The sequence below is a fragment of the Lissotriton helveticus genome, chromosome 7 (genome assembly GCF_964261635.1).
Source record: "Lissotriton helveticus chromosome 7, aLisHel1.1, whole genome shotgun sequence".
NCBI classification, from domain to species: domain Eukaryota; kingdom Metazoa; phylum Chordata; class Amphibia; order Caudata; family Salamandridae; genus Lissotriton; species Lissotriton helveticus.
In genome coordinates this window covers 960,822,197-960,894,285 of record NC_136068.1, presented here as the reverse complement: position 1 = coordinate 960,894,285, position 72,089 = coordinate 960,822,197, and positions in this window count along the sequence as shown.

Here is a 72,089-nt window from a genome sequence, read left to right as displayed (position 1 = left end):
GCGTTTTTAGGCACCCAGTGCATCATTTGGTCTACTCCACAGTAGTTTCACCACCACTCTATCTCCATAGATGTATATTGGGGATACAGAGTGATGGGTGGATGTCTGGTAAAAGAGATGTAATCGTAACTCTGAGCAGTGCACAAAAAAATGAGTGTGAAAAAAATTATAAGTGTAAAATTGGATGGTGCATGCAATTATTACTTTATTCTGGAGTCAAGCACCTCCAAGTTTAAAAACAATAGTGCAAAAAAGTCAGGTGGTTCAAGCAAATACCTTCTGACTGGGCTATCTGGTCGACATGTTTCTGCGGTGCCTGGTCAGTCATTAGACCATCCGCTTCCTCAGGACCCATAAACTTAATTGCTACTGCTAAACAAGTGAATGTGAAAAACAGGACATTTGTAAACGAAAAAAGTGTCACCTGTACACTTCCATTATCCTCCTGTGAGTGTCCGTTTTATGCCAAAGCCAGCAAATCCACATGTAATGAAAACACAAACATTCACAGCACTTGTGTTAGTTCATGCTATGTACACATTATTAAACAAACTATTCAGATACTACTTCTGGGTCGAATGACCCTAGTGTGTATAACTTAGTCAACGTGATCAAAGTCTCACCTTAATTTGTAAGGGGAATGGCCTCACCTCACCTGGCAAACAGCTCAGGAAAATGAAGCACCGCTCTATAGTGCAGAAAAATATATATACAAAAGTCAGTGTAAAAAGACAGTGTCAGGCAGGTACAGAGTCACCACCTACAAGATGCCAAAAAGCACCCAATAGGGGTCAATTGTCTTATCATTGTTCATGAAGATGGCATGTTGTTCGACATAATTTAGAGTGTATTGTTAAGCATATTTCAAGCCTCTGGCGTCACTCTCTGTCGAATGCCGAGTAACACCCCTATCAAGATGCAAGTCACAGCCTTTAGCATTTAAAAGGACGCCCTGTGGTGCCGCTCAATAGTGCCACACATTGCTTATATATCAATCGATAGTGATATGGCCGAAAGCACCAAGGGTCTAAATGCATAGATGGTCAATAATCATTGGCACAGTGAATTAGATGTTATCTATTTTTTCTACTAGGTCGCGCTGTATCAACAAGCGCGATCTAACCATTACCTCAAGTTGCGTCTGTCGCGCATTTCATAGCGAATGAAGAGTAAAGTAAAGCCCCTCATGATGCTTAGATGGACTATAAATTTAGAAGCGGAGGTGCCCAACAAACTGTTAACCCCAGAACGGTCGCGCTGTGTCTACAAGCGCCGTCTACCCATATCAGCCAACAGCGTCTATCACGCATTCAGTTGTGAGCAAAGAGTTAATGCGTTAGCTAAAGCCCCTCCTGCCGCCTCACCTCTCCGTCGGTTCTTCAATCAGCCGTCCGGGCTGTTTGGGGAGGTGCTGCGGGGGGCGCCGTGCACTTCCTTATTGTTTCTGAGCCTGCGCGGTAGGACACGCGCGTGGCTCATAGAACTACAGAAAATGCAAAGACTGACGGGAAATGTGGTCCCGCTTACGCTAGGCAGGTCAGAACTACATAAACCATGGGAAATGTAGTCTCGCACGCTTTAGCGTGGTCGCGTTTATTTTAATTTTATTTTTACTGCCGCTAATCATGAGCCTGTCCACTTCAGCGCGGTGACACCAGAGGTCAAGAATGCCCCGCGGTAAATAGATTACTAGTCTTAAGGTATCAGATATTCAAACAACCTCCTGTAGCCAACAGGCTCCTACTCAGGGCTTCTGTGAACCGGTATGGTGAATAAAGTGTTTGTTAATAGTACAGAACTCACCAAATTCTCAGCATATTTACAAAGCATATTGGACTGACCTCAGGATAGTGGCCGGTGGCCAATCACAATAGCCTGTCAAGTGTACATGCAGACATTGAATGATGAGATCAATGAATGAACCTACAGTGTCATCCACGGGATATCTTCGTTTAACCCGTCCTTATCACTGTTGAGCTTGTACACCCATTTCTGCTCGATTTTAAACAGGTATCTTGAGATGTCCGTGATGTGAGTTGGAATGTTAGGTTGTTCTAGCACAGTCCACTCAAACTCAGTTGGTCCGTGCCCAACTAGGATAAAATGATTCGTCATTCTTGTAGCTTGTTTCTTACACCTTATTGTGCTCTTGTGTTCCGAGATTCTTACTCTGATCTTTCTGGTGGTCATCCCGACGTACCTAAGTGCGCATGGGCAGGTGATGAGATAGATCAGATTCTTGCTGTTGCAATTGGTGAACCTCTTTTGTTCCCATGGACGATTCGTCCCTATGTCAACAGAGGTGGTCTTTTTGGTCTGTGGACATGCTGCGCAGTTCCCGCACGGATGGTGCCCCGTCAAGGGTGGCATGTTCCATAACGTCCCCACGTGAAGGACCTCCTTAGGAGGAGGTCTGGTATGAACCAGCTTGTCTCTCAGACTGGCAGCTCTTTTAAACGCAAAGAGTGGTTGTGGTAGGGAGTCTTCGCCGGTATTTAGAATTCTCCAGTGTTTACGGACTATCCGCTGAATGGCGTTGGATCTCGTGCTGAACGTGTTCACGAATGTGAGCCTGTCGTTCTTGGTCTTAGGAACAGATGGTTCCAATAGTGCATCCCGGTTATTGTTCGCTGCTCTCTTCATTGAGCGCCTAATCAATTTCTTCGGGTAGCTTCGTTGGGCAAGTTTTGATGCCAGGTCATCAGAGTGCTTGATCGAGTCTTCTTTGGTGGTACAGTTTCGCTGCACTCGCAAAAACTGTCCATACGGGAGGTTGTCGCGTAGCGATTTGGGATGGCAACTGGTGTATTGTAGCAAAGAATTTCGAGCCATGGGCTTTCTGTATAGCTCAGATTTCAATCCCTCAGGTGTGGCTGTAATCAACAGGTCTAGGAAGGCCAATGAGTGTTGGCTGTTCTCCAAAGTGAACCGTAGGTATGTATTCTGCTCGTTGAGCCAGGTGTGGAACTCGTTGAGAGAGCGTTCATCACCACGCCAAATCACCAGTATATCATCGATATACCTCTTCCATGAGCATATCGATCCCAGAAAGGGGTTCCGATTGGTTAACACACAGTCCTGTTCAAACTTGTGCATGTACAAATTCGCCAGGGACGGGGCAAAAACGCTGCCCATGCTTGTCCCAGACGTCTGTAGATAAAACTGGCCCTCAAATTCAAAAAAGTTTTCCTTCATGGCTATCGTAGCCAGATCCATCACTAATGGGATGGGTGTTATTGACTCCCACGATAGTTGGCCCAGCAGAGATTCAATAGCCTCCAATGTTTCATTCTGGGGGATGGAGGTATAAAGTGACTCCACGTCGAAAGATACCAGGTGATCTGTCAGGATATTGAAATCCAGCTCTGGTAGCAATCTAAGTAGGTCCTTGGTGTCCTGTAGGTAGGGTGGCATCAATTTCACCATAGGCCTTAGAAAGAAATCAACAAATGTAGACAAAGGTTCTAATAATGACCCAATCCCCGAAATGATGGGTCTGCCCGGTGGTGGTCTCCTGGCCTTATGGATCTTCGGTAGGACATAGAAATATGGAGTGACAGGATGTTGAGTGGTCAGAAAGGCTGCTTCTTTGGTCGTAATCCATCCTTCTGCCAGTGCCTCTTCCACAATATGCCCAATGGTTGTTTTCAGTCTAGGCGTGGGGTCAGTCGTTAGAAGCTGGTAGGAGCGTGTGTCTCCCAACTGGAGTAAACACTCCTCTCTGTAGGTGGATGTATCCAAAAGGACTGTCGCACCTCCCTTGTCGGCTGACTTGATAGTAATAGAGCGATCATTAGCCAGCTCTTTAAGGGCTTCTTGTTCCGGTTTTGAAATGTTCATGAAGGGATTATGAGATTGTCTGAACAGTTCTTGTATGTCATGTTGTACGGCTTCTTCGAAGGTAAGTACCTTGGCGGGAACCATGGCTGTGTGGGGACTGAAACTGGACGGTTTCTTAAGTCCTGTATTCTCCAGGAGGGTATCCACTGGTTCAGCTTTAGAGAAAAAGAAATGTAATCTTACTTTGCGGAAGAATTTCGACATCTCAATCTGTGTCGAAAAGGGGTCGCCTGTGTTGGTGCTTACAAAGCCTAGGCCTCGGTTCAGTACCTTTTCTTCCATAGGTGTTAAATTACGTGAACTAAGATTCACTACAAGGCTGGACCCGTGCTCTGGCCCGCTTGATCCTGTGGGATCTGTTTGCCGCTCCGGAGTCCCATCGCCTGTGGGGGGACGTTCCATTGTACTTGTCCTTGTCCTTGTGCTGTCCGGCGTCGTCCACGCGACCTCCCTCGGCCAAACCCTAAAGAAGGCATGTTGGGACCTGGATAGTATGGTCCGGGTCCGAAGGGTCCCATTTGTTGGGGTATCTGGGGCGGCCCTTGCATCCAGGGATTGGGAGGCCACCAAGGGTTGAAATGGCCTTGATTGTAGTTCTGTCCTCCTCTCTGTTTCCACTGACCTCTTCCTCTAGGCTTCGTCATTTGGTTACCTTGATTAGAGGAGTCAGAATCACTAGAGTTCTCGGATGCGGATGTCCCATATGTCGAGCCACCAGTTCTTCCGTTACGATTGTATGGCGTCGGCACATAATTTGCGCTAGTGTAGGGATAGATTTTCTCCTTAGAGAACTTTTCCAAGTCCTTCTTGCATTTCTCTAGTTTGGAGAAAAGGATGTTGTCTTTGAAATCCTTGTTAGTCTTGTTATTTTCATACTGTTGTTTAGTAAACAGTTTGCCAGTTATGGTAGTTTTAATTTGGCTTTCTAACAATTGGATCTCAATCATGATTTTGTCCGCAGCTTTTTTTGCAGATTTTAACCTACCACTTGATCCAGTGCTGGACAGAAGTTCGGCTTCTTCTTTCCGCCCTCCTAGAGCTCATAAACAACTGCTAAACATGTGTTCCTCTGTTAATCTTCAAGATATTTGGCGTCTCCATAACCCTATCGGCAGTGATTTTTCCTTCTTCTCCTCTCCTCACTCTAGCTTCTCTCGTATTGATTATCTCCTCGTTCATTCATCTCTAGTGCAACATTCTTCCTCTTCGTACATTCACCCTATCCTTATCTCGGATCACGCGGCTGTTTCTTTTTCTCTCCTAAGTTTAGCTCCCAAGAGAAAGCCTTCCTCTTGGAGATTAAATACTGAAGTTCTTCATGATGATGCTCAAGTTCAGGATATACATGATGAGATTGAACATTTCTTTTCTGATAATGAGGGCTCCGTTAGTTCTCCGGTGGTTTTGTGGGATGCTTTTAAAGCTACACTCCGGGGTCACATTATTAAAATCATGGCGAAAAGGAATGCTGCTATCAAAAGGGAACTTGCGGAGTTAGCGGAAAGTATTAAACACCAGGAGTCTTCTTTATGACGTACGAATGATAAACATTTGTTGCAATCCATTAAAACTTTGAAATATTCCTACAACACTATCGTTACCAAACGAGCACATATTGGAGTTCAAGCCCAGAAATCTAAACGATTACTCTTGAAGAATCGGGCTGGTAAGATTCCAGCTACGACTTTGAAATTTCAGGAGTCGAGTTCTAAATCCTCTCAAATTTCTTCTATTACTGATAGATCTGGTATCAAAAAATTTCAGACTGCGGAGATTCTTGATGTGTTTTGGGATTTTTATAGTTCCCTCTATACCCCCACGAACCAGTCGTCCTTTGAAGTTTGCCAAGAGTTTTTAAAAACTATTCCTCTTCAAACTGTATCTAATGCGGATGGTGAGAAATTAGGAGGTCCAATTACTTCTGATGAAATCATCCAGGCTATCAAATCTACTCGGTCTGGTAAAGCTCCTGGACCGGATGGTTTTCCCATTATGTTTTACAAAACTTTTCTCTCGTCTATGGTTCCTCGTCTTAAAGCTGTTTTTGATGTCTTTATACACAACGGCGCGGTTTTGGGCACTGCGGCAGATGCTACTATTGTAGCAATTCCAAAAGAAGGGAAAGATGCCTCAGATCCCAAAAACTTTCGTCCTATTTCCCTTCTTAATATGGAGGCCAAAATCTTTGCCAAGATTCTTGCTAAACGGCTAGAATCCCATATTCCTTCTTTGGTTCATCCATCCCAAACGGGTTTCGTGAAGGGTAGACTTGCTAGGGACAATATCCTTACTTTCTGTCATATTCTAGGTACAGCTACCAGCTGCTGCCCTTGCCTTAGATGCCGAGAAGGCATTTGACAAGGTTTCTTGGCCTTTTCTCCATGCTGTTCTTTGTGCACATAATTTTGGTGATGCTTTTGTTAATGTGATTATGTCCTTATATGCTCAGCCAAGAGCGAACATCCGTGTTAATGGGGCTACCTCTGATTTTTTCAATCTTCGTCAAGGTACCCACCAAGGATGTCCCTTATCCCCACTTTTATTTTTATTAGCTATTGATCCCCTTCTTAGACTCATTAATCTACATCCGGACATCAAAGGTTTTGCGTTTGGTCAGCACTGCATAAAAACGGCTGCTTATGCGGATGATGTTCTTATTTTTTCTGATGATATTGTCTCAGCGATTCCTGCGCTTCAGAATATTATTGCTAATTTCTCAAAGGTTTCTGGTTATACCCTTAACAAAGATAAAACCGAGATGTTCCCCCTAAATGCTTATTGTTTCCTAGCACATATGGGCTCCGCTGGCTTTAAATGGCAATCTAAACGTCTTAAGTATCTTGGGATATGGTTTTGTAGTACTCTCTATGATACGGTTGCGTATAATGAGGCGCAAACTTTGCTCAAAGTTCGTCAACTTCTAGATACCTGGTCCCCTAAATATATTTCTTGGTGGGGTCGTATCCAAACTTTAAAAATGATGATTACTCCTATTATTAATTTTGTTTCTTCTATGCTTCCGGTGAAATTGTCCCCTTCCTTTTTTCGTGAGATTAACTCTGTTACTTCTACGTTTCTCTGGAGTGACAAGAGGGCTCAAATTGCATATAAGTCCTTGAGGAAACCTTATGAAATGGGTGGCTGTAATTTTCCTGATTGGGAGAAATACCAGGTAGCTTTTTTGGCTTCTCAAGGTGCTTTATGGTTTTCCTCTATTCCGAATCACACGCCTTCCTGGGTGTTCATTGAGCAGTATCTTTCATTTCCTCTACCAACTTCTTCCTTCTTATCAACGTCTACTTCATCTATCCCTTTCTCCCGCTCGATTATCTTGGATACTATTGCAGCAGTTAGGGCGGTAGATAGAAAGGTTACAACTCCCATTCATAAATCAAGGTGGTCTTCTTTGTGGTGTAATCCTAGAATAAAATTTGTGATTGATCCTGCGTTGATCCCTTACTGGACTTCTAAAGGAGTGTCGTTAGTTCGTCATTTATATGATTCCAATAATGATCCTTTACCCTTCTCCTCCTTAGCCCAACAGTTCTCGCTCTCCAATTTAGATTTCTACACTTTTCTAAAACTTAAAGTAGCTCTTTCTAAAGTGTGTCTGGAGCCCGATTCTCCCACTATTAGGCTATTTTCCTTGTGGTTAAGATCTGGTCATGTGGCTTCCAGAATTTATAAATTTTTGTCTTCTACTTCGTCTACCTTACCCACTGTTACTCAACAAAAGTGGTTACATCATTTTGATAAAGATCTTACTGAGCATATTTCGCCAGAAACATGGCAGTTGATTGGGAAACTCTCTCTACGAAATAAGATCGCTCCTTCTCTAGCCCAATCTAAATTTTTTTCTATTAATCTTCTTCACTGGACGCCGGTGCGTCTCCATTCATTAAAGTTGAATGATGATGATCTCTGTTGGAGCTGTGGTCTGGCTACTGGCGATTATTTACACATGTTTTTTACATGCTCTCTCTTACAGCCCTTCTGGGATCTTATAAATAAACATCTTATTTTAATCTTTAATACCGACTTTCAGCTCTCCTTCCCTATGGTCCTTTTGGGCCCCTTGGCTTCTCGATTGCCTGTACCTTTAGATACCTTATATTTACAACTATTAGATCTGTTGTTGACAGTTGCTGTTAAGGTTATACTTATGGAATGTGAGTCTTTTTCTTCCGTGTCATATCATACGTGGTGGGCATGGGTTTCGTTTCTACGAAGTGCACACATTTCAGTTGATGTGGCTCGTCTTACTCCTACTATCTCTAGTAATGTCTGGAGAGCTCTTGACACTTACATGGACTTAGCCTCGAAGGACTTGGTTGCCCAGTATCCTTTTGGATCATCGAATTGACTGCTGTTTGTTATTTGTGTGGTGTGTTTTTTGTAGTACGATAGTGGATCCTTCTCTCCCCTTTTTTCTCTCCTGCCTTTTTCTTTTCTTTCCCCCTCTGTATCCTCTCTCTTTTTTCTTTCTCTTTTCTTCTTTTTGCTATCCTCCTTTCTACTCTTTCATTCTTAATAGTGATACCGTGTACGAAGATTGTGTTTCACTGACATTCCCCTCATGGTTTTCTTTTATTTCTTTTTCTCACAATTATATTGCTTGCGGGATTTATTTGTTCTTCATTCGTATATGCCTAATGCACCAATGGATTTTGTTTGTATCACTCTATATTGTATTTCATTCTTTCTTTTCTGTCTTAAAATGTAATACATTTATTGAACAAAAAAAAAAAGAATGGCAATAGCTTAAACTTGCCTTGTGCCAAAGCATAAGGTGGAATCAACACTATGGAGGTTTGGTATTCGTCACTTTGACATTCAAGAGCGATGGAGCAGGGCTTCTGAGCAAAACATTGGACCTGGCACTTATTTCTTAAAAATTAAGCCCAGACTAGATAGCACGGAGTGGAGTGCTGTTGTGAGCATGCTTTCCTCTCACAAAAAAGATGGACTGTAATGTGTCTTGGACCATGTGTTTAACAGTTCATGCTTGACGATGGACAGAGTGGGTGTCCATAACACTTTTAACCATGACAAGGGCACTTTCGTCTAAGGGAATAGTGACGCTCCACTGGATATTTGGTTAGGTTAAAAAGGACTTTGTTTGGTTGATGTGGTGCTACTCGGAAAGGGGTCACCCTAACAACCCCTTGACAATGTATTACTAGGCATACATTTACAATTTGAGAGACACAACCTGTGCACACACAATAAGTATTAACAGTTAATAACTTTTTAGTATTGTTAGAGACAATGAGGAAGGGCAGTCGAAATATGTTGCACTTGTTTTTATTTCGCCAGCCGACACGTGTTTCATTGGAGTGGAGTACACTCCAAATCTTCAGGGCTAGATCCTATGGAAGAGGAGGATAATCCCCCACAACTGGTGATAATTCCGACCCAGTCAGGGTGTCGTTAGATTTTTCTGTGGATGTGCCGGGGGAGTCAGGACACGCTGTGGCAAAACTCCAAAACGTCGGGCCTTGCGACGATAATAGGCCGGGACTGATGAGGGCGGACCTTGATAGAAGGTTGAATGTTGGTCGCACAATCTACTCGTATCTGTTGTCAGAGATATCCGATGACACTGATGTTAACATGGATTAGTGATAATGACATCTAATTGTCAAGTCGGGACGGGAACCGCTACTGCAATGGGTGCTCAGCTCTGTAGAAAATCCTCGTCAATGGTCCCGGAGCTCGTACCGGCGTCCTTGGTCTGGTGATGGGTGCATCTCAGAGTGGGTGTCCATGTGAGGTAGTCTTTTGAGAAAGGATGAGAAACTGGGGTCTAGAGTCAGGAGGAGGCGTGACCAGTACTGAGAACCTGCGAGTTCCTAAGAAAAGGCATTCACTAATCTTTAACTGCAGCTGCTGCAAAGAGGTTGTACTTTTCTACATGTCCCACGTCAAGGACAATCGCTCTGTTTCGGCCAACATTTGAGTACTTCAAATGGAAAACTCTGGGAAGTGGGGTGGGGGGCAGTGGATAGCTTTTAATCTCCCACTGATATTTATTGCAAGAGGTAACATTTACATCAGCGGAAAACTGACGAATTATTACCTTGTGTATAGAGAAAAAAAATATCCTCTTTTATGCATTATAAAGGGAGCGTTAGCAAAAGGGTTGGTATACTTAACGTCCTTCCACGTTATTTCTGTACTGATGATGTTCCATAATGGGCTGTGAGGACACAATCGTTATTTTTCAGACAATCAGATCTGTGCTTTTTGTGGCGAGACCTTATGAGCAAACGGAGTGTAGCAAGTCGCTTACAAGCAGTAAAGTGGGCCTCAGTGCCAGCTAGGGCAGGGGTGATGACTGGGCATAAACCTTTCAACTCTTGAAACATTTTTTTAAATACATTTTCAGATCTGTTTGCAGCGTAGAAGGAAGGACATCATGATTTTGTAATACTCAGGTTTGCACATATCTTCAGAAATGTTATGATGAATATAGCCTTGTAGCCCGCCGTAGAGGGCTATACCGGCTATTAAAGGCCCTCTCCAGCGTTAAAGGCCCCGAGCCGAAGGCGAGGGCCTTTAACAAGGGAGAGGGACTTTAAAAGCGGTATAGCCCATCTACGATGGGCTATAAGGCTATTAGAACATTCTGTCACTAGAGGACAGAATGTTCTAACACAAAAAACAAAGCCTTTTGGAAGCGTGAGGGGATTGGAATCCCCTCAGGCTCCCTGAAGCCTTTGTTCACAGCCAGAGCTGTGAACAAAGAAACATTGGAATGTTGGAGCTCCAGGCTTATACCAGCCATTATAAGCCCAGAGTACTCCATTGTTTTCAATGGAGCTCCCAACATTCCAATGTTCTAATTACTGATAATATTAGAGTGCACTAGCAATGTCAGTTTGTGAGTTTGCGAGCCCTTACAGTAGCAATAAAAACATGCCGGCTGTTGTGAATGACAATGAAACAAGCACTAAATACAACATGGTCAATCATACTCCCTGCTCTCACTCAGGAGCCGATAAATTATGCGTCAATAAATTACAATCATAAAGTAATGTCATGTGAGTAAGTACACAAACATGTTAGGCAGATATGTAACGCTCTCACCAAAAAATGCTATTAAACCACTGAGAGCCAGTGAAAAACATTGCATCCCAATCAAATGAAAGTTATCCCATAAGAATTAAAGCTTGTTGTCCACAAAATGTAAGTAAACACAGTGCGGCCACTTTCTCCTTACTGCCCTTATGGCGGTCTCGGTGGCTACGCTGGCCCGATGTGGGTTGTAGAAGTAGAAGATCAGTTGGCCTGGACACAGAAGTGGCACTCTGCAGCGATGATGGTGGGCGCGACATAGCCCGGAGCAGGGGCGCTAGGAAGGCAGTGACTGAGGAGGATGAAGGAGGTGACGAGCAAGTGACACACTTGAAGGCCGCATGGTTCTCGGTGAAAAATAGCCGCTCACATGCCAGCGAGGAGTTGGATTCCTGTTACACTAAAGTTGTGAAGAATCTTTTTACTAGTAACAAGACCGTCTCTTCACATGACAAAGGCCTTGCAGCTGCCTCAGGCTCAGGAGCTGTATCGCTGTCCAGCTTTGCCCAGGCCACCTCAAATTCAAATAGTTAACCAGCTTTGCCCCAAACACCTCTAATTCATATAATTTAAATAAAAATGCATAACTCCCATCAAAAGATGCCCAAATAGTAGTATAGTAGTTTCCTACTAAAAGAAGTCTAACCATGGAGGGGGGGGGGTGGGGAGGTGGGGAACAATGAGGGAGAGGTGTGGCGCCGCGGCCAGGGCGACTGACGCTGGAATCTGGGGACCACGGTTCGATCCCCGGCTCCGGCGGCAGGTTAGCCCAGCACCATGTGACTCTGGGCAATAACTCGCTTAATCTTCCCGATGGCCCCCAGCGCCTAGAGACCCTTAGGGGTGAATGTGCGCTTTACAAATGTGGACTTTATGATTATTTAATAACAGGGACAGGGTAGGGGGTGGTGGGAAAAGGGACAGCACACAGAACAAGTGCACCCGCAGCAGAGCAGGGAAAGGGAACCAATGACGGGAAAGAAAGAAAGAATACTTTTAGAAGGGACGGAAACAGCGAAAACAACAAGTGCGTGCGCCTCGCGCTAAAATTTAAATAAGCGTTGGCTGTGCTACCGTGAATCGCACGATATTGCTGCTGCCTTGTACTTCACCGTGATGAACAAGCGTGTAGCTTTAACACACATCGCCTGAAGAACCACCCGTGCCTCCAAGCGACTGCACCCGGGTTCATAGTTGTCTGTGCCGGTAATACTTGCTGACCATTTCCATATATTAACGACATCGCGTCAATTTCCACATCGATAGCTTCTAGAACTATATTCATTCAGAGCAGAACTCCCAGCGGTTCCCGACTGGACCTAGTGGGATTGTACGCTTTAAGACAGAGTCGATAGCAGTGGACACCGTTACCATTTATCGGTTGTTGGTTACTCCCCTGCCTTTGAAGCCTAGCCGCCTCTAATAATTGCTCCATCCTGATATACCTTTGTAGCCCTCCTGATGAAGGCACGCCCTGTGCCGAAACGCGCGTTGAGAACTTCGAGAATTTTCATCGCTCAGCCACATTATATCAGTTGCATTTTAAAATTTTTGCATGAATTATTTGTATGTTTATTGTATTATATTTATATATGCTAATATCTACATTGTTTTGGACTAAGAGCTTACCGACCATAACTTGTGGTAAATACGTTGTAATTGATGTATTATGCACTTTCATGTACATCTTCTTTGAATTTTTGCCTTTTTATTAAATATGGACCAAAAATCCGTTCCGCTAGCAAAATGTGCGGATTTTCGGCAATTTCACGATCCGCAAAATTGCCGCAAAATTCGCAAATTGCGCTCGCGGGCGGATTTGACCAAAGTTACAGGCACACAAGGTCACTGGAGGCAAATCTTCTGGCCCTTTACGCAGCTGCAGTGTAGGGAAAGCACCATACATTTACCCAACGAGGTAGCACTTACTGATTAGCCAGTAGAAAGTACTCCAGTTGAGTAGAGGTATTGCAAAAAACTGTGGCATCTTCGTGGATAACTATGCAGGGCAGGATTCATTCAGGCACGAGGCTGCTGTCACAAAAATTAAACCTCAACAGGAAGCACTTACAGTTAAGGCAGGTGCTCGAGTTGAAGCTAACTTTGTAACCATTTTAGAATGGCGCCGGCAAGCTGCGAGAGTGAAAGTTGCTTAGTTGCAAGGGGAGAGGGGTTGGCCTAACGGCTAAGGCGCTCGACCTCGGACCTGGGGCTCTGGGTTCGAGTCTCGGTAACGACGCCAAAAACCTCCTGTGATTCTGGGCAAATCACTTAATCTCCCCGTGCCTAAAAAAATGAAAGTGTGTCCTCATGTAACGTAACTGGTGCTATGTAAAGCGCTCTGATACCTGATTCGGTTCGGGTCTAGTTCGCGCTATATAAAACTCTGCAAAAAAAAAAAACTCTGGCAGCTTGCCGGTGCCATTCTGAAATGGTTACAAAGTTAGCTTCAACTCGGGCACCTGCCTTAACTCTGTAAGTGCTTCCTGTGGGCCAAAAATTAAACCTCAACAGGAAGCACTTACAGATATAAATAAAGCATGTGCCCGAGTTGAAGCTCAAATTCAGTAACGTTTTAATCAGCCCAAAACATTATTGAGCACAGTCGAGGCTGGGCAAGTGTGCTTTAACCCCATATCTGCCATCGAAAATTAGCTGTAATACCCGAGGGAGGTCTTTGCATCCCTGAGTTTCTCAAGCGCAATCCAGGTGTAGTTCTTGTGACCAGGAGGCTGCTTTCTCCTCACCTGCTGCCCTGCTCGCTCTCTGACCTATTATACACAAGAGGCAAGTTGATACGCATAGAAGCCCAGCACCACACACTAGCGGTATCAAACGTCTTCCTGCCCTTTCCCAATCCCAACTATGATGGACAGCTGACTCAAGGGACCTCGGCGCCTTTTGGCGCGGTGGCAAGTTACAGGCACACATGGTCAGTGGAGACAAATCTTCTGGCCCTTTACGCAGCTGCAGTGTAGGAAAAGCACTTTACATTTACCCAACGAGGTAGCACTTACTGGATTAGCCAGTAGAAAGTACTCCAGTTGAGTAGAGGTATTGCACAAAACGGTGGCATCTTCGTGGATAACTATGCAGGGCAGGATTCATTCTGGCACGGGGCTCCTGTCACAAAAATTAAACGTCAACAGGAAGCACTTACAGATATAGCAGGTGCCCGAGTTGAAGCTCAAATTCAGAAACATTTTAATCAGCCCAAAACATTAGTAAGCACGGTCAAGGCTGGGCAAGTGTGCTTTAACCCCATATCTGCTGTCGAAAATTAGCTGTAATACTCCAGGGAGGTCTTTGAATCCATGAGTTTCTTGAGCGCAATCCCCGGGTAGTTCCTGTGACCAGAAGGCTGCTTTCCCTTCACCTGCTGCCTTGCTTGCTCTCTGACCCTTTATACACAAGAGGCATGTTGACACACATAGAAGCCCCACCCATTTCGCCCCGCACCACACACTAGCGGTATCAAATGTCTTCCCGCCCTTTCCTAACTATGATGGACAGCTCACTCAAGGGATCTCGGCGCCTTTTGGCGCGGTGGCAAAGTTACAGACACACATGGTCAGTGGAGACAAATCTCCTGGCCCTTTACACAGCTGCAGTGTAGGAAAAGCACTATACATTTACCCAACGAGGTAAAATACGCGAATTCGCAAATTTTTTGTGATTTTGCACGAATTTGCGGACCGCAGATCCGCAAAATTCACCCATACTTACTTTTTATGACTCAAATTTTAGATAAACTCCAATAAAACCTATTGCACTGAGCCTGGGTTATCCCCCACATTATGTCAAGAATAGATTAATGTAATGTGAATTGTATTTACTGCCTAGGAATTTTTCTTCACTGTAGTATTGCCCTGTTCTAGGAGTCCTAGAACCAAACAGGGGGTCCCATATATTCACATGACTGCTCTCAAAGCCATCATATCAGACGGCAACCTGATTGACATTTGGAGAAATCACAACAAAAATACACTTGAGGGAACATGTATATCAGAACATCATAGGGCTTGGTCCAGGCTGGAATTCTGGCTGTTGTCCAGGGATGCAGCCTCGTGGGCGCTAGAGTTCTGTCATCTCTCCAGAACGCTCTCAGACCATGCCCCTTGCATCCTACGCCTGTCTCTTCTCAATACACCAAATAAAATGTTCACCTGGCGGCTACCCCCTAATGCCTTCTTAGACAAGGCCTTTAGAGAGGAAATACGGGGTGATCTTTCTGAGTTTTGTTACTTAAACACTGGTTTGGTCATGTCACAGGCCTCCTTGTGGGAGGCATTTAAAGTGGTCATCAGGGGCAAGTGTATCGCACGTCAGACAGGGGTGTTGCAATCAATCAGAACCACCCCAGCTTCACTGGAGGCACGCATCAGGGAGCTAGAGATGCAATTCTACACTACGGGGACCCTGGCTTGCTAGCTAAACTAAAGACAGAATGGCTGGAATTTGAGAAAGAGGCACAGTGTAAAGTCAAGTTTTTGGGCAAATACACGCATCTCGATGCTATGGAGAAGGCAATAGACCAGGTAAAACAATCACCAACATGCTCCATGCATCGCGTACTGCCACATTTGTAACTGAGGTTAAAGGGGAACACCAGACGTTGTCAGAGACCCACCTGAAATTCCTAGATAGATTTACGCAGTTTTATACTGACTTATACACTTCCACTCACTCCAAAATACCCGATTCCCTACAACCTTTTCTGGATTTGTTGGAGCTATTATGGTTGGGTAGGGGGCATAGAGAGTATTTGGATGCCCCATTCACCGTTGAGGATGTGACCCAGGTAATACGTAAACTTCCATTAGACAAAGCTCCTGGGTCAGACGATCTCACCACAACATTCTATAAAAACTATGCGACAGAGCTGGCCCAGCACCCTATCGCAGCATTTGAAGAGGCACAGATCTCTGGTACCCTTCCACCCACAATTCGTGAAGCCATTATTATAACTTTGCTTAAGCCCGGGAAACCAAGTTATGATGTAGACTCGTATAGACCACTCTCTCTGATCAATGTGGACGTCAGAATATTGGCAAAACACCTTGCACAGAGACTGCAACCTCTGATTCCACTAATCGCATGGCCTGATCAGTCTGGCTTTATTCACGAACATTCAACGGCACACAATCTCCATACTTTTTTCACTTTAGTACACTATTCACATCCTGACACACAGGAAAGTAGCCATATTTTTGGAAGCTACCAAAGCGTTTGATTCTTTGGAGTGGACCTATTTGTTTACCGTCTTGGCGAGAATGGGCTTCAGCCCACTCTTCCTGGGTCTTATACGCCTGTTATACACAGTGACCTCTGCTCGAATCCGGTTAAACGGCATGCTATCGGGTCCCTTCCAAATTACATGCGGGACGAGGCAGGGTTGTCTTCTGTCTCCTCTTCTTTTCGCTATAGTGATGGAGACCTTAGCGGCACGGATCAGGCAGCACCATGCTGAGAGTGGGTTGGGCTTCAGTATGAGAGGACTGTTAATTTCACTTCACGCAGATAACATCACGTTGTATATAACTGATCCTGTGAGGAACACTGCACCCATTCTCCGTGAATTAATAAAGTTCAGCGGGTTATTGGGTATCTACATTAGTTGGGCAAAATCCCCTCTCTTTCCACTCAAGGAAAGCTACCACTCTATTCTCCACGGACTATCCACTACAGTTTGCTAACGGCCCAGCAAAATATTTAGGTATATGGCTAAGCAGGGATGAGCAAGAACTATGGACCCTGAACTTCGGGCAGGCAGTCACGTAGCTCGTAGAAAAGATAAATGTTTGGGCTAAGCTGCCCCTCTCCCTTGCTGGTAGGATAACAGTTGCCAAAATGGTAGTTCTGCCAAAATTTGTATACTTATTTGTCACTATTCCAATTCTCCAAACTCAGGCATTTTTGGGTAAACTCTGCGCTCTACTAATTTCCTTGGCCTGGGCAGGCAGACAAGCTTGGGTATCTTGGGTTCTCTTAACACTGCCATTAACTCAGGGGGGACTAGGTGCACCTGATTGTCAGTTATATGCTTATTGCGCTCAGGCACAATTTCTTCATTTTTGTCTGCTCCCTACCCCATTTCAGTCGCATGTTGCTGTGGAGATGAATGTTGCAGCACCAACCCCCTTCAGTTGGCAGTATACCAGCCACATAGATGGCCACACGATGGTCTTGACACAGTCGAGACCCTTAAGTGGGTGTGAGAAAAACTCTGAGATAGAGACAAATTTACGATCCTCTATGCCCCGTCCATCCCGATGGCACATAACCCCATGATCCCTGCCATGGCTGAGGGGGATAATAGAATTCAGGCTAGAAAGATAGGCTTGTGTATCTTTGCTGATATATATCCCACAGATAAATTCTTAGCTCCAATTAGTTCAGTCGAGGGAAGGCCAAAGAATTCTTTCAGAACTTTGTTTACTATAAACTCCTGGCATCCTGCAAGCAAATCCACAAGACATTTCCTACCCCTCAGCCGACACTACAGGCACTCGAAAATATCATCCAGACAGCCACCCCGTGGAAACTCATAACTAGACTTTATAGTCAGATGCAAAACACTTCTCCTACAACCACGCCTAAAGCGTTCCAAGTTTGGAATTCAGAATTGCCTGCTCTGCTGTCAGAGTAACAGTGGTCCTACTGTTGTGCCCAATTTTCAGTTCTTTGCCCCAATTACAAATTACATCTGATCCACTTTAAATGCATTCACTGATTCTATAGAACCCCAGTGCAATTACAAAATATCGGAATAAAGGAAAATGGAAGACGTTGGAGATGTGGGTATGATTCGGTGGATTTCATGCATTTAGCTGGAAATGCGTCCCGGTGGTGTCTTTTTGGACATCGATTTTTACCACAATTCATCGCATAATACGCACATCAGTGGACCCAGAACCACACTTAGGCCTGCTGGGCTATATGAGGGACACACCGGTGGAATTTCCATGCTATGCTTTTGCTTTTCGTCAAGCGCTGAGTGGCCATAAATTGGAGTAGAAGGGGGGTTCCCAAGATTGAGGATTGGCTGCGGGATGTATTATTTTGCCACTCACAGCTCTCTATATTCTGGGAGTTGATGCCGCCCTCATCTAGACCAAGAGATGTATGGGACCTCTTCTTGATGTGGACAAGGTCCCTGGGCGAGAGGGAGGAAGACACTCCAGGAACTCGGATTACACCTAAAGAGTGATCATTGTATTTTAGTACACCTATACCTAAGGGGCCAGGGCGGTTGGAGAGTTTTGGAGATGTGCCCATCTTTTTGCCATACAGATCGCAGCTTTACACTAGCCTGTTGACCTCACATATTACCGCATCCCAGATCCCAGATTCTGGCCACAAAACCCAGATAAAGCAATGTTATTTGCCAGCTAAGGCTAGAAATGGTATGTGTTTTAATGCTGAATAAATGTATGCACACAATATCCAACTGACTGTGTTGTTTCACTGTAAATGTTTATGAATAAAATGCAAATAAAAAACAAATGTTTCGATTTTAAAAAGTCTAAGGTGTCAGGTCAGAATATGAAGAAGAACTTGTTGTCCCAGGGCTTGTGGAGGTCATGCTGCAAAGAAACCCTAATGATGTTGTTATATCAATAGGCCAGGGGGTAGAGTTTTAAAAATTATAGAGCCTGTTCAGCATCGTATTCAGGCATTAGAGCATGGAAATGAGCCAGCTAAATGGAGTTGGGTGGTGGGAACTTGGATCAACAATCGCAAGAACTGTTGGAGTCTTGGAGGTAGCTCCCTTGAAACAATTATATCTTGGAATCTGTCTGGTCTGGGCAAACATAATGTAAAATTGAATTCTCTATAGTCTTTCAATCCAGCAATTACATGTTTGCAGGAAACATGGGCCTGTTCTGAGTTTATGCATGACATTTATTATGATGTTGCTTGTTAAGGAATAATGTGAACTGGAATCATGAATTGTTTATCCATCCCTCCAAATTATGCCTGTGTCTAAACTAAAACTGGCTGCAAATGAAGGTTTTGGCACAGGGCTGGACTGGCTACGGGAGTTTTGGTGTGCGGGGGGCTAATTTCACTGAGGTTGGGGCTGATTTTGTTGATGGGGACCTGCGTGTGCTGTGAAATAAACAAAGCAAAACAAATGTTTTTCAGCACACGTAGGTCCCTTTCAACGAAAAAAGCACCCAGCTCTGCAGCACACCAAAATGCCCTGTAGCCAGTCCGGCCCTGGCTCTTACATAAATATCCCGCCGGGCAAAATTTATGATTATCTAGTAATTTCAACCTTCACGTTTATCTGTCATATTTGTATTACGGAAGATTGCCTTAAAGCAATAATTGTAGGTGACCTAAATGCAAAAATGTCCAACTCGGCACGTTTGTTCTTTGCAGATGTAGACAAGGAAGAAGCCTGGAAAATCCTGAGGGCGTGTGTCCTTCTAAGAATAGGAATGACAGGGCAGGTTTTTTTTTGCTGTACCCCCTTAGAATGTGTGAATTTGTATTTATGAATGGGCAAATCCCAAATGACATGCCCGCAACATTCACTTTTCTTTCTCCACATGACCAGTCCTTGATCGATTACATGACTGCTTTGTATCAGATGTACGGGACTTGTACCAATTTGGATGTCCAGCCATCTGCTCTCAGTGATCATTGTATTTTGGATATGAAGGTCGAATTATCAATGCAGGTCCCAGAGTGGTGTAATTCCTTGAGGGTAACCCTGGGTGTAGTTCGCCTAGCTGCGCTATGGATAGCTATGAGAAGTGCACTTCGCACTACACAAGATACGTGTAGCGCTACGCGAACTCTGTAGTGCGCTATTCGCGATGATTGCACAGTGCCAGATGCTTGTCCGCACTGTGCAATCATTGAAAACGGCATCTCGCACAGTGCGAGCTGTCGTTTTCTGCTGCTCGAGTAGATTTTTACTGGAGCAGCAGCTTTCTCAACGCGGACTGGTAGTTTCTCATGGTGAGCGGTCGCGGGCATACGCGACCTCTCGAAATGAGAAACCTGACCTCCCCCACATTGCGAATCTCGCCGGGAGGTTTATTTTCCTCGTTCGTGATCGCCAACTTGATGTTGCTGATCGCGAACGAGGAAAAAGTCTCGCCGGGATGTCATTTTGCTCGCTCGCGGTCGCCAACTTGACGTCGAGGACCGCGAGCGAGCAAAAAATGCCAACTACACTACACTTTGTGATTTTGCACTGTGCTACATGCAATTCACATAGTGCGAAGTAGTACAAACTATACAGACTGCGCAAGTGTAGCGTATTTGCCCACCCAGGGTTACTTGAGGGGTGATGGAGTGTTTAATAAATCTATGGAATCACCATAAAGTGTAAAGGCTTCAAGCTCTAAACTTCAGGAGGCTATGAGGGGTATAGAGAAGATGCATGTAGGGATGATTTATAGAAATGCATATGAAAGTTTTTCTTACCCAGGCGAGTAAGGTACAAATCCTATGATACATAAAATGTTGATAAGAACTTAAAGGCAGTAAATCAGGAAATAAATCAGCTGGTAAGAAAATAATTTACCCTCTTCTCCATCCTTAGACAAATTGAATTTTGTCAACTTAGATGAAAGAGAACTAGATTGGAGGCCCTTGACTGGATAAGGGAAACTAACACTAAATGGGTTAATTTAAGAGAAGCTGCAGCTTCAAACAATCGCAGATAGTACTGGCATATAGTAGCATTTTATTGTGATTCCAGAGTGAGCACTCAAGCAATTTCCATCTCTGAAGCTTACTGGACAAATTATATTTCCAGTCTTTACGCTGGTAAACAAAATGTCAGTGACCCCTTAGATCTACGAGTCGATGCAGAACTGCTTGAATTATATGGGCCTCCTTCAGGTCAGTAGATCTTCGGGTTTATCAGGAGAACCAGACCATCGGGTGCGATGGGCCCCAATGAAATCCCAAATTCTACCATTAAACAGGCTGATACACTCTGTGCAGCTTTTTGCGCCCATTACTTGATTATTGCTATCATTCAGGAAATATCTCCCTGTCCTGGGAAATTAGCATTATTGTCACTTTATACCAAAAGGGTCCAAAATTGTCTCCTGCAAGCTGTAGACAAATATCATTACTAGATACAGTCAGCAAACCTTTTGCCAAAAGTATATTAGGGCATCTCCAAGAATGGTTAACTTTGAATAGTACTATTCCTCCTTAACAGGCTGGAATTAGGAGCAACAGTAGTACTTTAGATAACATTGCAGTACCACAGGCAAACATAGAAAAATATTCCTAGTCACACGGAATTTATGTGTACAATGTCTTTATCGACTTCTTGACGATGTTCGATAGAGCTGTCTGTGGGATTCTATGGAGAAAGTTGTTTCAGTTGGAAATCTCCTCTCATCTGTTGGGATTAATAATTGCACTTCATACATCAACTTGGAGTTATGTGTTGATGGGATGATAATCACGGTTTATCACAAAGAGGTTTCATACATAGCGGGCTAAAACAAGGTTGCCTGTTGCTGCCCTTTCTGTTTTCTTTATATATTAATGCTCTCCCGATCAGAATAGGATTGGTAAATGGAGATGCTCTGAAAGTTGGTAATAAGAGCATATGTTGTCTCCTGTATGCGGACGTAGTTGTTTTAATGGATTTAACGCCTGATGGGCTCCAAGGATTCTTGGTGCATTAGAACTTTATGCAGAGGAACGTTACTTAAAAATGTATATCTTGAAGAGTTAGCTTCTGACTTTAATGAAGAAGTGCTCTAGATTTAGGGGGAGGGTCCCTTGGTTTTTAGGACATGAAAGATGGAGAAGACCCTACTCTATACCTATTTAGGCAAAAATATTCTAGCGATTGTGGAGAATATAATCATATAAAATGCTGTTTGAGTACGGCAATGCCGCAAGCTAGAGCTATTCATAGACTTTAAAACGTTTGTGGGAAAATACACTTTGCACATGTATCTTCAGTTTTTGGGGCAAAAATTCTTTCTTGCCTAAGCTATGCTTGTGAGGTAATGGACATGAGGTATGGAATTTCTTTCATGTTATTGAGAGATGCATTTTGCACCAGATTTGTAACCTGAACTTCATGATAGACCCATATGTTGTACATCTGAAGGCTGTACATTTGTCAACTTACGTTACAGCCCTAGCGTCAGTTTTGAGGTGGGGGAAAGCCTGCTTAGTAGGGAAGTTGGGTCAGTAGGTGCCACGTTGTGCCATGAGATTTTTACCTAAAGAAAAGAAAAACATGCATTCTTTTGATCCTTTTTTGGAAACACATGCAACCTTATCTTACCTGGAATAACCCACATGTGGTACGGAGAACGATTTTACTGTTGTGATTAAATTTGTTGCCTCAGCAGGTAGTAATAAGTGCTTGGGATGCAGCCCTGAGGAGGGAGCGAGGTTGTGATTTATGTAATCTCTATGTACAAGATTTAAATCACATAATGTTTGCCTGCCCTTCCTTGCACTCTGCACCTCATCACCTTTGAAGATTGATGTTTTAAAAATATAATGTATAATCAGTTCAAGAAGTACTCCAATTTTTTTTCTCCACTAATGAAATGGTATATGCTAAAAAATGTACATTTTTCAGTGTTTCTTACATTTTTACTGATTATTGTTTGGTATTATCTAAGTGTTATTATGTAGGTTGGAATTCATGATTTCTTTTTGCATGCTGTCACTATTCCTAGGGGAGAGAGACTCTGTGATTTATTAGTCTATTCCTATTGACCCTATGTATTTTGAATTTATGATAGCACATTGCACGTTGTCGCTTTTCCCTTTTCAGTGAGAAAGAACATGTTAAATATTTGATTTATTTTTTCAATGTTTTAAAATTTGTATTGACGATTTGCTTGACAATAATCTGCTGATAATATGTATGTGTAATCTATGATAGCACTTTGCACAACGTCTCTTTTTCCTTCTGAATGTAGGGGATTGTGCTCAAGTGTTTAATTTTGAAATGCTGTATGCTGGGATATTTGATTGTTTCTTATAGTTTTTTATATTGGTTTTATGTGGACCTTCATCGGAGTTCCGAATCATGAACTACATGGCTGATCATAAGAGAAAACCCCCCTTCATCAGACAATTCCCACACCACAAGGACGCAACAGAATATAGGTGAATTTGGAGGAAAAGATGAATGGCAGAGGATAGCCAAGCTATCCTGCTGGAAGTAAGACACTGGTCTTAGTTACTAAGAATCAGGTTCATATCCAAGGGATCATTTGTTGGTTTGCAGGAACTAACTATGAGATGCATGCGAATCCCTAGCATCAAGATCAGCATAATTCTTTCTGCAACTCCCAGTGAGTGAACAGTGGTGCGTTCCCATTACTTAATATGAATCCTCTTTTGCTTATAGGGCTTTTCCCAAGGTAACCAGAAAACTCTAAACATGCTTTTCAATGAACTCTGGAACTAAGATATGGAAATATTTTGCTGTGCTTTTCTGGGTTGCGTATGCTAAGGTTGTTCTGTAGGTGATTTACCTTAAAGTGGCCTCCCTCTGCAACCTTTTTAAATTAATGAACCATGTCTTGCTTTAGAAGTCTGCAGTATATGTTTATTATTTGGTTGTATATCCATGCTACATTAGGGAAGATAATAGATTTCCACGGAATTCCTGTAAAACCAGTTTTACTTTACTGTTCTCCATCTCACTGTGGAGATTGATCACTAATCATTCATGCAGCACAATGCGGCACAACAGAAGAAACTCCTACCCCTCCAACTGGTTTTTCTAACCCGTGGAATTATTATTTGTTTTGCCTCAGCCGAGCGCAATGCTCTGCCGGGAACATACCATTGAAGGTGTTGTCTCATGTAAGCAGGACCAGACCTCTTAAGGTCCTTAAAGAGCATACAGAGGGCCTTAAATTCCACACATTGTTTCACCGGTTAGAAGGTTACTTATAATTTTCCTCTAAAAAATTGAGTTTCAGCATTTTATTTATTCTCTTCTCACTTTTAGAAAGTTGGCATTTTCTTGCTCAAACCCTTTGGTGTTTGCAGCCTATTTCCTGGTGTTCACATTACTGGGTGTAGATGGCAGTTGATTTTTGTGTATAATTCCAGACAGTGAGACAACTGGGCATAATTGTTGGTATGATGGTCAATCTCTGACTTGATGGGAGGAGGAGCTTTCACCTACCACACTTGCATAACACAGAGGCTTTTGGAGGGTTCCACCTTTAGGGGTGGAACCCTCCAAAACCTCCTATTTAAAAGCTGGCACCAAGTATAAACATTGGACACTCAGACCCAACACTTTAGTGCACATCTACACCTGTGGAAGACTCAGAAGCACTGCTCTGCTGCTCTACTGAAAGGACTGCTACTCTGTCGTCCTGATGCCCGAATGAAAATGACTGGACTTGCATCCTGAAACCAGCATTGACGGCTGGCAGGGAACAGGAGTGGTGGGGGCCGGGGGCAGGGAGGAACAAAAAATAATACAATTTAAAAAACACTTACCTTTTCATGACCGCCATCTCTCCTCAGCTTCGGTCCCTTCTCATGGCCGCCTTCTCCTCAGCTTCGGTCCCAGAAGAACACACCCTAAGCCAATCTCTCTGCAATGCAGGCAGCATTCTGCATGTTCCTCAACAGCCTGGTGGGGAACATGCAAAGTGCGCATGGTTGTTTGGCGGGCCCAAGACAGCCAGCAAAACCATCATGCGCACTTAGGGCCTGATTAGGATTGCGGTTTTCCCGCATCCTCCGGGCCGGCGGAAGCCACCGCCGGCCCGGAGGATGCGGGAAAACCGCTGCGGACTGAAAAAGACCCCCCGCCAGATTAGGATGGCTGAGGGATCGTATTTCAGTCCGCAGCTTTTCCGCCGCGGACGCCTTCCGTCCGCGGCGGAAAAGCTTCAACATGGCTGGCGGTGTCTATCAGACACCGCCAGCCATATTAGGATTTCTGCTGAAAGATGTCTTTACACGGCGGCATTTCCGCCGTGTAAAGGCATACGGATTTGTGTTTGGGGGCCCGTTGCAGGCCCCCAGGGGTGAAGGGGGGGTGGGGGGTGCACATGGGGGGTACCCCCCTGCATTTGCACCGCGAGGTGCCTGCCGCTTTGTGCATGCAAATGCACAACATACATTTTTATCATTGCGGCGGGTGCTGCTTCAAGCAGCACCCGCCGCAATGATAACAATACAGGATGTGACGGCCAGGGTGGCGGTCACATCCTAATTAGCACGGAGGGACCGCCGCTGCCCCTGCGGACGGTCCCTCCTTCTCTATGGTGGCGGACGGACTCAGGTCCGTTCGCCATCATAATCGGCCTCTTAGTATGCCCACCACTCCTCCCCCTGTCACCCCAGTTCTGCCCTAACCCAGCCACAAAAAATAAAATGATAATAACCTTTTCATTATCTTTTTATTTTTCCTGCTCTGAGAGCAGTGGGGCAATGGCCCTCTGCCGTAGTGGAGGAGCCACCCCTGGAAATCACACCCACCATAGTGACTCCAAGGGCTATTTGTGTGGCCTCTTGATCAGAGATTCAGGGACAGAAAAGACTCCAACCATCTTGAACCCAGCAACTGGTCTTTGTCTTCTGTGAGTCTTACTCCCCCCACAGGTGGTGCTAACCCAGTCTTGGAGCCTTTGAAGTGAGACAGAAGGCACTACTCCAGCCCAGCCGTGGTTCAAGTACAACCCAACACAATGCAATGCATAGCCTCTAAGCCTTGCATCATAACCACCACTGTGTGAAGCATCCCCGGCGGCGTGCAGCTCCTTAGAACCACTGCTGTGCGACACATCATCAACACAGAACCTCACCTTACAGCCCTGCATCTCTTTGGAACCACTGTTGCATGATGCATCATTTGCCCAGGCCCTTGCATCGCAGCCCTGCAGCTCCTCAAAATTGTTGTATTGAGACATATCCTCAACACAGGACCTCGCATCGCATCACGAATTATCGCTGTGCGATGAACCTTCGACACTGGACTTTGCAATACTCTACCAACTAGGATTTAAAGTACTATGTTTAGTGGCCCTAACTTGTTCCCAGAACTATTCCACGCTCCGTTGTGGTCAGCTTGATCTTGTGCCTTTGTCACCACCAGATAACCACATTTGGCACTCTGTGCTTTTAGGCAATATTTCCACTTAAATCTTTGAAACATATCTCCGGTTCTACTGATTATTTTTGTTGTAATTTTGGTCTCAAATAATTTATAACATTTTAGTGTATTTTTCAAATTTGGTGTGGGATTTTTCATATTACCGTTTGAATTCTTGTGTGAATGTTTTTCACTTTGCCTCTAAGTTAATCATGACTGCTTTGTGCAAAGCTACCATAGGGCTAAGCATGGGCTAATCTAAGGCTTTCTTGTGTTTCACCCTGACAAGCATTCTGGTTGCTGCTTGAGTAGTGTTTCAACCCCTCAACTAGTATCTCAATTTCTACATGCACACAACAGATAGGAATTTGCAGTCGAGGTTGTTACTTGAAAAGTAAAAACACTTTATTTAACATTTAAAAAAAAGGAACAGTGAAAATGAAAAAGAGTCTTTAGAACTATCTCTACATGAGTCTTCATAAAAGGATGTGTGCAGGCAGAAAATTAAAGAATAGGCACCACCCTTCCATCCTCATACTGGCGAGGCTCATTGTTTTGTGGTTTGTTTTGTCTGAAAAGTCATCATAGAATACAAATGCTCAATGTAGGTCAATGAGAGCTCACCGGTACTGAGAGAGTCATAGAAATTCATTGCTGAAGGTCTTTGAAGTTGAAGAATATGGCGGCTATATATGGTGTAGAATATGGTGACCTCTCCTACCACGTAGGAAGCGGTCGCTCCCCTTGCACCCTGCCCGACTGCCACAGCGCTTTGCAGAAACTGAAATTGGTATCGTAGCGCTATACGCCTGCCTGCCATTGTTTTGCCTGCCTCTGCTGCCGCTTTGTATACCTGCACTTTGTGTCTTTTAAAATTGCATTGTGTGTTTAACTCCCATTGTGTAAACGTGCACATCGTCATTTTATAATTTATTGTCAGCTAGCGCTCAGCTTGTATTGTTGATTGGCTTTACTATTCGTTATTCATATTCAGCGTTGCGCCAGTGCCACTGCCCTCAGCGTCTCTCCTCCCTTCGCCCCAACCTCGCCCAGGCTGAGTTTCGATCCCCCCACCATTTTGTTTGTTGTGCCTAACCAGCACCTACAGCCCACCTCCCGCCTCGCAGCTGCCCCTCCCCCCCACGGACTCAGAAGGCTTGCCTTGCCTGCTGTTCCTCTGTGACCTCTCCTACCACGTAGGAAGCGGTCGCTCCCCTTGCACCCTGCCCGACTGCCACAGCGCTTTGCAGAAACTGAAATTGGTATCGTAGCGCTATATGCCTGCCTGACATTGTTTTGCCTGCCTCTGCTGCCGCTTTGTATACCTGCACTTTGTGTCTTTTAAAATTGCATTGTGTGTTTAACTCCCATTGTGTAAACGTGCACATCGTCATTTTATAATTTATTGTCAGCTAGCGCTCAGCTTGTATTGTTGATTGGCTTTACTAATCGCTATTTATATTCAGCGTTGCGCCGGTGCCACTGCCCTCAGCGTCTCTCCTCCCTGTGCCCCAACCTCGCCCAGGCTGAGTTTCGATCCCCCCACCATTTTTTTTGTTGTGCCTAACCAGCACCTACAGCCCTCCTCCCGCCTCCCAGCTGCCCCTCCCCCGCTCCACCCCCTCCACTATCCATATAAGACAGATGTCCCAGCGCGCAGCGTCCACGCGCTACGGCCGCGCCGAAGGTGCGCCAAAGGTAAGCCCGTCTACGCCCGTCCGCGCCTGGCCCTCGCCCAGCGCCAGACCCCCTGGTCCCCGCATCACCCACCCCTCCCGCATTTCTTACGACGCCTCCACCCTCTTAGCGCTTAACCCCGGCCGACTCCCCAACTGCGCCCAAGCCGCACCGGGACACACCCATGGACCCTTCACCTGCCACTCCTGCAAATTCGACTGCATCAAGACCCACACCAAATCCACAAACACCAAACAGAGATCCGACACCAACCACCTTAAATGCATCCTTCTCAACACCCGCTCAGTTCACAAACACGCCATCGACCTTTGGAATCTATTCGACGCCATTTCTCCGGACATCGCCTTCCTAACAGAAACCTGGATGAATGCCTCATCAGCTCCCGACATCGCCATTGCCGTCCCGGACGGCTACAAGATCATCCGTAAGGATCGCACCAACCAAACAGGAGGTGGCATCGCCATCGTCCATAAGAACACCATCAGCGTCTCGACCAGCTCAGACGTCAACCTCGCTTTCGCCGAACACCTTCACTTCCAAATCCACACCGACCCCAAGACCACACTCAGAGGCACCCTCCTCTACAGACCACCAGGATCCCGTACACAATTCAGCGAAGACATCACTGACTTCATCACCCCACACGCCCTCCCCTCAGAAGAATACATTCTACTGGGAGACCTCAATTTCCATCTGGAAAAGAGCAACGACAGTAACACTACCACCCTTCTGGACAATCTCGCCAATCTCGGACTCAAACAACTTGTTAACACCCCCACACACTACGCAGGACACACACTCGACCCTATCTTCACCTCCAGCAAACATATCTCGTTCACTCACACCACAGCCCTCCACTGGACGGACCACAGTTGCATCCACTTCATTTACAATAAGACCACGACCCACAACCACCCTCAACCAACTCTGCGAAGAAATTGGAACAAAATCACCATCGACCAGATCTCCACATCGCTTCTTCAAAAACCCCCTGCCTATCCAACAAACCCCAACCAAGCCGCCATCAACCTCACACAATGGCTAACCCAAACCGCCGACAAACTAGCACCCTTGAAAAAACATCAAATCAAGCAAGGAAACAAGAACGCCCCCTGGTTCAACGATGAACTTAAGAAATCCAAGAAGTTCTGTCGCTCCCTGGAGATAACTTGGAAAAAAGACCCAAACACTATCACCCAAGCCGCCTTCAAAAACGCCACCCGCAAACACCACCAACTAATCCGGACAGCCAAGAAATCAGCACTCAAAGACCGACTAGACAATAACGCCCACAACAGCAAGGAACTTTTCAACATCATCAAAGAATTCACCAACCCCACCGCCAGCTCCAACGACATCACCCCCTCTCAAGTCCTCTGAGACTCCCTCGCCTCATTCTTCCATGACAAAATCGCCGACATTCATAACAGCTTTGACAACCAACCCGTAAACCAGTCCACCCCACTCACCTCCGAACCTGCACCGCCTCCGAATAACCTTTTGGACTGGAACCCAATCACCACAGAAGACACCATTCGCCTGATGAACTCCATTCACTCAGGATCCCCTACAGACCCATGCCCCCATCACATCTTCAACAAAGCAGACTCCATTATCGCACCCCATCTCCGAGACGTCATCAACTGCTCCCTCAACTCCGCCACTTTCCCAGAAAGCTGGAAACACGCAGAACTCAGCGCTCTTCTGAAGAAACCCACAGCTGACCCCACCGAACTCAAAAACTACCGCCCCATCTCGCTCCTCCCATTCCCTGCCAAAGTCATTGAGAAAGCCGTCAACAATCAACTCGCCGCCTTCCACGAATCCAAAAAATCACTCGACTCCTCTCAGTCCGGCTTCAGAGCCAAACACAGCACCGAGACCGCCCTCATCGCAGCAACAGACGACATTCGTACTCTACTGGACAACGGAGACACAGTCGCCCTCATCCTCCTTGACCTTTCTGCAGCCTTCGACACAGTCTGTCATAGCACCCTTATACAACGCCTCAGCAACATCGGAATTTAAGGAAAAGCACTGGACTGGATCATCTCGTTCCTCGCTGGAAGAACTCAGAGAGTCCGCCTCCCCCCTTTTAAATCAGAGGCCACCGAAGTCATCTGCGGCGTTCCGCAAGGATCATCACTCAGCCCCACCCTCTTCAACGTCTACATGAGCCCCCTCGCGGCCATCGCACGCCAACACAACCTCAACATCATCTCCTACGCTGACGACACTCAGCTGATCCTCTCACTCACCAAAGACCCAATCACCGCCAAAACCAACCTACATGAAGGGATGAAAAAAGTAGCGGAGTGGATGAAGCACAGCCGTCTGAAACTGAACTCAGACAAAACAGAAGTCCTCATCTTAGGTGCATCCCCTTCCGCCTGGGACGACTCTTGGTGGCCAACGGCCCTAGGAAAAGCTCCCATACCGACGGACCACGCACGGAACCTGGGCATCATCCTAGACTCCTCACTCTCGATGACCAGACAAGTCAACGCAGTCTCATCATCATGCTTCAACATCCTACGCATGCTCAAAAAAACATTTCGCTGGATCCCCACCGAAACAAGAAAAACGGTCACCCACGCACTGGTTACAAGCCGTCTGGACTACGGAAACACCCTGTACGCCGGCACCACCGCAAAACTGCAGAAGAAACTCCAACGCATCCAAAATGCTTCTGCCAGACTCATACTAGACATCCCTCGCAAAGACCACATTTCCAGTCACCTGAAAGACCTGCACTGGCTCCCCGTCAACAAAAGGATAACGTTCCGTCTCCTCACCCACGCACACAAAGCCCTCTACGAACTTGGACCTGATTGTCTCAACACGCGCCTTTCCTTTTACACCCCCACCCGCCAGCTGCGTTCGTCCAACCAAGCCCTCGCCGCTGTTACGCGCATCCACAAAGCCACCATGGGGGGAAGATCCTTCTCCTACTTAGCGGCCAAAACCTGGAATTCCCTTCCCATCCATCTCCGCCTTACTCAAAACCACCTAGCCTTCAGAAAACAGCTTAAAACCTGGATATTCGATAAGTAAACCCCCACCCCCTCCCTCAAGCGCATTGAGACCTATGTAGTGCGCTATATAAATTCTAACTTGACTTGACTTGACTTGACTTGACTATAGAGCATCTATAAAAAATGCATACTCATTTCTAGATTTTTTCAGAAATAAGCCAAAGTTAAATAAAATTCAATACCAGTTAAAAAAAAAGTAAATTGTCCTAGTTCTTGTTGCTCAAGCTCAAAATATTTGATTCCCTTGGTTGGTAGAAAGGCTCACTCTCTATTATTTGCAGTTTTGATGTCTCTGAAGGCTACAGGATCCTCTATATGCCCTCACTTTGGTGCTACCAGATCGAGTCAATGGGAGAGGCCGAATATGAAGGATAATAAAAGAGTTGGACTTGCTCCTCCTACTCTCACCAAGGTGAGCTGGATATCATAGGGCACTTGTATTGGTCAGTTCCTGAACCTCTGCACTGTCTGGCAGGAACAATATAAATCGCTGGTGTTGCTTGGATACGCCTGTGAGCAGTTATCCTCATACGCTATTGAATTTGTGAGATGCCAAGAGACCTCTGCCAACTCTTAAACTTAAAACAAAAAAATCAAAATGTAGCCCCATTTCCTTCAAGGAAAACAGGATACATTGAAAAAAATAAGTTTTCTTTATTTAACCCCTTCACTGCGGCGGCTATTCCGTCGCAGTGCTAAGGGGGCGGGGCTGCTGCGCGGCAGCCGCATGCTGGTGACGGAACCGCTCCGTCACCAGCCGCGGTTGAGCTGTGCTGATGACGGAGCGGTTCCGTCATGGCACCGCCCGCTCAATAGAACGCCCAGCGCAGGCGCGGAATCCGCGCCGCGCAGGCGCGGCGGCAGGGCCATGACGGAACCGCTCTGTCATCAGCACAGCGCCACCTTAGCTGATGACGGAGCGGTTCTGTCATCAGCATGCAAAGGGTTAAAAGCACTCACAGACAATGTGGTCTGCTGACCCTAGCAGGCCACCATCTTCTTGAAGGTGTTCAATCGTAGTGAGTAACAATTTGTGAACTATCTCATTATTATTCATGGGGTAGACCGGATTGGGACTTACTTCAATTTGAATTTTAAGAAATAACCTATTAGTTTATACGTTGGTTCTTAAAAGTCTTTACAGGTTGCAAAAATATTGATCACAAATAGAGACCAGTATTGTGCTTGTAACCAGTAAATGGTATAATAGGCCCTATGTTCTTGCATGCACTCACTCTCCTTCTAAAAGCGGATAAGTCACACACAGGTGAAGGAAGTTACACATGGACACGCACACACAAACACACATGTTCACGCAGAGATACATTTATATACCCATGCTCTTACATTAACTCAATCTCCTTTTCACATAGTACACACCATGACCAGTCATACAGATGCACACTCATTCCATGTTTTATCTTCCCTCAGCGACACTATCTGCATAATTTCTATTGCTCTGGTGTGATTGAGGATCATGGTCAAGGGTCAACATCAGATGGGTGCTCCTGTTTTCCGATCCTCTTTGCATGCCAGCACTTGGCATATCTCTGGGTACCATAAGACAGAAAGCTCTCTGTACCCTTGAGCTCCCAGGGCGGCCTAGCACCTCAAGGGTCTGTCAGGGGGATAGTGGCAAGGGGTTAGCGCTTCCGAGGCGCCCACGTCGGTAAGGGCAGGAGGGACAGGAGAATCTTGTCTGTTAAACAAAGCAGTTTAAGGGGAGTGGAAGTGAGGTCAAGAGACAGTGATACCTATGCTGAGGGAGTTGGCATTAAGTGCCTCGGTGTAGATAAACTGTTATTCCTGTTACTGTGCATTTAGGTGTGCATGTAGATGAAGATTGACAGCTCAACATGTCAGTCATCCACACACAAAAAAACGGCCTGGCTAAGGTTTTACATTCACTTGCAAAGTGTGGTGAATTTGGAAACTGCATCAGTGAAACTGAGGGAAGTTTACTGACCCCATTCTATTTTGCAGATATCAATATTCTTCACCTGCAGATGAAAATACTCTTCACCCTCAGTACACACAACTGAGCTGTTTTGCAGTCACGGGGTTTCCCGCTCTTTATGGGAAATCCATCTTGTGACTGGAAAACAGCCACTGAGCTGAAGGTATGGTATGGAAAGGGGTAGAGGATGGGACCAGGAAAGATCACAAGGACCTCATGTAGCCGGGGGCTATTCTCAAGGGCCAAGACTGGTTCAGGGACATGACAGGGGTTGTGACTCTGGTGTGTGCTGCCTGTGAAGGGCGGCAGTCGTGCATATAGGTGTTCAAAGCTGTAGAGACCCTACAATCACAACTTTGCATTTTTCAAAACCTTTTTTAATTTTCGAAGTTAAAAAACAGATGAGCAGTTTCAGCAGCCCTTTGTGCAGTAGGCGCCCATTCCTGCTGTTGTGAGGTGGCCAGCAGCGGTTGTCAAAAATGGTGAGGCACGCTGACTTTCTGCAAATCCCAGGTTACAGCTTGGTGTCTCTCTTGCGTGATATTCAGAGTCAAAAGCATAACGGGCCTCATTTATGAGGCTGTGCGTCACTTTTACGCCGCTGGTGTGTCACTTTTTGTGATGCCCCAGTGGCGTAAAAAATGCACCTTGTTGCGCCATATTTACAAAGTGACGCATCTAGGTAGATGCGTCACTTTGTAAACCCCTGCGCCACATTATACCTGCAAAACACGCAAGATGATGGACGGAATGTTGCACAATGGCAAAACATTCACCCCCAGTCACAGATCTGGGTTTAATCCATCGTTATTTTGCTAACCAAGCCACCCCAGTTCAGACATGGCCATATGCAAATAAGTCTTGACCCTGTGCCTCATGGGAACAGTCCAGACCGAACTGCCAAGCCATGTCTTCCCTGGACCGGAATCAAGCATCCTAAGACCGGTTTCTGGCTATCTGCGCCAGGTATAATGTATGCAAGGGGGGGCATTTTGATGCAAGAAAGGGTCGTAGAAGTGACGCGGTGAAATCTATGAGATTTCACTGTGCCACTTCTATGACACAAATGCGTCAATTTCTTACGCCTGCCTCACAGCAGGCGTAAGACTGACGCAGGCCGTTTCACATGGGGCTTGCTCCATGTGAAAGGGTACATTGCTGGAGTTGCGTCACTTTTGTGACACACTCCAGCAATGCGTCACTTTTGCCCCTAGAGATACGTCAGAAATACTGACGTATCTGTAACTCCATGCGCAATTACGCATCATACTGTAAATATGATGCATCATTGATATCGCAAGGAGGGCGCAGTGAAAAGTGATGCATCGCTGTTTTCACGCAGCAATGCGTCACTTTTCATAAATGAGGCCCAACATTTTTAAACAGTAAACAGGTCACCTTAACAATAATGGTCTCTAGAAGTGGGAGAAATATTTACAGTTCACATTCATCGCCATATTGACCAACATACCTGTGGTAATACTGCGTCTAGACTAATACAGAAGACAAAGTTTGATCGGGCCATGGAACTCGCAACTAGGAGAAATCCTGACGGTAAAAAACACAATTTGTCGCGATTTGTCATAAAGAAGGAAGAGGAACAAAGTGAGCATACTAAAAAGTTCTGTGCCACAAACATGGCGCCCTCTGTGCTTTGTTAAGGCTCAAATCATTGTTTGCAACAAACTCCCTAGGGGAGCGACTTCAAGATTGTTACAGAGGAGAAAACGAGCAAGAATCATGGATACAAATATGTTCTACCAGTTCCAATCCCATACTTGTGGAAGTCAGAGGAGGGAAAAATTTGTCATTTTGTTCCTCGTGTTATACAAGTGATTTGTGTGAAAATGATACATATTAAGCAAAATTCACTTTGCCAGTTATCATCATGGAAACTATATGCGAGTACATATCTCATTTATATAGATCTTGAGCAATAGTGAGGAATATTTACCCATACAACACATGCAAATACATCACATGCCATTACAACGTGGTCGTTAAAATGACCGCGTTGTTAGATCATATCCCGTTACATCAAAAGTCATTACTTTGACTTGATGTAGGGGGCGCGTAGGAATTAGGAATAGTATTATTTACTATTCCTACTTCAGTTTGTGCAACAGCAGGGAAGGTGTTGGATTCTAAATCTGACACCAGTGCACCCCCTGCAGCAAGTCATAGTAATGACTTGCGATGTATTGGTATGCGTGGTAACAACGCGGCCATTGTAACAACAGCGTTGTAATGGTTCCGCGTTGTGGAGACAGCGTTGTAAAAGCTGTTTCCTGATAGTGAGAGGAAATTAGCTCTAGCAGTAAATATCTCAAAATCAGCCGTATATATTAGTTTCACAGTTCCTGCAACTCAAACAAGTCTCCTGCAAGTGAAACTTACACAAAACAAGTGAATTATGAGAAAAACAAACATTGCTCAAATCCCAGCATTCAGGAACAATGCTAGATACTCCTCACATGCAATAGTTTCTCACCAGACCTAGTGAAACCTTACATGGGTACAGGGCTTTCTAGGGGCTGCAAAATAGATCTGATATGTTTTCAGCAGACTTTTTCCAGCTCACCTTTTCAAGAGCTGGTTCCCAAGGCTTTAAGTGGGATGGGCCCCTCTATTTCTCCGACCTGCAGTAATTAACAAGAATTGGCATGGCATAGCCAATATGTCTCACCTTAGGGACTGCCTTTGGGACCTTATAAGTGTTTAGCCATGCAGCACATTATTCTTGGTGCTGTTCCGCTATTCAATTGCTACACACTGGGTGACCCATGTACGCTACGGGTCTGTATTGTTAGACCCGCCTATTAATGTGCCAAACTAAGCCCCACGACTTGCCGTGTGCCTCGCTGCCAGTATGGCGCATGTTGCAACTGTCAGCTTCCCTTAAAAATTGTTGCCAATCCACTTTTACTCCCGGCCACGCTGAGTGACAATGCTACATAACTTGCATGAGTTAAACTTTATAATTGCCCACTGACGCTGTATTTGACCAATTATAAAGGAGTTGAGAGGGCACGCGATGCGACGATCAAGATGGCTGCTCCCCCCTGAGCTCCGCGATTTCGGCGGCGCTTCTGCTGGGAAGGCTCCGTTTTCAGAAGGCGTTTCTCGGCGGAAACGGCCGTTTCCAGCATCGGAACTGCCCCTCAACACCTGGGTATGTTTTTGTGCGCTTCTTGACTGTTTTTGGCATTTTTTTTTGCGAAAATGCAATTACCTCGGAAACGGCCGCCATTTTGTTTTTTCTTTTTTCTCGTTTTTTAATATTTTTGCTTCTTAACCACCCAGAATGTTCCCACTTCAGGATTATCGCCCAATGGCCTTGTTTTTTTACTATTCCAATGGTTTTTTAAGGGCATTTGAACTCTTTTGTGGCATTTGGTGACTTTTCTTGGCTTTCCCTTTGTTGTCGGACCTTGGCCTCTACTATTTACCTCAACATTTGCCTTGTCATTGTTCTGTTGCGGTTTTGCCTCTCCTGGGCCCATTTCAACTTTCTTTTTGTGCTCTACAGACTCCAGTTGGTTCATTCTTTCAGCATTTCGTTGCTCCTTTAGGTAATTTGCAGCCCTCATCCCACGGTACGCTGCTCATACTTTACCTTACGCTTTGCCAATATGGAGCACGGACATACTACAAAAGCTTCCAATGCTGCTTCCACCTCACGTAAGGACCCTACACCTGTGGGCAAACGCCTCAAAAAGGACCCACCATCTCCTTCCAAATCTCCGCCTCCTGTCACTCTTGAGGACCTTATGGAAGAACTTCGCTTAATTCGCCCTTTTATTGCAGACACCACTGCTACTCTGCAAAGGCTGGATGACAAGTGGTCTAATCTTGACAAAAGGGTTACTGATGTTGAGCAAAAAATCAGTGACGCTCAAGATATTGCCGCCAAACTGGTCACTCTCGCTAAGGAGGTTCAGGTCCTCAAGAAAACGTCTGAAGATTTGGAAAATCGAAATAGACGCAACAACCTACGTATTTATGGTGTTCCGGAGAATTCTGAAGGGTCTGACATCATCCTTTTTTTGAAGACTCAAGTCTTCCAATTGTTGGTATGCCTAAACATGTGGATGTCAATATTCAACGAGCACACCGTTTGGGTCCTAAAAACGCCTCCTCCTCTTCAAAACCTAGAGGCATTATTGCTTATTTTCTTCTCTATTCTGACCTCATGACTATTCTCCACTCAGCCAAACAACACAAGCAACTGTTATGGTCAGGCCACAAACTATTTTTTTCTCAGGATGTCTCCAAACCGACTGCAACGCGTCGAAAAGAATTCCTGGACCTGCGGCCTGCGCTTCGTTCCATGAACGCTAGATATGGTCTAATTCATCCTTGCTTCTTCAAGGTTACATACAAGGAACGGTCTTACAGCTTCGAGGATCCGGCTGATCTCCGCAGGTTCATCCATTCCCACAGAAACGACTCCATGGAGCAAAGCGGCTCTTAGCTTACACTGTCTCTGCCTCTGTGTTTATTTTATTGTCTACCATGTGTTGACTTGTTGTCTCCTTTCGTATTACCTCACTCTTTGGTTTTTATCGTTCCTTAGGTCCGTTTCCTGTTGTTCCGTTTGCCATCCTCTCCATTGTATTGTGTCATCGTTCGTTTCCGTCATCCCAGTACGCTGATTCCCTGCATACTTGTTCGGTAAGTCTCCTTCATTTGTTCTTATGTCGTGCTCGGTCCTTGGTTCTCTTTGTATTTCTTTTCTTTTCCTAGTCTTCTCTTCTTCTGGTTCCTCGGACTGTGTTCTCGACCTTTATGTTTTCCTTCTTGTGCGGTCGTCTTTTCTCGCTGCTCCCGCTCTCACTTCATTGTCCTTTTTGTTACTTGTTCTGTATGGCTGGAGCCTTTTTGGTTCTCCTCGCCATCTTTCTTCTTGCTGTCTTCTCTAGGGTAGCTTTTGGCTCCCTTCTTCCTTCTTACTTACTTCCCTTTCCTTTCCTTTCTTCTCCTTTTTGGTTTCTCTCAACATTTTTTACTTCACTCGCCCTTTCTCTATTACTCTTCTTTCCTCTTCTCCGTTGCATTGGTACTAGTCCCTCTAACCCCTTTTTCTCATTTTCTCTCATTCCCCCTCTGTACCTCCTTCTGCTGGTATTGTATCGTCTTTCTTTGCTATCTTTCTCCTTTTCAGTTTGGAGTCTATTCTGTTCTTTTTTCTATTTCATCATGTTAGTTGTGTGTTACTTTTTTTTCTCCTTCCTTTTGACACTGCGTGATTAATCACTTCTTCCTTTTCTCCTCCGTTTCTATCTCTTCACTTCGTCTCATTGCACCTTCTCATGTTGGCATTGCTCCTTTTTTTCTTCCGCTCTCTCTACTTGGGTTTCTTTTCTATTTCCATCGTTCCTCTCTTTATTATATTTGGCTTGTCTTCATCTCTCCTTGCCAACCTCTCTATATATTCCCTCTTCTTACCTGTATTACTCTCTCTTTTTCCTTTTCCCTTAATCTCCTCCTATGAAAGGTTTTCGACTAATTTCCTGGAATGTTAAGGGTCTTCGCAACCCTATCAAGAAACAACGTGTTTTATCTCATCTTGCTCGTTTAAAATGTCAAATTGCCTTTTTACAAGAAACACATCTTTCTACACAGGAGTTATCGTTGTTACGTAAACAATGGGTTGGGGATGTTTTCTGCTCTCCTGCTACTAATCACAAGAATGGTGTTGTTATTTTATTTCATAAAGCACTGTCTGTTCAAATTCTAAATGAAACTGTTGATACTAATGGTAGATGGTTGCTCCTTGATTGTAAAGTTAATAATGTTCATCTCTCTCTTTGTAATGTCTATGGTCCGAATGGCATTGATTCCTCTTTTTGGAATGATTTCTCCTCCCTTCTCTCTTCTAATGCTAATGAAGATTTGATTGTTGGGGGGATTGTAATCAATTGATGGACCCCTTTTTGGACCGCAAATCACAAGCTCGTTACACTCCCAATAAAATGCAAAAGTCCTTCCATAGATCCATCTCCTCCAGAGGCCTTATAGATTCATGGCGGTTGTCCCTCCCTGACTCTCTGGAATTTTCCTTTTTTTTGCTCCAGTGCATAATTCCCTCTCCCGTATCGATTATATTTTTCTCTCCCACCATGCCTTCCAATTTATGACCAACTCAGAAATAGGCTCTATCCTTATCTCAGATCATGCCCCGGTTATTTTAGATATGGATTACCCCTCTCCCTTGCCTCAGGCCCGCAGATGGCGCTTTAATAACTCCCTTTTACTTGATCCCACGTTCATTGAACATTTCACTCACTTCATGGATGACTTCTTCACTACTAACTCTCCCTCTTCCTCTGACTTTCATTTTCTCTGGGATGCTTTTAAGGCCACTGCTCGGGGTTCTATTATTGATTTTGTATCACGTAAAAAAAAGAAAGAGCTTTCCCAGGCTTCTTCCTATCTAAAACACATCAAAGAACTTGAGCATCTTTATTACACTTCTAATTCTCCGGATTCTTTATCCTCTCTCATTACTGCTAAAATGCAATTTAATAAACATTCTTGGGAATCAGCTTCCAATCAGCTTCTTCAATTTAATGCAAAGATGTATGGTGGTCGTAATAAAGCGGGCAGGGCTCTGGCAAATTACCTTAAAATTAAAAAACAGAAATCTAAAATTGTCTCGATTACAGATTCACAAGGCTCGCCCCAAACTTCTGATGCCAAAATTCTGGATTGCTTTGTTCAATTTTATTCTTCTCTTTATACCCCTGAGTCTTCCCCTTCAGTAGAGCAATTAGATTCTTTCTTTAATTCAGTCCCTAAACCTCCTACTCCTTTGGTGGATTTCTCTTCTCTTGATGCCCCGATTTCAGAAAAAGAAATTCTTGCTGCCCTCTCTCTTCTCCCCAAAGATAAGACACCTGGCCCTGACGGCTTTACTGTGCGTTTCTTTCTACAATTTAAATCTGTCCTGGTTCCTCACTTGCTCCAGCTAATTAATCACTTTCTCTCCTCTGGTGAATCCAAAGGTTCTTTCACGCAAGCTATGCTTGTTCTTCTCCCCAAAAAAGATAAGGACCCTTCCCTGTGGAAGAACTATCGACCCATCTCTCTCATTAATACTGATTGTAAATTATATGCGAAACTTCTGGCTCTACGGATTAATTCCATCATCCCCGATTTGGTTAACATTCATCAATCCGGATTTGTTAAGGGTAGATCCATTACAGACAATTCTAGGACCCTTCTTAATATCATTCATCTCGCCGCTAAAATGGATGGTCCTTTGGCGGCCATTACTCTAGATGCCGAGAAGGCATTTGACCGTGTCCATTGGGATTTTATGTTTGGTGCCCTGCGCTGGCACGGTTTCAGTCCCACTTTTCTTAAATTAGTTCATTTGCTTTATTCTGCTCCTTCTACTTCTATATGGATTAATGGTATGCAATCTGATTATTTTCCCCTTCATAGAGGTACCAGACAAGGCTGTCCACTTTCCCCCCTCCTCTTCATTTTGGCTCTCGAACCTTTACTTGAAAAAATTCGTCAATCCCCTTCCTATTCTGGCTTTCTTTATACAGATGTGGAGATTAAGTTTACTGCTTACGCCGACGATATTCTGCTTTATATTTCTAACCCTGCTACTGCTCTCCCTGCTTTCTTTTCTTTACTACATGATTACTCCTCTGTTTCTGGTTATAAATTAAACATCGATAAAACAGAATTCCTTCCCCTCAATAAATGTTGTCTTCCTCACATGTTTCAGGGCTCCGGTTTCCAATGGAATTCTGGCTCTATTAAATGCCTTGGTGTCTTATATGCTAACACCGTTAGAGAAACTATCAGACTTAATCATTCCGATATACTTAAAAAGCTCTCTTCTCTTATAGAGCGTTGGTCCCCTCTTTTTCTTTCCTGGTGGGGTCGTCTTTCTACTATTAAAATGATGCTCCTACCTATCGTGAACTTCTGTCTTTCCATGCTTCCTATCTCTCTCCCCCATTTCTTTTTTAAGTCTATCAATAGTCTTTTTTCCAAATTCCTGTGGAATAAGCGTAAGGCCAGAGTCTCTCTTCTCCGTCTTCAACAACCTAAACATCTTGGTGGTGTTAACTTCCCCAACATCTCACGCTTTCACTCTGCTTTTTCTCTCAAGCAAATTTGGCCTTTCCTTCTCGAAACCTCATCTCCTCCTACTACGGCTTGGAGCTCTCTGGAATTGGCTCAACTTCACCCCTTCTCATTTCTTCTTGCCTCCAATCTCACTCAACCACCTCCTAAGCTGCTTTCACCTATTTTTAAACACTCCAAAGCTTTAACACTTGCCCTTTTCCGCTCCTTCTCTGTCCCATCTACTCTTCATTTGAATACCCCACTCTGGTATAATAAATCTCTTAAACTACGTAATCGGGTGCTCTTTTGGAAGGAATGGATCGAAAAAGGAATTCTCACTTATCGCCACCTTATTTCTAACAATTCCTTATTATCCTTTTCAGCACTTCGTGACTCCTATGGTATCTCCAACAAATACTGTGCACACTTTCACGAACTTCTACCTAAACTATCCACTATCATCTTGCAACACATCCCTTCTCCCTCTTCAACTCCCTTTCTTGCTTCTCCACCCAACTTTCAAGCTCCCCTTAAGGCCTCTGCTATTTATCAATTACTTTCCCCCCCACTTCCTGATAGGCCTAAAACTAACCTCAAACTTCTCTGGGAATCGGACCTCAATCAAACTTTTCCCTCACCTACATGGGACTCTATTTGGTCCAAACTTCATTCCACTTCCCGGTCCGCTAGCACCACACAAACCCTTTACTTTTTTTTATAATAGATTATTTTATACTCCCTGTGACTTATTCAAATTTAAATTGTTAGATGCTAAGAAGTGCTGGTCTTGTTCATGCACTTCTGGTGATTTGGTTCACATGGTCTTTCTTTGCCCTAAGGTCCACCTTATGTGGTCCCACATTTGGTGTACACTTAACAAGATTTTGTCCACTAACGTTCTTTTCTTCTTTCTTCTGTATTTCTGGGTGGTTTGGCCCCTGTTTGGGATGTCCCGCTTCATATTCGTAAATTTATTGATCTCTGTATTGCTGTTGCTTTTCAAATCATAACAACTAACTGGAAAGATACCAAAAATGTGGTTTATAATGCTTGGTGGAATTTACTCTGCCATCATCACAGATTAGATCGTGCATGTGCTTCTTCTCTTCCGATGTTGATTAAACGTGATTTACTTTGGTCCCCTTTAACAGACTATTTATCTAGATGTGCCTCATGATCACTTGTTATTGTTATTATTAGTATTACTGTTATTACAATTTTTATATACTTTTATTCTTTTGTACATCTTTACTCTGTTTCTCCTTTATTTTTCACTGCTGTTCCCTTTCCCTTCCCCCCCTTTTTTTCCTTCTTCTTTCCTTCTCTTTCTCTCTCTTCTCCCCACAAAATGAAAAGTTATAAAAGCATTCTTTCATATGTATAGTGTTGTCCCCCTTGGGGCGTTTCTTGTTCTGATGGCACAGTATTCTCCATAACTATTTTGTTTCTTGCTGCTCTTTTTTTATGCCGTTGTACTGATGTTTTACATTGTTTTATTCAACTCAATAAAAATTTTCAAACTTAAAAAAATAAAGGAGTTCAGATCATGCCGTATTCAGAAAGTGTATCTGCTTGCTTTTAGTATGAATACCAATATTTTAGCCCAGAGACACTTCTACCAGCACCAAAAAAAAGAAGCACCATTCTGGAGACAAGCTGCATGACGGGGCTGTGGCTGAAGATGTGGAGAATGGTAGAAGTGTAATGCGACACAGCATGGTTGGATCCAGTGGGAGGTGAAGAAGGGACAGGGGTGTTGCGGAAGTGCAGGCATGTGATGTACAACCAGAGCTCAGTTATGATGTAGGAGCAAGAAACTGTATGTCACTGATGACCTGGTGGCTCAACCACAGGCTCTCCCTTCCCCTGCCCAAACACTAAACAAGGCCCTGTCCCTCTCTCAACAGCCCCAGATCATGCTTGCCCCATTGTCTCCTCTGATGAATCATCAGTTCTCCGCTGCTGTGGATGCGGCTCAAGCACAGCGATGGAAGAAAAAGTGGGTGTATGCAGAAAATAAGAAAGGCAAGCGGCCCACCGATGCCACCGACATTCTTAACAAGGGGAGTGGGAGGGGCTGCAATGCCTCATGAGCTGGACGGGAACAGTATTGGCACAAAAAAGTGAATATAACTCCATAGAGATTGTAGTGTTGGAAAGCACTTACCTTTTAGGCAGAACATCCCGCACGGCCGTGCGGAAATCGATGAAGACAGCTCTGAATGTTGGAGAGGTTGTCCAACACCAGCCCTATTATCTCCTCTGATTTAATAGAAAAACAAAACAAGCTGGTCCGTGTAGATAATATAAAAGGTGGGTGGCATGATGGCATCCTGAATCCACCACTATTCCTCACAAGGGGGAGTGGTAGGGCTGCAATGCCTCATGCACTCAACAGGAACAGTATTTCTTGGAAAATGTTATTAAAAAGTAACAAGGTGACTAAAAACACAAGCACACGGGGGAGTGGGAGGCGCTGCAATACCTCATGCACTGGCTGGGAAGAGTATTGGGGATGGGTTAACTCCATAGCAACTGAAGTGTTGGAAAGCACTTATCTTTTATGTAGAACATCCTGCACAGCTGTGTGGAAAGTGATGAAGATTGCTGTAAGTGCTGGAAGGGTTGTACACATGCCAGCCCTATTGTCTCCTCTGATGTGATAGAAAAACAAAACAAGAGGTACATGCAGAAAATAAGAAAGGTGCACAGCATCCTGAAGCTTCTGCCATTCTTAACAAGGATTAGTTTCAAGGGCTGCAATGCATCATGCGGCAGACGGGAACAATATCGCTGAGAAAATTTTAATAAACAGCACCGGAGCAACTTAAAGCACACTTGTGTTACAGTCATTAACCAACTAAAAAAGAGTGTGCCAAAACTAACACAAATGCCCAGAAGAGAAAGAAGACATGTGAAGGGGTCAGTCGCCAAAACACAAAACACATAAGGTGGGACAATTGGGATGGATTCACCACCCAAAAGAACCGGGCACACAAAGGCATGAATAAAAAGTGAGGGGTGTGCCGAAAGCCCTAGAGCAGAAGCAGCATGTCTCTAGTGGACAGCGCATGCACTGCCTAGGTGATGCCTAAAGACATTGAGACAGGTCCTTTCCGGGACCTATGTTCATTCCCTTAATTTCAGAGGCAAAAACACTAATCGATTTGTTTTTCACAGGATATTGCCTTTCTGTAGTCTCTTTTTTCGTGCAGAATATTACTCTTGCATTAATGGATATGATGATCTGGGTCACCAGCCTCCAAGTAGTTGTGGGTTGACTTTTTGCAATGGGACACAACTGAGTACTCTGGAATTGAAGCTTAAGACAGTTTTAGTTTCTCAAAGTACCTGTCATTGGCTAATTACAGTGTTGACAATACATGCTCATCCAAACCTTGGCCTCAGTACAGATCACATAGAGCAATGTTCACATGTGGCATTTGTAACTGTGACTCTATATGAAAATGTGTGAATGAGGTATACAGTTGTTGAAATATTGACAGGACAAAAGTAATAAAAAATGGAGTACTTACTGGTGAGAGGATGCATTGTGTGTAGGGAAGTGGTGAAGTGAAAGAGATGCAAGGACGAACATGCAGGAGAGAGAGAAAGAGTGTGCAGAAGAGGAAGGAAATTCAAGGAAGAGAAAAATGGCATAACTGTCTTAGGCTGCATAGGAAAGTGGTGTGAAAAGGAAGAACAGGAGTGATCGAAACTCTCAAAAGACCGCTAACCCTTTCCACAGGATTTAGTAATGTTTAATTCACAGCCTCATGTTTTCAGAATTAAAACATTCTCATTTCTTAATGCAATATAATCATTATTGTTACTCATGTGTCTGCTACTGCTAACGAGCACTGGCAAAACCAATCGGTTTAGCTTGTTTAAGGTGATTGTACATTACTGTGTGATATGTCCGGATGGTATAACAGAAAGTTCAGAGAGAGGCACCACAATACTGGTGGGGTGGTACACTATAGGAAGCACAGGAATTTAGTTTATATGATTAAATCACGCCTTTAACTATATAGGCAATGCCTAAGGGAAAGGATTTCTACTTGTGCGTGCGCCCATTTTAGAGACTTCTCACTTCTTACATCCCACTCAAAGCCATACTGACATCTGACAAAGACAGAGCAGAAGGGACATGTAACAGAGGAGTACTTCAGGCACTAAATACAGTAGCTATGCAGCAGGGTTGTCCTGCGTTGCTACTAAGCTCTTGCTGCTTATATCTCACTCCACTCTTTCTCTCTTTCTTACCTCCTCCTGTGTTCCTACTTTTTAGATTTTTCTTATCACTTTTTGTGTCACTCTGCAATTCTTTTTTGGCTCAATTATCTTTGCTCCTTAGGTTTTCTTCCTTGTCTTCCTAGTTTCTTACATCATGTTTGTCCTATTCTTTCTTCTCTCGTCTTAACATTGTTCACTTTCGTTCTCTCCTTTCCACTTCTTTCTTCCCTTTCCCCATAATCTTCTTTTTCCTTTTTTCCCCATTTCTTCAGGTCGTTGTTTGCTTTCCTTCTGATTTCCATTGTGTGCCTCTCCTTCCCTTCAGTGCTTCTTATATTCATGTTCATTCCTTTGCTTTTCACCCTTCTTTCTGTATTTCTTTTTGCTTCCACAAATACCCAAAAGCAAAGAAAACAACATGAATCCTCAGGATCCAATGGGCTTTCATGCAGATTGGCCCACGCGACGTCCTATAAAACAACTAATGACTAATTTCTTTTCCATTTGGGCTTTAGCAAGAATTTAGTTGCAGTATGAAATTTGGACAGTAAAACATTTTAAAATTATTGAAGATTTTAGAAAAAATCGAAGAATAGTTGTGTAGTGCGCAAATATTTTGAGAGGGTTCCCTCAGTCGTATTTATGATTGTTAAGAAGCTAAATGCGCTTATGATAACATTTAAAAACTGTATGTTACCATCAATGTTCTGTTTTTATAGGCAAGTGTATATTTGTTTAAATCCATCACATTCATTTAATAAAAATATATTCCACAGGAATGCTTATGTGAGCTAACTTCCACGCTACTAACCCCCTTCACCTGTTTTTATCGCTGAGATAACTTGCTATTAGCAAGGTTTATCTCAAAAGCGATAAAAATCAGGCGAAATGCGTGAATATCGCTGTCAATACAGCGATATTTATGCATTAGCGTGCCAATGCTCTTAGCCATGTTATCCACCTCCCATTGGATAACATGGCTAAGAATTGGTCAGGGCAGGCGTTAGCTTTTGGAGATATTCGCGCTTAGCGCGAATATTTCTAAAACTACGCCTGTGTTGATCATAGGTGATAGCGATGTTAGCGACTGTTTTCAGTCGCTAACATTTTGGCACGCCCACTTTGCATGTCATTAGCGATAAATATTGCAGACTTGCAAAGTGGGACCCAAAATGCTCGCTATCGCCTACAAGCTGTCGCTAGCTGGTGTTAGCGACAGCTTGGTAATTGGGCGAGAAAATTATCGCCACTTTAGCGGGAAAAAGTCCCGCTAAAGCGGCGATAAGGGCCCTTGGTAATATGCCCCAATGTGTGGTGTAGCTAACCTGCGGCACCTTTGGGTTATATGGTGCTGATCTGTACTCTTGATTGCAGCACTGCCAGTGCTGCATGTGACTGGTATTTGGAGTCAGGAGGCAGCAGGCTGCAACCTTGCTGCTCTGGCAGAAGCTCCACAAGAATGATGCAGGTACAGGAAGTGCACATAGTGCCAGGCTTTACTTCTCAGTAAGTGGCCCGCATTGCAATAAGGAACAGGCCTAAGCAGTAGGGCTAGGCCTGTGAACTTTAAAATGTCAAAGCATGTGCTGAATCTAACTAGAATCAAGCATGTGTTTTTCTTTTTCCACCACCAACTCTCAAGTAGGGGATGGGGTGGACTGGCCAAAGAGCCTGGACTGGGTGAAAATAAAGAAAGTAAACAAACTTGTTATTGTAAAACTCCAGACAGTCTGGTACTGTTCTGAAAATGTAAAGAGCTGGCCCTTTGAAAGGTGGGGGCCCCGGGCCAGAGCCAACTTTGCCAGTGCCTTACAACGTTTTTGCTTGTAGGTGTAAAGCAATCCCAGACATCACTAGTGTGCCCCAAGCTCTGAATTTCGGGTTGTTTATCTACCTATGTGCAGCGTCACAGGTGTGGATCAAGAGAGATATCGTGGCCAGTGGAGGGCTACCTGTTCAAAAATATGGTGCCAAGCTCGCCATAAATGCTGACCTTCTTCCTGGCGTTCCACTAGCAGGAATGGAAGGGCATCCTTCCTGCTCATTGGAAAGCTAATCCAACCAATCTTGGAGCTGCTCTCATCAGCGTGAGAGCAGCTCCAGGATTGGTGGGAGCAGACTAACCCAGTGCCCATTTTAAGGCTGGGGTCCTATGCAGGAGTCCTCCAGGATGTATCGCAGTCGATGGATTGCTTGATCTACAGTGCGCATGTCGGGCTGGCCGTCATGTGCACTGGAAGGGGCAGCAGTAATACTCCAATAGCAGGATTCAGCCCGACCCTCTGCCTCACGCTTGCGCTGTACACAGCGCGAGATGATGGAAAAATAAAATGGCATTATTACACCATTTTATTTATGTGTGTTTGCCTGAGTGGAGGAGCCACCGTAAATCATGACCCTGTATGGAGTTTGAATGGCTGGACAACATGCGCATGTGATAATGTGAGCTATCTAGTTGTGCGATACCAAGAAATACTAGTTGAAACAATTGTTGTTGTCTTTACTTTCCAAGCAAATTGGAGATTTATGGTCAAATATTAGGGCAAATTGTCGTCCAGAATGTTGTTTTGAATAAAGCTGAAGGCTTTAAAGTTTCCTAAACATAAAAGAAAGCATTCTGCGTGAGGTCTCGTGCTAATCATGTACAAAAGCACATGCATTAATAAAGAAATTTTTTTGTGGATACAGAACTGTAATTTGGGTTTCTTTCAATTGATATAAATGTAAATATAAATGTGAGTTTATTATGCGTCTAATGTTTAGTGGGCCTTCTGCCTAATAAACACATTTTGAAATATGTTTATTCCACCAGCAGGCAAACCAACCATTTGAACTGTGATAAGGAGATTACAAACTGTGCACTGATGGTAAACACTGACCTCCCTTTAGCAGCCACATTATTCCCTTAACTCTCTTGCACACACATGCACACAAGATATGCACAGAAATGCTTGGAAAATCCCGAGGCATGAAGAACTGGGTGCTAAAAGTACCAATTCAGCAAGTAATTCCTCATTTTTACGAGGAAAACTCGAAATATGAGATATATACTGCACTCACTAAATTCCTAATCCAGAGGTGTCAATATATGCTGGGTGGGGAAAATACCCCACCCCATTCCAGCCTATTAATGATCATTGCCCCGAAACAACATGGGCGAAGATGCAAAAGCACGGTATTGAAGACCAGAAATGGCCTGAAAAATGAAACAATTGCCACACGATATGCCAGCGAGCGCTCCATAGTTTACAAAGGTAAAGGCAGGAACCCAGTCTGACAGTTCCACTGTACCCTCTGCACTTGGTTACAGTCCAGTCAGGACCTGAGCACTCCAGTGAATTGGACATTGTGCACAGAACTGCAGCCTCATTTGAAGGGAGTAGAGAATTCCATTTACTCAGCTTCCTTAAATTGAAAAGTCCCCAACAATGCAAACAGCTTTCCAATCTCTCTTGATCTCTCGGTGCTTTCAGACCTGCATATTGACAACCTAATTCTTCAGCAAGGCTTCTCGAAAACATAATTCAATTCGCAAAGTGTAGTAGCTTCTATAATGTCTCCTGAACAAGGGAAGAAGCAATCCAGGGTGCCCTCTGTATCCTGAACAGCGAGCATATGGAGTGAAAGATCTCTGTCTTCTCATGCCACTGGATCAGGAACACTAGACAATGTAACAATAGTTCTGTCAGTAAAAACTGCTCATTTACCAAACTATGCGGCCATTGACTTTCTGTTGTGTTTGTTGTCTAGCACGCTGAGGGCCACAAAGACTTTCAAGATAGAACTGTGTATGGTGGGATGGTTCACAAACTGAGAACGTGCCCTCTCCCTAAAGCTTAACTTCCCCTCAGAAACCAAAAACGTTTCTCCAATAAGAAGAATGAGATACCTTGGATATATGTGAACACATCAGCCATCCTATTCTGGGATTTATTGGGAAAAAGCAGCCAGGGCAAGCCTTTTACCTGGAAAAGGCTCACCAAAGCGTTCATCATTCCAATTTGTTCAAGACATAGGCCCAGATGAAGAAAAGGAGTTTGAGGTGGTAAACGCTTTACATTCTTAAAGGGTGGTGTGACTGAAAAAAATCTTTATTTTGTATGTATTAACCCCATTTTATGATTCAGTAAAGCCTTTCTGAATCACAAGATCAGGTTAGCGGCCGTTCGGATTTGCAATTTGTAAGGCACTTGACAAGGGGATGCCTCCCAAATTGTGAATCTGTGTGGAATGTATATGTTACAAATAAAGGTCTCTTTTTGTATGGTCATACCCATTGTTTCTGGACAATGCTGACTACACCCCAGTGCATATGTTCTGACTCCTAAAACATTTAGAAAGTGGCTACACTCCTGATTGCCGTATTTAACGTACCCATAAGTGCTTGGTATATGGCACAAAAGTGTAGCTTACAGTGCCTGTAAGCTAAATGTGACTAGGGTACTGCAGCACATATTGTGCCACCACTAAGGTGGACATGCAAAGCATGTTTCCAGGCCTGCCCCTGCAGCTTGCGTGGGCAGATGTAAAACTGACAATTCCAATTTGGCAAAATAAAGCTTTTACCATGTGTAGACCTTCCTTTTTAAAAAGTGTAAGTCACCCCTAAAGTTGGCGACTCATGCTTATAGGGTAGGGTGCATAGTATTTAAAATGCAGAAAATGCGTAATTATGTTGTACATGTCCTGGCAGGAAAAAATCACCAGAGTCGTTTTACACTCTGGTAGGACTGGCTCTCTGTTGTAGATTACTCGGAGACTTCCTGTGTATAAGATCAGGTTTATTGCAGTAAAGAAACAGGAGGCATCTTCAACACAAGCTGGCCAGGCACAAACTGTCTCAACCTAGAACCCCAGGAAGAGTCAGAGCCACCTACATTCTGGAATATGTGACATAAGGCAAAAGCATGGAAACAAAGGTAGGAATAATATACAACACATCTTCTCTCGTTGAAAACAAACAAAATAAGAACCAAGAACTAGAAAACAAAACAAAGAAATAAAACTTAAAACAGAAATAAGCTAAAAACAAAATGTTAAGGCGATGAAAGGAACACACCTCATCTCATTGAACATTAAACTAATCACAACAGTAATCATTTAGATACAAGGGTGGTCTACGACATCTTTGAGACCTGGAAATGGTCAGAGAGGAACCAGGACAAGAAAAAGGAACAGATTGATTAGAGATTCCACTGCTGAGCTGAGAATCAGGAGCATCACCCCCACCATCACTTCTCCCTAACATTTGCACAGAATTAGGTGTGGTAGGAACATGGGGAGAAATAAACTTGTAACCAGAACAATCATTCCCATAAGCACGCTGATTCTGGACGGAAACAGAACGAGAGGGCAGAGAACCAGAAACAGAACAAGCCTTCTGATAAAGAGCCACCCTCCTCAAGTTCCACTTCTCCCCATTGGAAAGTACAACATAATGGGGATAAACCATCCTTACAGTAAAGGGACCACGAAATTTCGACAAACCACCAGAAACTCTGCCAGACTTCACTTCAACAAGGTCACCCTTAGAAAGCTTGCTAGAGACAACTTCGGCAAATGCCCAACCAAACCCCTATTAGAGGAGCTAGAAGCAGGAACAGACTCAAGAGCATTCTTTGTCAGATCAGACTGAAGCACCATATCTTTAAGCCACGAAGGAATTAGCTTAGTGCTTGGGACCCTACCCCTCATGAGCTCAAAGGGAGACTTGAGCTGAGTACCATGAAGAGTAGTACAGTAGGCATAGACCATTTCACGTACAAGGGTACAAACAGAAGAGCCATTGGAAAGAGCCATCTGAATAGTACCTTTCACCAATCTATTTAAGCGCTCACACAAACCATTCCCTTGAGGATTATAGAGAGAAGTTTTGTGATGGGAAACACCACAATCAGCCAAGAAGGTTCGCATATTATGCGAAACTAACTGCGTGCCATTATCAGTAATGATGACATTAGGAAAACCTTCCCAAAAAAAAAAAAGACTTTAAATGTTTGATGGTAGTATCAGTGGTGATATCCTTCAGAAATTCAACAGACAACCATTTGGAAAAACAATCTACAATAACAACAGCAAACCTCTGAGACACAGGTAATTCTACCATAGGGCCTATAAAATCCAGGCAGATAGTATGCCACGGAACTTCAGGAAATTGCAACACACCCATCTCAGACCCAACTGAAATTTTCAATCTCTTCTCCCCCACCTTACACGTAGGACAATCCTCAACCCAGGAAGAAACCATAGAGTCCATTCCAGGCCACCAAAAGTTCAACTTAAGCCTTTGTTGCGTTAAAGTCTGGCCAAGATGGCCCTCATGCGCTATAGAAAGGAGCTTAGACTTTAAATCAGCAGGAGGAACAAATTTGTCTCCACGCATCACCACATTGTCCTCACAGACAGACAGATCATCAATAACCTTTAAGAAAGGACGAACAGAAACATGCACACACTCTCCCATACGAAAACACTGTTGTACATTATAAAAGCTTATAATGTTTAACTTCAGTTTGGGAGTAGCTAGAAAAAATGATTCAATGACTCTTTTTAATGGTAATTTATTATTCAACTTAATGATCAAGTCCGATTTTAGAATGCTGTATCAAAAATTACACTTTAAGAAAGTTGTCAATTTCCAGCCTGAGTCACATGTGCCTTTCTGTAAGTGTAAAATGTCTTCTGACTGTTGAAGGCTCCAATGTAGTGAAATATGTATTGCTCCCAGACAGAGGACAAAGAGTTTGGATGTGGGGAGATGTATTTATCTCTGAAAGGATGGCTATCTAGGCCGTGTCCAGGATTCTAATTAACTGCAAAGGGTGCCTACCCTGTTACATGCAGTTGTAGCTACCACCTGGGCCTACTCCATCTATTGTCCAGCTAGATGGCCAGGCAGCAATCCCAGTGCTGCAAAAGTGGGTAGGGCCATCACTGGACTATTTTATCGTATTGGTTGGTGAGTGGTCAGGACTTTTCCTCTCACATAGGCTGGCACTAGGTATTCATGTTTCACCTCCGGCACCATCTTCAGATCACCTCTGGAATTGCAGAAGAGAGAAGAAGAACTGAACCTGCTGTTTTGACCTCTGAGCAGGGGCCGATTCCCTTAGGGATCGGAGTCTGTGCCCCCCTGATATTCCTTCACAATCCAGTACAAATATTAAATATTATTATTATTATTAAAAGGCTCTTCTATAGCGCATGGCCACTCGGGAGCATCCCAGCGCTTAGGACTAACCAGAAAAAGATGAATTAAAAGATGAAGGTCTATTTTATCTAGCTTTTGGGAACAGAAACGTCTTTAACTTTTTTCGAAAGACAAGTAGGTTGGGCTCTTGACGAAGAGGTGGAGGAAGAGCATTCCATAGCCCAGCCGCGTTGTACGAAAACAAGCGGCCCCCTGTGCGGGCCCTGCTAATCCTAGGAGTTGTCAGAAGGTTTTGTTGGTTTGATCGAAGGTTCCTGGTGGGTTTGTATGGCCTAATCATGTCATCTAGAATGGGGGGGCCTCTTCCGTAGAGTGTTTTATGGACCGTGCAGAGTGTCTTAAAGTGGATTCGCTCCTTTATGGGGAGCCAATGCAAGGTACAGAGCGCAGGTCTGGCTGAAGAGCGATGGCTGGTGCTCGTGAGTAGTCGTGCTGCGGAGTTCTGGGCAACCTGAAGTTGCCGGATAACCGAAACAGGAGCTCCAAGGTAGAGCGCGTTTCCATAGTCCAACCTGGATAAAACAAGGGATTGGACTATGATTTTCTTAGCTGTTTCGGGTAGCTGAGGAAGGATTTTTCGAATTGTTTTCAGCAGTCCGAAGATCACTTTATTTAGAGATGAGATTGCATCTCTAAACATATTGATGTATTTAAGTGGAGAAGCGTGGCTCAGTGGTTAGAGGCGGCAGACCCGGAAGCTGAGATCGGCCGTGGACCAGGGTTCGATTCCCCGCCTCGGCGGGTCTCAGGCTCAAAATTCCACGGACTCAACAATTCTCGCTCCGGTGCCTACTCGACTCACGGGGTCACACTCTGCGACTCTGGGCAATAGCTTGCTTAATCTCCACTACGGCCCCTCGTGGCGGGATGCCTGGCTTTCACCTTGTGGATACCCTGCCGGGGTATCTCACAGGGGAATACCAGGACGGGTTCTCTAAGCAAGCGCCTTGATACCTTCGGGTGATACGTGCGCTATATAAGTCGCAATACATTTACATTTACAAGTCTGGGCTGAGTATCTCAGGCTGCCTGCCCTGCCTCGCCCTGAAACAAGAAACAGATGCCAGGCAGTAAATCAACTTTCTGAACTGTGATGCATGGCGCAGGGCTTACTGTTCTAAAGCCCTTGATAACAAATCATTGCATTGTGTTCTATGGTAGTATCTACTATAGGCCAGTGATTCTTTCAGCGTCACAGTTCCTAACGATGAAGTGGCCATCCCTGGGTGAGAGCAACGATCGGTCATTCACAGGCAGAGATCCCACCCTTTCCCATTCGTAACATGTAGGAGTGGATGCAAGCACATGTGATCTGGCGCCTTGTTATCGGTAATGGGTAAGTGTTAGAATGCTAATGTTTTGTTATACATATTGTGCTGAGAGCCCTCACCATACTAACCTCCCCCACTGTGACACCCCTATTGCCCTGGCTACACATTGCTGGCCCCATTAGAAGTGGAGCTGCTGCATTTGTTCCCCTGCGAAATGGATCCAAAAGATGAGCAGGCCAGGGTTCTTGTTCCCTTGTGAAGTTGATGCAAATATCTGAGTCAAGTGCAAAGTGAGAGAAATGTACTTACAATAGACTGTTATCTGCTGTATGACATTAAAACTGACCCTGAGTACCAAGTACTGCAGAGAATTACATGCTAGGTGCCTTAAAATCTCTCCAGTGCAGCTGAGCTATGTTGGTCCATTTGCTATAAATAGCTTACAGTTCTAAAGCAGTCTGCTGGCAGAGTGTCTTCAAATCCCCTGCATGCCTCACTGCAAGTACTACACCCCTGCAGAGGCATGGCCATGCTGCTTAGTCTCCAGACTGAGAGCCTGCAATGCAGACTTGAACGATATCATGGTAATATTGGCACAGTTTTATGTTCCCAAATTTGATGAAATAATACTCTGAAATAAATGCAAGGTGAGTGTTTTTTTATGTACAAGCTAAAGGTGGAATGGTAGTCTGAACTATGGCTCTCCAGCCGCATTACAGCAGTCTCACATGCCAGTGACATGCCCTTAACAACATTAATGCCAAAAAACATCGATTGATTTACGACAATGAGTGTTCAAAACGTTAAGGCAATGCATGTCAGCTATTTAGTTCCTTTCTTATTTCAAGTTCTACTTAATCTTGCCTCCCTCAGAGTTAGCTATTTAATTATGTTGTATTTTTTTCGGTATTGTTTCCCATGCATACTTTGAGCTGTGTGTTTATGAGGGGCTTTGATTGAGACCTCTGACACTGATGCTAACACTAAAGTAAAGTGCCTGTCTGTGGGTTGGCTGTTCTGCAGAGCACACAGAACAATGGTCATGTATTCTAGCTGTACTTGTAATGTTGGGAAATTGTGTGTGAAGGGGTTGCACAGATAGCAAAACATTTACAGGGCAAACGCGAAAGTAAATAGATTGCCTAAATGTGAGTGAATGCAGCGTATGTTTGAAAGTGACAAAGTGAGGGAGATGCAACGAAGGGGATCCAGAGAAGAGTGAACAGAGGGTGCTGAAGAGGAAAGACAGGTCGTTGAAGATGTGCAGATGGATGAGCTGTACAGAGAAAAACCTATATATCTAACATAAAGCGCACATAACTGACAGCCAAAACTCCTTACACAGGGCTCAATACTATTGAAATTTCAGAACTGAAACATTATAAAGGTTAGTTATTAATAATAAATCCTAGTTGTTACTCGTTTATGTTGAACAGCTAACAACCATTGACAAAGCCAATCATACCGACAGCTTTTAGGTGTAGGACGGTCAGTTGTTATGTCATATATCTCGATGAAATTACATCTCAGAGAGAAACCAAAATACTGGTCGGGCAGCACACTATGGGAATCACCTAAATGTTTTTTACGTGTTCCCTTTAGAGAGTCAACACATTTTTCATCCCACTTAAAGACCTGTCTTCACATATTTGTATATGAATAATTGCAATCAGCAGCTGTGGGTCCTTCCTGAAAACTGGTTAGAGAATTTTTTTCCAAAAATGATGCCGTATGCAATGCAAGACACTGGGCAAGCACACACTTTAAAAGGCTGAAGTTGTCATGTTGTACAATTTGCACATTATAGTAACTGTTGAACATATTAATGCAGTACGATATAGGGTAGTCTCTTATGTGTTTAATATTTCAAAACTATGCATTCCCACTGCTTTATAAGCCTTTGTTTATCAATAAATTAATTTGCTTTAAAATGCACCATTTGCCAATCTTTTCTTCAATTTGTTTCTCTGGAGTAGAATCCAGCCTGGGCCTCAAGTTTGTTTTTTAAGCTTGCCCATGTCGCTCACTACATAAAAGTCATAATAAACTTTTAAACCCACCACTTTCAAATGTCACCAGCTGCCACTGCCTCTGAGGTTACATCCAAGGGCTGAACCTGTTCCCACTTGTACCCAAGACTGGTCTCCCAGGATCCTTTGGATGACCTTCTTCTAAGTTACAAGGACATTAAATCTGCAAGATTTTCACTTTCCTCAAAAGCCCAGCTGACCAGTTCCAACTGGACCCTGCCCTGTACCCGGCGAGTAGCTTCTCCTGGAGTTAGTCCTGAAATCTAAGTGGTGTCTCTAAGGTATTGAAGTCCTTGGATAAGTGTCAGAGTGCACTCCTCCTGCTTATCCTTAAAACCTGTTACTTAGAAAGTGTTTCAAATATTCTTGCCTGGAGAACCAACAGAAGACCAAGACAAGGCAGCTAAGTCAATCCGCTGAAGGTGCAATGCCACTGGGCCAAAGATTCAGATTGCTTCTACTTTGAGTTTTTCCACAGCAGCAAATACATTTCAGTACAACATTGATATCCTGCTTCATGAAGCCCTGTTTAGCTACAGCTTGCTACCTTGTTCTGCTGGATGAATCCGAGCTAAAAAAAAATGATGAAGCCCAAAGGTAGAAATTTTCACCGGGTGAAGGCACCAAAATTATCTGGCCAGTGAGGGTACTTCTTTGTGCATGAATTTAGAATTTCTCTCTCTCTAAGATTTTCCGCCACAAAGTCAACAGCTTAAACAAGACTTCATCTAATGGCTATCCAGCCTCGTGTAACCCAATTCAGATGCAGCCTACAGCCTTGCACCTCTCAGGATTGCTGGCTTCTGTTTCAGAGGCTAAGTCGGAAGGTTAAACTTCTGACCAGGACAAAACGGATCTCTGTATCCTAAACGCACTCCATGACAGCCAGCTTTAAACCTTACCCTTGTCCTGATCTAGCGTGAGCAGTTAGCCGTGTTGTCTCTGTTAGCTTTTTGGTGCTATTTTTCTTTAAAATGTAAAAGATCATATTTCTGGTTCCATTATTGCAATTTTGCCATTTTGGTGTAATTTTGTTCATTAAAATGATCTCTATTTTTATAAATTGGAGTGGGATTTGTTTTGAGTTGTGTTTTCAACTTTTTACTTGTTTTGGCATTTCAAAATGCTATAAACATTTTCTTAAATTTAGACTGCCTGCTCTGTGCCATAGCTACTAGGAGTTGAGCTCAGGTTTAAATTACTGAAACCTTTGCTGGACCTAACAGGAATATTGATGTTATTACTTGTGGTGGACTTCCATCCACTCCATTTAACTATTCACTTTCTCACAGTATCAATCATGTGCAACTGCAATTCTGAAAGCAAACTATTGATCAGTTACTTACTCCCAAGTTGGAACTGTTGATTTGCAAATTGATTCTCATAGGGGAACCGGGTCCTTTTTGCTCCCATTGCTCTTTGGTAACTGTGCTGGCTACCTTGAATGGAGTATGCAGTGATCCAAGGGAACACTGCTGCTCCCCCTGAGGATTTACAAACCTATTTTTTTTAAAGCAGCACCGGGGTTCTATCTTGGAATGCAGAGACAGAGCTGGTGGTCTGCTGTACCTTTGTAGCCAATAAGAGAGGGTTAGAAGCTGCAACCTGCCTAATGAATATGAATTAAACAGGTCATTCTGTGACCCCCAGAGATTCCTTATTTTGTCAAAAAAATCTATTAGCACATAGGTCAGATAGCAATATCAGCTTACATTTATAATAAGACAGAGCACACCGTGCAACCACATTTTGAAAATTAAGTCTTCATACATCTGGCCCACAAACCGTAAAGATAATTTTATCTGTTTCAACATCTTGTAAGGGAAGTTTATTTTCACACTTAGATGGTAGAATTCTTCCCACTTTCCTCGCCAAGCAACAATAACATTATCATAAGTTCATTAATCTCCTCCCCAGTTTAGGCATCTATTTAATTTTACCCTTCTGTTGAAAGCATACATTTTTAAATAAGTCATGTCTCCAGAACCATGCGTTGCAATTAAAATATATTTGAGTACATGAGTGTTTCAGGAAAATCTTCACCTAGACCCAGAAAATGATTTTATTAGCTTCAACCATAGAAATGTTACTGAATTAAAGTTTTAATATATTTATAGAATTTTCTCTGTATTACTATGGACTCACATCTATATGTGAATATTAAATTACAGAAACACCATTTCATACTATTGAAATTACATCTTCTTCCTAGGCTCTAAATTGAATATATTTAAAACGGACCACACATTATTCACTCTTGGCAGTCAATTTACAATAATTTTTATCATCCTTCCTGTCTGTGCCAGCCTAGTGTTATGCTCCACTGTCAAAACTGGACTCGAGATGCAGGAATTACATTGGATGTAAAAGGTGTGATTTTATAAAGCACATTAATGGGATAAGCCTGTTTAGCAGAGCTTTTTCCACAGCAAAGATCCAGATTTAGGCATCCTAAAAGCGAAAAAGTTAGGGATTTTTACCAGAGCTGGTGGAGTTTCTCACAAAAAAGGCCAATATCCTAATATGTTATGACCTAGATGTAGTATAAGAGGTCAGACACTCACACCTCCTCTCGACTGTCTCTCACTGCTGAGCTGCCTCAGAAAGAAATAATGTAAGAGCCAGGATTTAAGCAGTTTTTTTGAGGATGGACAGAGGAAGAAACATTTTAAGTAGTGAATTCCGTTTGATGGGCCTTGATAAACATTATGGCTTCGATGTGAGATTAGACCTTCTTTGTATAACAGGCACCCCTTTTGAAGAAAACTCTTCGGACTACTTCAAGCTAATAGGCTAGTGATTGAGCTGTGGAAATTTAGGGGTCGATTAGGATGGCGGACGGACAAAGTCCGTCCGCCATCCTGTCTGGGGCAGGGACCGTCTGCCACAAGGGCAGAAGTACCGTGCCCCGAATTAGGATGCACCCGCCACAGTGGCGGGTGCATCCCACATTTTTCACATTGCGGCCGACGGTGCTGAAAGCACCGTCCGCCGCAATGTAAAAAAGGCTTGTTGTGCGTTTCACAGCACAACATGACAGGCACCGTGCGGTGCCTGCCATGTTGTACTGTGAAACGCAGGGGGGTACCATAGGTACCCCCCATGTGCACCCCCCACCCACCCCCCCCTTCACCCTGGGGGCCCGTATGCCTCTCCGTGGCTGCAATGCCGCCACGGAAAGGCATCTGCATCTGGCCATCGTAATATGGCCATATGAACCCTTTTCCGCCCCGGCGGCAAGGCGACTGGGACGGAAAAGCGGCGGATGGTGTTTCTGTCTGCCGCCGTCCCCCCCGCCATTGTAATATGGCGGGGGGGAAATTGGTGGCGGACGGGCACATATGGCGGACGGATCGCCACCGCCTGCATGCCGGTGGCGATCCGTCCGCCATCCTAATCGGCCCCATAGTTAAGTCTGAAATAACTACATAAAAGCGTTACCAAGGCATTCTGGAAGCTTGCATGGAGTATACCGTTAAGCATATTATTGTTGCTCAAGCATTGTTCCGACTGACACAACTATGTTCTTTTATTAAAGGGGTTGGGAAGCATTTCTGAGCTTTTGAACTGAAAAGAAATTGCGTAAACTATATCTGAGATCAAGGGTTTTAACTGCAGATGAGAATGTATGTGGACTCTAATGTTTTTTTCCATTTTGAACCTGCAATAAGTGCCACTCTAGACAAAGTATAATAAGATACAACATCATAGCAACAAAGGATAAACAACTATCAATATTTTTACAATGAATACACAGTTGCAGATCATTTGAATAGGAGTGTATACATTCTTTACCCCAGAGTGATTTCACACATTTGGTCCGGTAATTGGGAATAGGACTTTGCTTAAAGTAACTCAATGCGAGTGACCGCACAGAATGCCCATACACCACAACAAAGTAGAATATTTGAAAATAGACCAGCACTGGGGTCAGTCCCAGGATTGTAAAAGGAACTACAGAATTAAATGCTCCAAGAAACTGATATGAACCTAAACTGTGTTTATCATGGACTTTCCACAGTAGATCATCCCACACTCTTGAAAGGGCTGACTGAAGATTGAGGGTGTTGTCCTTTGATTTTGAGAAACATATTGATTGGCATAACAGTGATCTTAAATAATTGGAAATCTGCTTTTAAGATTTGGATTGAAGATTGTCTGGACGATTAGAAAGAAAGCTGCTTTAGAGCAGTCAACCTTCAAGAGTTTATTTATTTATTTATTTATTTTAAAAGTTTTATATAGCATGAAAATTACCTCCAGGGGTATCAGAGCGCTTTACAGTACCTAAGTCAGGGAAGGATACAAGGGATAAAAAACAGAGCAACCAAACAAAAAAAACAGTCTTAACAGTCTCATAAAGCAAGGCCCCCTGGTGAGCAATGAAAGCAATGAGTCCAGGCAAAAAGTTTCTTCATCCATGAACATTTTTGCTTCCTTGAGAAAGGACGTATCGGGATAAAGTCTAAGGGGCAGATTTACAATAACTGGCGCATCCCCAGGGATGCGCCAGTTATTGTGCGCCGCAGCTCCGCCACCCATGGTGCACCGCATTTACAATGCGGCGCACCATGAGGCAAAAACGGCACAGATGCGTGACGCATCTGTGCCGTAAAGGCGGCGCATTGCTGGAGTTGCGTCGCAAGCGCGACGCAGCTCCAGCAATGCTCTTGGGGGCCCTATCTGTCTAATGCTGCATCAAGCCTTGCGCCTGCTTCAAGCAGGCGCAGGGTTTTGACGCAGCATTGGCCTAAAAGTGCCTGCGTGAAATCATGTAGATTTCACGCAGGCACTTTTGCGAGGCGCACCTGCCCCGGAACGCCCACCCTGCGCCGGAACGCCCACATGTGGCGCAGGGCTTTACAACGTGACGCATCTACCTAGATGCGTCACGTTGTAAATGGGTCGCAGGGATGCGCCACGTTTACGCTGCTATTGCGTGACGCAACAGCGGCGTAAACGTGGCGCAAGTCCGACATAAATCTGCCCCCAAGTTGCGAACATGGTCACAGGGGGTATCATAGCACACTACAATATATCAGTTGCAAGCAGAATGAAGCGGAGGTAATAGGGGTCTGGCAGGTCGGCAAGACAGTCTTCATATACTCCGACTGGCAAGGATGCCATCTAGCGATTTGGAAGCTCCATTACAGTACTAAAAATTTTCTTCAGCAGTATCAATATAACTTCCTTTTTGGAAAGGGCAGTAGAGGGATTCAACCTGACTTCAGGGGGTAAGGCATTCCATATCCTCGGGGCGATACCTGAGAAGGTTCGATTGTAATTTTTTATTTTTCTATTTATGTGATTTGAGCAGTAATGTGCTGGCACTTCTCGACGATCTGGATCCACCCGAGAGCTCCAACATTTGAGCAAGGTACATTGGGGTATTGAAATGAATGGTGTTATGTGTCATAAATGCAATTTTTAATTGCATCCTAGCTTAGTAAGGAAGCCAGTTTAGGGATATCAGCTCTGGCTTGATATGATTCTTTCTTTTCAAGCCCGGTATGAGCTTAGCAGCAGAATTGAGGGTAGGAAGGCAACAAAGGGTTGCACTTCCATAATCAAGCTTAGAGATCACTAGGGCTTGCAACGCAACTTTTAGGTCACGTGAAGGGAGGAAAGGTTTTATTTTCCTTTGGAGGCGGAGTTGAAAGTTCACTCCCTTGGTGAGTGTATTAATGTGCTTCTGCATGTTCAGATTCTTGTCTAGCATTATTCCCAATGAGCTTGTGGAATCAATGAAGTGTTGTGTGCAATTTAGAGCTGTTAGTTGACTCATCCATTCTTCGATGACTGGAGACTGCTTGGGTGGCGGGATTAGGAAGAATTCAGTTGTAAGAGCGTTGAGCTTCAGGTGGGTCCGTGTCAACCAGTTTTGTAATTTTTGTAAGACTGAGTTGAGGGACCTGATGTCCTCAGGGGAGCCAGCCTTCATGTACAGTTGGGTATCATCGGTGTACATGTGATAGTGAATGCTGGATGATTTCAATATTTCTGTTAAAGACTCAATGAACAGGTTGAAGAAAGTGGGTGAGAGCGCAGATCCCTGAGGGACCCCCAGGGTGACTGGTGAAGGATGAAACAGGGACTGGTTTACCTTGAAGCTTTGGGTTCCATTGTGGAGAAATGAGTAATACCAGTTTAGTAGAGGCCCAGAAAGCCCCATCATTTATTCCAAGAGATAAATCTAGAGGGACGTGAGGGGTTGTCAGTGTGGGGAGCGGTTTTCCAACAATGGGACAGGGGGCCATGTTTGGTGACAACCTAGTTGGTGGGGAGGAAAAGTAAGCATGCTGCTCGAGTTAGATGGGGGCTCAAGGTTGAGGCGGTTATTCTTTGATGACTCACTTAGCTTCAGATTAGCGGACAACTTTGAGGTGATATGCACTGAACTTTGAACCTCTGCCTTAAGTTGTTGGAGGCAAAGTGCAATCTCATCTAGTCTAGCTTCCAATAAGAAGTGGGAGTGGGTTTTTGAGGTTTGATGCAGGTGGCCCTGCGAAGGTGGAGAACTAGTGGAGTATGGGATAGAAAGGCCTGGAAGAGCCTGTGGCTGCAAGGAAGGGCGGGATTCAGGGCCTTGGGACTGGGAGCTAGGAGTGGAGGGAGAGTTAGGAGAAGGGTAAAATGGATATTGACCCAAAGGCACCTTTGGAAGCAGGGTAGGATTGTGAAATACGTTGGAGGATGAGAGGTGCAACCCTTGGCCAAAAGGCAGTATTGGGGTTGTAGGAGACATACTGTTAGCCCTCTTCAGATGATCAGACACCGCGGGGGTGTTGCAGATTTTGATATATGTAGAGTCTTGGGTACACTCACGATATCTACCGTGTTGGGCTTGGAGGTCAAGGGAATATATGGGGAGATGGTGTGGTTTATAAAGCATGTCAAGTCAGAGCTAGCTGTTCTAGAGGAGAGGTAGCCCTGCATACTAGAATGGTGGATGCACTGGAGGGGCTCTTTCCCAACTGGAATAAAAGGAGAGCTGCTATAATATATAAGTAGGAACCACGTGGGGCCAAGGTAGGGTCAAAAGAGGAGTTGAGGATGAGAGATGATAAACTTTGAGGAGTCTGGGGTACCTTTGAGCAACTTGCAGCTCCTAGGGAGGGGGAGGATTTAATACTAGACATTGTGTTCTTAATGTTATGTTATGTTAATTTTTATTTATCAAGCACATTATCACCTGCAGGTCTCTAAGCGCTGTCAGAAACAAAGATCTAGCCTTCACAGGAGGGGACTCAAATTGCGCCCCATGCCTCCACAAAAAGTACTGTTTTTAATTTCTTCGTGAACGGTAGGAGGGCGTGTTCCTTGCATATGTTCTCTGGCAGGTTGTTCCAAATGTGGGGGATTGATGAGGAGACAGCTCTTCCTCCTTTCGACGACTTGTTAAATCATGGGTAGGTCAAAAGGTTGGCCTTGGAGGACAGTAGCGCCCTAATAGGAGTATAGTTGGCCAGACGGACCTTGATGTAGCTAGGGGCTTGGCCATAGATGGCTTTATGTGAGATACAGAGTCCTTTGAATTTTGCTCTCTGTCCGACAGGGAGACAATGCAGTTGTTTAAGGAGGGGTGATGCATGTGTTTGTCTGGGCGCTCTAAAGTTAAGCCTAGCAGCGTCTTTCATAATCACCTGCAACCTCTTCAGGAGGTAGCCCGGGAGGCCGATATACAGGGCATTCCCGTAATTCAGTCGTGATAGTATCATAGCAGATACTGCCATTCTAAGTGTATTAAAAGTGAGTAATGGGGCAAGCTTACGCAGCTGTCTCAGCATGCCTGTGCATGTTCCCACCACTGTTGATACCTGTTGGGTCATGGTGAGCTTGGCATCGATTTTAATACCCAGACTTTTTACAGCCACCGCCGACTCTGGGTAGACGCCGAGCTCTTTTGGCCCTAAGACCTCTTTCCACTGGTTGGAATCTGAGGTGACAGCCAATACTTCCGTTTTGTCCAGGTTGATTTTAAGGGAGTTGGCCGTCATCCAGTTGATCGTGAATTTCAGAATGTTTTGGAATCTTATATGAGCTGTTGTGGAATTGTCTATCTGAATGACAATTTGGGTGTCATCAGCGTAGTTATAGATTTGACACTCCATATCGTTCAATGATGCTATCAGGGGCTGGAGGTAGGCGTTAAAGAGCAATGGTGAAAGTGCCGATCCCTGCGGTACCCTGCATGAATGAATTTGAAAATATTGTCAAACATATCTAGGTTGCGGTTTGAGGTTTGGATAAGGATAGTCCCATTTTTGTAAAGGGAGATGGTGGCATCTGCTTTAAAAACCGGAGAGGAATCCCGTTTTAGCTATGTATTCATACCCTGTATCTTAGACCAGAATATGCTTCATATTAGAACATTGTAATGTTGAGAACTTCATTGAAGACAATGGAGTAGCTCTGGACTGATAATGGCTGGTATAAGCCAAACATGAATGGACCTAATTTCGTTCCATCAAGCTGCACAGCCGCGTGACTGAATGAATCACATGAATTAAATTCATATAGTTTATTCCTCTGTTTATCAATGTTTTCCTCCATTACAGTTAATCCTTCTTTTTTCATAGTTCATTCAATTCGTTTTACTCATTCCAATACTTTGTGAGGATGTTCACACAAGCCCAGGAGCAAAAGTATGTTCCACATGCCACAATTTATTAAAAGTAACCCAATGCATTTCGGGATCAAATCCCTTCATCAGGGGCATCTAAAATACAAAAAGAATTTTTGCGCGTCACTATCAGCATTCTACTCCTAATTAAATTAACCACTGAATTGCATCCATTTTACAAAAAAAATATTTTCATCAGTATACAGTGAATATGATAATGCGAGTTTTTTTAAACCCAACTACATGAAAGCTGTATAAAACAATCCAGAATTGTAACACCAATCCCTTTTATTAAAGCACCCATGCAAAAATGTCTTGCACCTAGCCAGCAAACCTTCATATGTTGAACCAACGCTATTTCCCATATAATATGATGTGTCACCTCTCCCTTTACCCTTAAACAACTATGCTTTTGATCACGCTTACCAAGACATATGGAGAATTAAGTCCGCTGTTAAAAAACCAAACTTGCAATATGCCGTCTTCTTTTCAAACAGTATACCGAGTGCCATGGTACCGTATTCATGTTTTCTGGTGTGCCAAGGTGTGCTTATCCTGTTTCAGTGAGGACTGAATCAATTGTTCAAAGCCTGTTCCTAATTTATCAACCTTCCCTATTTCCCCCAGGTGCTGTGTTGCAATTTGTGTGCCTCCTAAGGTGCCAAGTGAATGTGTCAGAAAGTTGTACTTCTTTTCAGGCGCTAGTCTGGTTACAGACTGAACAGCCCCCGCAAGGGTAATGGCCGACCACAGGTGGTAGGTCCCAGAGAGTTCTTTGGACAACAGGTAACTTGGTCCTGGCTCTGGTATGTACTAGTGTATCCTTGAGGTTGGGTGTGCGTTTGAACGCAAACATAGGTTTGGGGATGTCAAGGTACCCTGTGTTCACTATACCCCAGTGTTTGTTTATTATTTTCTTGATGAGTGTTGAGTTTCATGTGAAAGATGTGATGCAGGTTAGTGTGTCAGTGGCCTCCTTTGCTCTAATCTGAAGTAGTGTCACTCTGGGATTGTTCATGGCCCTCTTATAGGAGAGCTTGATCTGTGCTGCTGCGTAACCCCTGTCCCGTAGGTGGAGTTGCAAGTGCTGGGCCTCTAATCTATAGTCAGTCAGAGAGGAACAGTTTCTCCTAAGGCAGAGGAACTGACCAAAGGGCGGGTTGTCCCTAAGTGACTTGGGGTGATGACTCTCATAGAGAAGGAGGCTATTCCTGTCAGTTGCTTTTTTGTACAGGCTGGTGTGGAGACCTGTGTCTGTGAGCCAGATCCTCAAATCCAGAAAAGGGATATCACTGTTTGATATAGCGCAGGTGAAATTCAGGAATATGTTCTGTGTATTAATCCAGTTGCAGAAGGCCTCACAGGTCAGAGTGTCCCTGTTAGATCTGGGGGTCTCTAGTTGGCAGGGGTAGGTACCACTGTCCAAATAGGGACCCTTGCTTCTAGTCAGGACAAGGAGATAACTCTCTGAGATAACCCCTGCTCGCCCTCTAGGTAGCTTGGCCTGAGCAGTCTAGGCTAATCAGAGGCAATGCGTAAAGTATTTGTACCAACACTCACAGTAACACAGTGAAAACACCACAAACTGATTCCACAACAGTTTAGAAAAATAAAGGTATTTATTCTAAAACGACACAAGACCAAAACGATAAAAATCCAACATACACAGTTCAAATATGGTTTCAAAAAGAGTTCTTAAGGTTGCGTTAAAATTCTTCAAGTTGCGGTAAAATAAACCATGGTTGCGTGAAAAGTTCACAGTTGCGTCACGTTTACTCACAGTACCTTTAGTTGCAACAAAGTTCCAAAAGCAGAAGCTGGTGCGGTGGAAAACAAGCGATGCGTTGCTCCTGAGACCCTGGGGAGGCGATGCGACAGCCCCGCTGCAGCAGCGGGCGTGTTGCGACGAATCCGGTCTGTATGGGGAGGAAGGCCACTTGTATGGATTCCGGTGCGTAGGTTCCGTAGGAAGTCTGTTCTCGCAAAGGCACGATGCGACGATCTCGTAGGTGCTGCGACGATCTCCGGGGCGACGATGCGCGGTCCAGCGGTGATCCTTTCTCTCGCAGCTCCTCGATGCGATGATTCTGCGACGACACTCGCAGCGACGTGATGCGGTCCGCAAGCAAGCGGTGCGGCGTTCTCACCCAGCGACGACAGGCTCTGCGACGATACTCGCAGCGATGTTCGATTCTCCCGCACCGGTCTGGTGCGTCCCGCAAACGGAGGATGCGACGTCTCTGGCAGCGGCGTCAGGCGCTGCGACGATCTCGACCTCCGTAGCGGCGGGAAACTTCTCGCACTGTCGGGGATGCGCTCCGCAAGCGAGCGATGCGACACTTTTCAATTTCAAAAGTCTCTCAAGCTTTAGTCTCAAGCTTCCCAGCACAGGTCCAACCTCCAGAGGCCCCACAACTGGATCAAGCACTCTAGGAGGGACAGAACTCACTCAGCAGAGTTCAGGGAAGCTGGGGGTGAAGTCCTTTTGTTCCTGGGACTTCAAAACAGGGAGCCAGCTCTTCTCAGGCCCTTGGAGATTCCTTTCAAGACAGGGGACACAGCTCACAGCAAAGTCCTTCCCCTCTCCTTGGCAGCAAAGCAACAGCAGGTCAGTCCAGCAGAGCAACAGCAAGACAATCTTCCTTCTTCAGAGTCAGCTTTCTCCTTGGCAGAGGTTCCTTCTTGATTTCCAGGATGATCTAATTTTCTGTTGTCAGGGGTCCTGTACTTATACCCCTAAAGTCTTTGTTCTCTTGGTGCATGTGGGCCCTGTGCCCGGTCTGAACCAGTTCTGGGTGGATCCTGAGCACTTTGTTTTGGTGGCTGCATCTTTCCTTTCAGAGTGAGGGGCAGGGTCCTCAGCCGCCCAGCAGGGGGGTGGAGCCAGCATTGTGGAAGGCAGGCACAGCCCTATTCAGCCCAGGTGCTAACTCCTCCCACCACTCAAGTCATTCAGCCTAGTGCTGACTCATCCATCCTGCCGGGGAGTTCCCCAGCCCCTGTCACTCACAAACCAGACAGTCAATACACAAACAGGCCCAGGCACACAGAAGGTTCAGACAAGAGAACAGCAACTTTCTAAAAGTGCTGTTCTCAAACACAGGATTTAAAAACAACCTTTCCTAAAAGATGTGTTATTAAATTCCGAGTTCAGGGATACTAGATACTTATGTCCTATCTTGTTCCTATGGGAAGAAATGCGGTTAACCACTGTAGCCAGCATCCCCCATGTTAATCTATGGAGCAAGATAGCCTTACAATAGTGAAAAACGAAAATGGCTGTAATTCACTACCAGAACATGTTACCTGCACCAGTACATGCTCTACCTTTTACATACACTGCACCCTGCCCAGGGGGGTACCTTGGGCCTTCCATAGGGGTGACTGATGTGCACAAAAAGGGAAGGGTTAGGCCTGGTCAGTGGGGACACTGACCAGGAGGACATGGCAGTTCTAAACTGCCCATAGGCACTGCAGTGGCAGGCCTGAGACACCATTTTAGAGCTACTCATGTAGGTGGCACAATCAGTGCTGCAGGCCCACTAGTAGCATTTGTCATCGCCAGCCCTGGCACACCCAGTGCACTTTACTAGGGACTTCATGGTGATACAAATATGCCAAACATGTATATTCAATCAGAATAACAATTTACACAGGGAGCACTTACACTCTGGCACTGGTCAGCAGTGGCAGAGTGTCCAAAGCATCTAAACCAGCAAAAACGAAATCCAGCACAGCATCAAAAATACAGGAGGTAGAGGCAAAAAGATAGGGGAAACCACGCCAAAGATGCCAGGTCTAACACGTGTCCCCTCCAGCTGAAAATGGGGAGAACTACCCACCCTCTTGGGAGTTCTCTTCACTAAGGCGGAAAAACCTGGACAGACCATCAGCGTTGGCGTGTTCCGTCCCAGGGCGGTGTTCCACCGTAAAGTCCATTCCCTGTAGGGAGATGGACCACCTCAACAGCTTTGGGTTCTCACCCCTCATATGCATTAACCATCTGAGGGGCCTGTGGTCGGTCTGAACACGGAAGTGAGTCCCAAACAGGTAGGGCCTCAACTTTTTCAGAGCCCAGACCACAGCAAATGCTTCTCTCTCAATCGCACTCCACCTCTGTTCCCGGGGGAGTAGTCTCCTGCTAATGAAGGCTACCAGCTGGTCTCCTCCCTCCTCAGTGATCTGTGAGAGTACTGCTGCCACACCATGCTCTGAAGCGTCTGTCTAAACTATGAACTCACGAGAAAAGTCAGGTGCCTTGAGCACCGGCGCTGTGCACATAGCAGTTTTCAGGGTTTCAAAAGCAGTTTGGCAGGCGTCAGTCCAGTCAACTCTTTTGGGCAACTTCTTGGAAGTGAGTTCTGTCAAAGGGGCGACAATGGTGCCGTAGCCCTTGACAAAACGCCTGTAATACCCGGTGAGTCCTAAAAAGGCTCTCACCTCCGTCTGGGTCTTGGGGGGCTCCCAAGCCAGAATGGTATCAATCTTGGCCTGTAGGGGCGCCACCTGGCCGCTCCCCACCTGGTGTCCCAAATACACCACAGATCCCTGCCCTATCTGGCACTTGCTGGCCTTGATAGTGAGGCCTGCCCTTTGCAGAGCCTTCAACACTTCGCAGAGGTGTTGCAGATGTTCCTCCCACGTGGAGCTGAACACAGCAATGTCATCCAGGTATGCGGCGCTGAATTCCTCCAGCCCGGTCAGTACCTGGTTAACCAGCCTCTGGAATGTGGCAGGGGCATTCTTCAACCCAAAGGGCATGACACGGAACTGGAAGTGCCCCTCTGGTGTTGAAAATGCAGACCTCTCTTTGGCCCCATCAGTTAAGGCAATCTGCCAGTACCCCGAAGTCAAATCAAATGTACTGAGGTAGCGGGCAGCTCCTAACCGATCCACGAGCTCATCAGCTCTGGGGATGGGGTGTGCGTCAGTCTTCGTGACCGCATTGAGCCCACGGTAGTCCACGCAAAACCGGAGTTCTGTGGGGCCACCGGGGGTAGCAGCTTTCTTGGGGACCAAGACCACTGGGCTAGCCCAGGGGCTGCTGGAGGGCTCAATCACCCCTAGCGCCAACATCTTGGAAACCTCTTCCTTGATGCTGGCCCTGACCTTGTCAGCTACCCTGTAAAATTTCTGTTTCACAGGCAGACTATCTCCAGTGTCCACATCATGGACGCACCAGTTGGTGACTCCTGGGGTCAGGGAGAACAGGGAGGAGAACTGACCCAACACTTGGCGACAGTCACTCTGCTGTTCTGGGGTCAGGGTGGGCGAGAGGACCACACCATCCACTGACCCATCTTGCTCCTTAACTGCCAGGAGGTCAGGGAGAGGATCACTATCCTCTTCCATTCCTGCATCTGTAGCCAGGAGCATGGTTACTTCAGACCTCTTAAAGTGGGGTTTGAGGCGGTTCACGTGCAAGACTCTCAGGGGCTGCCTGGGAGTCTTCATGTCAACCAGGTAGGTTACCTCGCTCTTCCTTTCCACCACCTCATATGGCCCAGTCCACTTGTCTTGGAGCGCACAAGGCTCCACTGGTGCCATCACCCACACTTCCTGCCCAGGTTGAAATTCGACCAGAGTGGTATTCTGGTCATACCATCTCTTCATTTCTTCCTGGCTTGCTTCCAGGTTCGCCTGAACAAGCTTCCTTAAGCTATGTGTCTGGTTGCGGATGGCCAGCACATAGCTGAACACATCCTGGGGGGTTTTCCCACGGGACTTTTCCCAACCCTCCTTCACCAGTGAGAGAGGTCCTCTAACAGGGTGGCCATACAGGAGTTCGAAGGGACTGAATCCTAAGGACTTCTGAGGCACCTCCCTGTAGGCAAACAACAGGCATGGTAACAAGACGTCCCACTTACGTCTCATGGGCTCCGCTAGGCCCATAATCATACCTTTCAGGGTCCGGTTGAACCTTTCAACCAACCCATTTCCTTGCGGGTGGTAAGGAGTGGTGAACTTATAAGTTACCCCACACTCCTCCCACAGAGACTTCATATACCTAGAGATGAAGTTGGTACCCCGGTCGGAGACCACCTCTCTGGGGAACCCCACACGGGAAAAGATCCCCATTAATGCACGGCCCACCACGGGTGCTGTGATTGTCCGGAGAGGGACTGCTTCCGGGTACCGAGTGGCATGGTCCACCAAGACCAGGATGAACCTGTTGCCTAAGGCTGTCTTGGGATCCAGGGGCCCTACGATGTCTATGCCCACCCGCTCGAAAGGGGTGCTCACCACTGGGAAGGGCTGAAGGGGGGCCTTCAGCTTCATTCCAGTCTTGCCACTGGCTTGACAGGTTTGGCAAGATCTGCAAAAGGAACCAACGTGCTTTCTCATCTGGGGCCAGTGAAAGTGGGTGACAAGCCGGTTTAGGGTCTTGTCTTGCCCCAGATGTCCTGCAAGAGGCACGTCATGAGCCAGACCCATTAGGAAGTTTCTGAAGCGCTCGGGTACCACCAGCACACGGGCTGCACCGGGCTCAGCAAACTTAGGCTCACTATACAACAAGTCATCTTCCCAGTAGATAAAGTGATCTCTGGCTGCTCCACCTGCTGCCTGGTCTACAGCCTGTTGCCGCAGACCCTCGAGGGAAGGGCATTCTTTCTGCGCCTGGCAGAATTCCTCCCTGGAGGGACCACCTTCTTGCTGCCAATGGGTCAGCTCAGGCAATTCTCCCAGTTCGGCTACCTGTTCCCCTGTAGGTTCCAGGGCATCCCCCTCAGGTTCTGCTCCTTCCTGGACCGTGGGAACGGCTGGGGCTGGTTTCCCGCGCCCTCGGCCTCTTCCTCTCCTGGCAGGTCTCTGGGCCACTGTTTCAGGCTCCAGTTCTGCTGAATCACCCTTACTGGCTGCCATAGCACGCGTGGTCACACAGATCCACGCAGGCAGACCCAACATCTCCAAGTGAGTTCTGTGTTCTACATCCTTCCATGGAGAACTCTCCAGGTCGTTGCCTAACAGACAGTCTACAGGCAAGGCATCACTGACAACTACCTCCAAAAGACCAGAGACTCCTCCCCATGCAAAGGGAACTTTCGCCAGCTTGCAGAGGCGCACTGAACTGTCAGCTGCCACTACAGGGCGGAGTACACCAGGGATGATTTGCTCTTCAGACACCCACTGACACCTCACGGATGTCACGCTGGCTCCTGTGTCTCTCAAAGCCTCAACCTCCCTCCCATTGATGGTCACCTTCTGCCCATATTTCTTAGTGTTAGAGGGCAGTAAGGTTTCCTGGACCATCTCTTGGTCTCCTAGAGAGACAAGGGTCATAACCGCTAACTCCCCCCAATCACTAGAAACCAAATCCCCTCCCAAAGCTACACTAGCTAACGCTGGGGTGGGGGCACCAGTGGGTGCTTGCTTCTTCTTGGGACATTTTGGAGCTATGTGGCCCACCTCATTGCAGTGATAGCAGGTAGGTGGGCCCCTGTTGTCTTTATTGTCCCGCCTGCCCTTAGAGGGCCATGGCTGCTTAGGTTTGGGGGTTTGGGATTCCTTTCCCTGGGAACTATTTTGGGGCCCTTCTGAGAACTCCTTTTGGTTACCCTTGTCCCCCCCACTCTTCTGCTGGGGACCCTGCCCACCTTTGGCTGTGGTACCCACAATTCCTCTGTGGACCCTGGTACTGGTCCAGCGGTCCGCCTCCTTAGCAAGCTCAATGGGGTCTGTCAGCTTGCTGTCTAAAAGATGCTGGCGCAGCTCTGGAACACAAAGACTACTCAAGTGCTCCCAACTGATTAAATGCAACAACCCCTTAAAATCAGTTACTTTACTGCCCTTCATCCAACCTTCCAGTGCACGCGAGTACAAATTCACACACTCCATCCAAGTCTCAGACTCTTTCTTCTTGGAGTTCCTAAACTGCAGTCTGTACTGCTCTGGGGTAAGGCCATACCTGAGACATAAGGCCTCCTTCATATTGGGGTAG